At 28.5% G+C, this 72,089-nt stretch overlaps 2 protein-coding genes across 2 annotated transcripts; one reads left to right on the forward strand and one right to left on the reverse strand.

Moving 5' to 3' along the window:
• Nucleotides 1-7,428: 7,428 nt before the first annotated feature.
• On the reverse strand, nucleotides 7,429-51,751 carry LOC135951682 (uncharacterized). Its single transcript, XM_065501367.1, has 2 exons — nucleotides 51,667-51,751; nucleotides 7,429-8,239 (listed from the first exon to the last, which is right to left on the reverse strand). The coding sequence occupies exons 1-2, from the start codon at nucleotides 51,667-51,669 to the stop codon at nucleotides 7,436-7,438; spliced, it is 807 nt and encodes a 268-aa protein (XP_065357439.1). The 5' UTR covers nucleotides 51,670-51,751; the 3' UTR covers nucleotides 7,429-7,435.
• LOC135952533 (cytochrome P450 6d1-like) lies at nucleotides 31,814-45,158 on the forward strand. The gene is made up of 10 exons (XM_065502537.1): nucleotides 31,814-32,442; nucleotides 32,827-32,982; nucleotides 33,037-33,482; nucleotides 33,539-33,787; nucleotides 33,850-34,010; nucleotides 42,709-43,199; nucleotides 43,437-43,559; nucleotides 43,995-44,425; nucleotides 44,503-44,751; nucleotides 44,828-45,158. Exons 1-10 carry the CDS (start codon nucleotides 31,916-31,918, stop codon nucleotides 45,004-45,006), a joined length of 3,012 nt encoding a protein of 1,003 aa, XP_065358609.1. The 5' UTR covers nucleotides 31,814-31,915; the 3' UTR covers nucleotides 45,007-45,158.
• Nucleotides 51,752-72,089: the final 20,338 nt, after the last annotated feature.

The following is a 72,089-nucleotide window of genomic DNA, read 5'->3' on the forward strand; positions in this document are numbered from 1 at the left end:
GAAAATGCCAAAAGAAACAGATCAAAACAAAACATTCCATAGTCTATTAATATGTAAAATTAATAGTGAAGCGAACAATAGCAAACTTTAAAAATTCAAACAATTGACAAATATTTAAAACAAATTATCGTTTTTCATAAATTAAATAAATCAACTGATTACAGTGTTACCGTTTGGTTGTTATTTTACACTAAAATGAACCAATTTTTTTGTTTATGTATAAATTTTAACTTTTGGTAACACTTAAATTTTCATACAACATTCGAAAAACATATGTAAAAATGTTGTAGGTGTTGTACAAAAATTTATATAGAAATTATCAACAACATTTGTACAACTATTGTAGATTCAGACGACTTATAACTCATGCGACTGTACAACGTCAGTTGTGAATTGAACAATTACTTGTTGTAGCTTTTGTAGCAGTGTGTGATTTTTGTTGATATTGACACAAGTGATTAATTTTTTGGAAACTATGTATATTTATTTATTTTTAAGTAAAAGTAGTGTTTATAAACCGGTTAACCGAAAAACCGGCTTTTCTTCGAAATCTCGGTTTTTTTGCGAACCGGTTAATCTGGTTTTTATCACTCGGTTAACCGGTTTTTAAAATTTAGGTCTAAAATTAGGAAATCTCATGGTTTTGTGCATTTTTTATATTCATTGTATACACATTATTGGTCTGATTTGAAACCTAAACTGCTGATTTATAATAGTAGATATTTTAATGAATTACAATGATTCTAAATAGTATAGGATGATGAGTTTATTGAAAACTTTTTCAGAATAAATTGTACTATTGAAAATTAAATTCCGCATAATTCTAGAAGTTAAGATAAATCTTAGTAATGATTCATTATATACTTAGTGATTATTTTACGAAACGTTAAGTTGAATTTGATGTGCATACCTTCTTTCAATCAATTCGTTAGTTTAGTGTACGAAGTCCTTTTCAGAAATATTACAGGAGAGACAAAAAACGTTCTAAAATCCATGATTTGAAATATTTATGAAATCTGATGATGGAGTTTTATTACATATATATTTGATATGATTTATAACGAAAAATAAGCACAGCTAAGAGAAGTGCGTCTGCATCTTATAGGTCCTTTTTGGGGATTTGTAATATTTTCTGTTTCATATCAGAAAGTCGAGGTGATAATAAATTTCAAAATTATCAAATATTTAATTAAAAAATTAATTTAAATTTTTTGGTTGTAATTTAATGAACAAACCAATAATTAAAACAAGTATTATATAGTTAGTAACATATTTATACCGAAAAACCGGTTTTCTATAAAAGGCCAATTTTCGGTTAACCGACAAACCGTTTTTTTAAAAAGTCGGTATACTAAAATTTAATGTTCCATAATTTTTCAGCACAGAATTCAGCACAGACAATTGTATTAAACGAAATCGGAAAGAATTAATTCACATTTTAATACATAAATGTATCATTATTTAACCAGACATCAACTAACAGATGCATATTGATACATAAATACATTACATTAAAAAAACATTTTATATTTTTAGGAAAATATTATCAATTAATCAATATATTGTTCTGACCATTTTGTTGGAATTTGACTTACATAAATGCAATGTAAATAAACTAGAAAAATAATTGAAAAAATTAAATATTTTTCAAACAAAATATTTACTTTACATTTAATTGATAACTATATTAAACAATAATGATTTACCTATCTTTTATTTACAGTTATAAATCATGCGTCAGGATTTGAAGGAAGACATCAAACGGAATCACTAATCATAATAAATATATACTCATAAATACGCATATTCCATAATAATTCAATCAACATTTTAGATTCAAATAAGTTTAATTCTTACGCCAAAAGCGAAACAAATAATTCATTGTTTATTATGAAAATTAATGTTTTTATATTAACTTTAATATTGAATAAAATATAGATAAAACACCTTTCAGCTATAATATGGATTTAATCATTAAAGCTAATTTCTTTTAGGGCCATTATTACAACTTGCCGGTAACTTTAACTATAACGGCAAGTTATAATAATGGCCGTTAATGTTATAATTATACCTTTTACACTTCGATGGATATAAATGTTTAAATACACACTTAGAGCTAGTTTCTGGGATAGAGATAATCTACATTCTTCGCTTAAACCTAATTAAACTAAAAATTGTGTTTCTCACTTATTGTTTATATGCTATATAATCTAGGTTTAACTGAGCATCATTGGTGAGTTAAACCTAAGTATAAAATGCCAAAGCACAAACAGATGGAAAATAAAATAAACAATTCAGCACAGCAGCTCTTTGTTTTTATTTGCTTTATTAACATCAATATAATTTTTAATATACATTTTATATACTTTTATGTCGCTTTTTCTTTTAGAAAGTTAAAATTTACAAAAAAAGTTATGTACGCGGTTGCTTTTTCTTATAAAATTTAAAGTGTTGCCATTATATGAAAAAATTTTAAGAATAAACATGTGATTTGACTGAAAAGTATGGCAATGCTAACAAAATGAATCCACTAGTGAGAAACACAATCATTGGTTAAATTCCGGCAAAATATGTTTCAGGATTAATATAACAGCGTGTTAAGCTGAGTTTAACTGATAAGTAAGAAACTAGCTCTTAAACTAGATTAGGCTTCTCATAGATGCCAATATCTTTAAAATTGCTTAAGTCGCTTAGAAGACATAATGTAATTTCAATCTTCTTCATTCGACAAAAATTATAAGTGGTTTTAGATGTTCCTCCCTCTACTTTCTCAGCTTTGTGACATGCAAGCTGTTAACTTTAAGTGATCACAACTTTATGATGACATTGGCACTCATTGGTGCTATCTGATAAACAAAGCTTAGTTGGAAAATAGCTTAAGCTATCTTTGGATATGAATGTTCAAAAATTTTCCAAAATAGGAAGAAAGTAGAGTTCATAGGCTATTCATGGATATTAAAATGGCTTAAGCCGTTTATAAGCTATAGGCGTTTAAATATTATTGTTATGCAATTTCATCCTTCTACTTGATTATGTTCTCCTAGTATGAGAAAATTTTAAATGGTTTTTAGAAATTCCTTTACGTTCTCAGCTTTGTGGCATGCAAACTGCTAAATTTAAGTGATCACAACTCTGTGATGACTCAAGGGATGTCCATGATATTGGTACTCATTGGAAGCGTATGGAGCCAAGTTATCTGATAAACAAAACTTAATTGGAAAATAGCTTACATTTTTAAAATTTCGACTGAGTTTTTAATATTTAACGTTTAAGCTACGCTTGGATATGAATGTACAAAAATGTTCTTAAATAGAAACAAAGTAGAGTTCATAGGCTTCTCAAGGATACCAATATCATTAAAATAGCTTAAGCCGTTTGGAAGCTATAAGCGTTTATTTTTTAGGTGGTTTTTGAGGTTCATCCCTCTACATTCTCAGCTTTGTGACATGCAAACTGTTAAGTTTAAGTGATCACAACTTTGTGATGACTCAAGGGGTACCCATGATATTGGCACTCTTTAGAAGCGTATGGAGCTATCTAATAAACAAAACTTAATTGAAAAATAGCATACAGTTTTAAAATTACGAGCGAGATTTTAATATTTTACGCTTAAGCTACATGTGGCTATGAATGTTCATAAATAGGAAGAAAGCAGAGTTCATAGTTCATGGATACCAATATCATTAAAATAGCTTGAGCCATGTAGAAGCTATAGGCGTTTAAATATTATTATTATTATGCAATTTCAACCTTCTACTGAATTATGTTCTCCTAGTATGAGAACATTTTTCGCCAAAAATTTCAAGTGGTTTTTAGAAGTTTCTCCCCTCTTCGTTCACAGCATTGTGACTTGCAAAATGCTAAATTTAAGTGATCACAACTTTGTGATGACTCAAGTGATGTCCATGATATTGGTACTCATTGAAAGCTCAGCTATCTGATAAACAAAACTTAATTGAAAAATAGCTTACAGTTTTAAAATTACGAGCGAGTTTTTAATATTTTAATCTTAAGCTACCTGTGGATATGTATGTTCAAACATTTTCCTAAATAGAAGGAAATAATATATTTAATGCAATAAATATATTAAAACAACAAACATAGAAACTAATAGAGGTTATGTCACATGAAATTACATATGCACGTTTGACATGTACACATGTATTTTACATACACAAAGTTTCATATGGATCACACGGTATGTATATGTTTACATGTGGAAAAATGTCCCAATACATGGCACAAAACACAAGCAATACATGCCGTCTGACCCCCCTTTAAGTGATCACAACTTTGTGATGACTCAAGGGGTATCTATGATATTGGTACTCTTTAGAAGCGTGTGGATAAACAAAACTTAATTGAAAAATAGCATACCGTTTTAAAATTACGAGCGAGATTTTAATATTTTACGCTTAAGCTACATGTGGCTATGAATGTTCAAAAATATTCATAAATACGAAGAAAGCATCATTAAAATAGCTTGAGCCGTGTAGAAGCTATAGGCGTTTAAATATTATTATTATGCAGTTTCAACCTTCTACTAATTTATGTTCTCCTAGTATGAAAAAATTTTTCGCCAAACATTTTTAGTGGTTTTTAGTGGTTTATACTTTTTGTGCTTTGTGGCCTGCAAACTGCTAAATTTAAGTGGTTACAACTTTGTGATGACTCAAGGGATGTCCATGATATTGGTACTCATTGAGAGCGTATGGAGCTTACAGTTTTAAAATTACGAGCGAGTTTTTAATATTTTACGCTTAAGCTACCTGTGGATATGAATGTTCAAAAATGTTCCTAAATAGAAGGAAAGTAGAGTTCATCATACGTTTTAGAAGCTATATACGTTTAAATATTTTTGTTATGCAATTTCAACCTTCTTCTTGGTTTTCGATAAAAAAAATTTAATAGATTTTTAGAGGTTCCTCCCTCTACATTCTCAGCTTTGTGGCAAGCAAACAAACAAACTGTTAACTGTAAGTGGTCACAACTGTACTCATTGCAAGCGTATGGAACTCTGTTATCAACTAATCAAATTTTAATTGGAAAATAGCCTATAGTTTTGAAATTAAGACTGAGTTTTTATAATATTTTTCGCTTAAGCTTCCGTTGGATGTGGATGTTCAAGAATCTTCCACTACAATCTCATATAATTATTTTGCTTCATCTGCGCTTATAATACTGGTTTGAATTCATCCTAGCTAAAGTCTTTTGATTTTAAACCTTTAAAAATTTAATGAAAAATGTAATGTGTTGGAAAAAATTACAACTATTTAGTTTGGATTTTAGGAAATATATTTTATTTATAATTTATATTGATATAATATTATATGTATGTAATTTTTCGAAATTAATTTACGGTTTTATATTTTAACATAAATGTTTATTTTTTTAGTTACTGTACACGTAAAGTTTTTAACAACAATTTTAGTTTAGTTTAATTGCATGTATTTCTTTCTAATTAAATGTATAATGTGACATTTTTGTTAGATGTTCATAGCTTATTTATTATATTGACTTATTGGGTTACAAAATAATAATTAGAATAATTAGAATAATAAGGACTGAGATCGAAAAATGTTTAACATACATATATGTTAATAATACAAAGGGACCAATTCATGGACCCAATACTAGCTGCCTTTATAACCTATGTTAATAAAAATGAAACCACTGAACTTACAGTTTTGAATCTTTTTTTAATTGATTGAAATTATTGTTACAATTTATAGTTCTAATCACTAATGATGAAATTTTGAACCTTTTTCGAAAACCCATTATGATTTTTATAGTGCTTTATGTCACTTTGGTCGAACAGGTTGTCCATCTCCCAGTTTAAAATCTACTACACTTTTGGACACCTTTTTGTGCTCTTCAATTCTCTTTTAACAACAGCCCAATATCTCTCCACTGGACTCAGCTCCAGGCAGTTTGGAAGATTTGCCTCTCTTGGTACAAATACCACATTATTGTTCTTGTACCACTCAAGACCTGTCTTACCATAGTGACAGATGCCAAATCAGGCTAAAAATAAGTGGACACATTAAGAAGTCTTATGAATGGAAACATCCTTTTTTGTAAACATTCCTGGATGTAAATTTTGCTTGCCATACCAAGGACTTTTTGAGAAATTGTGTTTGCTTTTGGGTCCTAAACTTTTCTTCAACATTCCCTCGATCATCTGCAACAAACAAGTTCTCCCGGTACTGTTTAATAACATTGGAAACAGTTTGATAGCAGACCTTGGATTTTGTTGAAAATATTTAATAAATTTAGAACGCACTTTTTTCTGGTCACTCATTTTAATCAGATTAACAACAAATGAACATAATTGGCATTAAACATAATAACTGACATGCTTTATAAAGGTAACTCATTCCCATGACAGCCGGTTCTATGCACCGGAATGACCCGAGATCACTCGGCCAAGGGCTGCCAACTCGGCAACAACTGCTGCTACAACAAAGGTAACTTGATCAAAAAAATAATCAAATAATACTTGGGTTAAAAGTTTTAATGAAAAACGTGTGTTAAGAATTTTACGATCTCAGTCCTTATTATTGAAAACGACTATTGAATGCGTAAATCTGACTTAATATTTAACTTTTTAGTATATTTAAACATTTTCTGATAAAAGATAATGAAAATCAACTTAAAAATAATTCATGGCGCTTGTACAACTTTATTTAAGGGTCGATAAATTTAATTTTCTATACTAAATTTAAGACTAAAACATACATATATAATAGGCCGGGTCGAATTGTATGGACGATAAAAAAGTGAAAAATCGTATAGCAGAAACGCAATCTACTTAAAATTCTAAGGAAGTTTCCTCAAGAATCCATAGTTCTAAAATGAAATCCTATCTTGCGCATTTCGACTTTTATCCAATGATATTTCAGCATATATTTTTTTTTTTATTGGATAAAAGTCGATATGCGCAAGATAGGATTTGATTTTAGACTTATGGTATCTTGTGGAAAATTTCTTAGAATTTTCCGGAGAGTGCGTTTCTGCTATACGATTTTTTATGAAAAAAATCGACCCACCCTAATATATAAGTTGTATATTAACTATTTGCTTGTTTTCATTCGTATTTTATTTTTTTGTTAAATTTCATATTTAACAAAACTAAAAGTGATGTAAAAAACAACTTAAACAAATAATAGTAATTTGTATTTATATCACAGATAAATATTTTTTTCTCAATTAAATCAAAAACATAAAAATATGGATAAAAATTTATACAAATTTACTTACACACATAAGTATATACATACACATACACACACATGTACTTGTTGAATTTGTATAATTAAAACTATTTAATGTAGTTGTACTTAAAAGCTACATATTAATTATATAAATGTCCTTAAGATTGCCGACTTTAAATTGAAATCGTGTTATATTGTTTTGTTTTTTTTTTAAATTTAATTTAACGTTGACTCATGGCGGCAAATGCCTGCATACTATAGTATCGTTCCGTATCATCTTTGGTCACACTGGTGACATGATGAAATTGACATGGATGAGAAATTTGTGCTTTCGGTGGCAAAGGTGCTGGTTTAGAGCGTTTTTGCTTATGTTTCTTTCGTCCGGCCATGGAGAGCGCAATATTTTCGGGATCGCTTACCAATCGTTCCATATGCTGCCAAAGTTCTCGAGCCGATTCTGTGGAGTCAAAACTAAAACCAATCATTTGTTGGTGGTTGCTGGATAAGCACATGGTATGGAATGAGGGACCGGCCACACGATAGTTGGACAAGTTATCTATGCGATCCGACCATAAAGCAAAACACGAACCACGCTCAGCCAAGACTAAGGTTACTCGGGGTATGGATCTTGCCCGAGCACTGCCACGATCATACAATACAACCGGTATACCAGTGAATACCAAATGCCAGTCGTTGTCTTTGCCAGTACCCTCATATAGATTGGCTAAAGATGAACTTACAAATATTTCTGTACCCAAACCACCGAAGAAACTTTCAACTTGTCCTCTTTCATAGTCCGATAACATGGTATTGCTGGCCGTATCCGTGCTAATTGTATCGGTGTCTCCTTCCGAATTAAGAAACATGGAATTGTGGTTGGTAACACCATTCTGTGAGCCATGAGACCATTCGGAATTCAATATCATATCATGATTTTCGGATGAATTAGTACCTTCAGATGATTCGGATGGGGGAGCTGAGTCTCCTATAGAGCCCAACCGACGTCTTGGAGCCATATAAGCCATCTAAAATTAAAGAAAATTACAAAATACAAAATTATTATCGAGTTTTTAGATGATAAAACATGTTTTTCTTGTTACACAAGACTAAGCTAATATTTATTGTTGCAAACAATTTCCGCCTGTCTGTCTGTCTCTCTGTCTGTCTGTCTGTCACAAAAGAGACAAATATTTTCCTAACTAATTGATATTCGTTATATTTAGTACAATAAAATTCAACAACATTTACCCCCATTAACAAGAAGTCTGGTTATGCGTTAACTAATTGTTATACTGTCGGTTAAAAATAATTTTGTATGAAATCTGTCAGTATAACTATTAGTTAACACATAACTAGACTTCGTGTTATTGGGGGTTAGAAACATTAAAAAAATAAATAAATATGCATAAACATTAGGGGGGATCTAAAAAGAATTATTATATCCCTTGAAATTTTTAAAAAAAATATCGCCGTTAGGTACTGGATCATGTCAAATCGTCGTTCACCGTTATTAGAATTATTGATTCTGAGCCAAATAACGAAATTTTGTTTTGGTTTTTTGGGCTTTAATGTTCAAAATATTATGAAACATAATAGCCCCGCCCACCCAAAAGTAGGCGTGACCGAGAATAAATTTTTCGTTATTTTACTCAGAATCAATAACTCTAATAACGTTTGGGCGTTATTTGAATTTTTTTTTTGCTAAAATCGACTTAAGACATGTATTACTATATGTATATCTCATAAAAAAACTAAAAAACTGCTTTAAATTAAAGTTACACAATAACTTTTACTGTATGTAGACTTTCTTAGGCTACTGTATATACACTTTCATTATTCTATTAATATAAATACGTAGAGGTTTTTCCAATAATATCAAAATTTTTGATTTTTTTTTAACTTTTTCAACTATAACGAGTGTTTTTTTCAGATCTTTATTTTAGACAACAGTAATCTTAAAGACAATTTCCTTCTGGCTTTCTCAACATATTTATTAACGTATGCGGAATGAAATTAAAACAAAAATTTGACACTAGGCAAAAGAAAAAGTATATGAGCTATTAGTGTTTTAGGACTTATTTTGAATTACGTTATGTTTTTCCTTAATACTGTAAAAGCCCATTTGAAAATCTGGCTTTTAGTTATCTCAATATGTTAACAAAAAAAGAACTACCTTGAAAAAATACTTGTATTTTTTTCCAAATTTCATCTTATCATCGGGAACAATTTGTTATATTTTACATCAAGTGGTAGAGAGAGGCAGATTGGTAAGATGTGCAAAGTAGAACATAATCTTTTTTCTAAAAAAATATATATGGATCTTAATCAATCAATCAGATGTAAATTAGAAGTTTTGACTAATTAATATATTATGAAATGTGTACAAAAAATTAATCATTTCATAAAAAGAAACATCAGAGATTATTTTTTTTAAAAAGAAAGTTCTTCTTAACTGTTCCATTATCCAACTGTCACGCCCAGATGATTATGGTGTTTCCAAAAGGTCCATATTCTTTTAAATTAAAAATAATTTGAGAGTTTTATGACCTTTTTAAATAGAAGAGTTTTTGTAGATTATTTAAAATAAAAATCGAGAAAAATAAGACCATGAAACTCAAATAGGAGTTCAGATAAGTGCAAACATCGGTATTTTCAACACCTGTATATAAATTTCTCCATAACTGCCACAAAAGTACATGAATATAATAAATTTTTAAAATTGCTTACATTAAATCAATACAATGGACTATAAAGGTGTTATAAGTTATTTGTTTTAACGTTGGAAACAAATATATCGTTTTCTCTTGTGTTGAAATTTCATTCCGCATACGTTAATAGATTAATGAAAGTGTATGTACTTGGAAAGACCTCGTTCGTACCTTTTTAATGTCGTTTGAAATTTTAAAATCGGTTAAATAATGACTGAGATATCTCGGTCATTTGCCAAGTTATTTTTGAGTGTTGCACAGTGTTAGCTTTCCATGGTGAAATCATGAACGAAATATTCCCAAAACAAAAATCTCATCACGTTATCTTTAAAATTGCGACAAGATTTTTAAGTTTTAATGTTGTGTTTTTGAGATTTAAATCCGAAATCTATTAAAAAAAAAAAACATTCTAGTTAATCAATTTATCGATTAATCAACATTAATCATTAATTGATTGATCACGTTGTTATATTAATAGCACATCCTTGGTAAAGACTAGTTTCTAATAAAATTTCCATTCATCAACCTCTTTCTTTAACATTATTAATTATTGGTTTTGTTTATTCGAATATTTTTTTATTCTAAGCTAAAAAATAAAAAATATTTTTCCTCGATTATTCCAATCATTTTTATTCGTCATTATTCAAAAAAAAGTAATAAAAATACAAATAAAATTTTACACATTTTCTTATCATAATATTAATAGGCAAGACGATTTCTTTAGACCCCTTTTACGCTCACTTTATACATTCAATGTGGGCAAGAAATATACAATTTTAAAGAGATTTATTCACAGAAGTGCAGAATATATATTTTATTGAAATCGGTTCAGTTGTTCAGTTGAGTTATAAGCGTTTAAAGATGTTACTAACACATATACAAAAACGTGTACATGTGAACCGTAAGCTAAAAAGTAAACAAAGCAATGCGTGTTTGTCCAATTTGTTGTTGTAAATAAATAAGAGAAACAATTAGACAGTATTGATTTCGCCCTGTTTTAAGTGAGAGTTGTTATAGAAAACAAAGAAGAAGACTTTAGTAATTTAAACTAAATTTTAAAATCACAAAATATATTTTGAAAGTGTTTTTTTTTATTTTCTAACTCCCATATGTATAAACAATTTTTAAATTTATCCAAAGGTTTATAAAACAAAATTTCCATTCAAAATTTGTTTTATAAATCTTTGACAAATTTAAAATGGGGGTCAATATGTAATTGTACATAAGTAAATAATTATTTTATAATATGTGCAGAACTATAATTGTGACGGTTTTAAAACTTCATACGAATCAATTACTTATCACTGCATGAAGTTTAATCAAAAATGGGACGGGTCGGAAAAAATGGTGAGTCGCCTGCAATACAAAGTAAATAGTTATTTCTAAATATTTTGTGAACTATAATTGCAAGATTCTTCAAACTTAGTCTAAATGGCTCTTTTATAATTTTGCATAGTTTCGCTGAAATTATTCTGGATTCGAATAGTGGGCGTGGCACATCCTATACAAAGTATATAATTAATTTCGAATATCTGTAGAACTACAATTGTAAAAGTGTTTAAACTTTTAGCGAATTAATTTCTTATTACTGTGCGGAGTTTAGCTGAATATAGACGGAATTAGATTATAGGGCATAGCACCCAAAATGGGAGGGGTCGGAAAAGGAGGTGAATCATCTCCCATACAAAGTAATAATTGCAAGGTTCTTCAAACTTTGTCCGCATAGCTCTCTTACCATTTTACACAGATTGGCTGAAAATGATCGGGATTGCATTAATGGTTGTGGCACAAAGAAAATAATTAATTTTGAATATCTAGAAAACTATAATTCTAAAAGAATTTAATCAAATTATTACCATTCTACGGAGGTTAGCTAAAAACGATTTTATTCCTGTTCGAAGTTTAGCTAAGCATGATCGGCTTAGTAGGAATGACCCCTACCTTATAAAGGAAAGTTAAAGTAATGTTTGATATTTACATAAAAGGTTTAAAAATGGGTGGAATCAGAGCAGTGGAGTGGTATCTTCCATACAAAATTAGTTAGTTATTTTCGAATATCAAGTGAACTGTAATTGAGAGATTCTCAAATTTTGTATGTGTTATTTTCGTATTTCCATTCATATTTTTTTAATTTTACTAGGGTAGGGGTAGCGAAGTGCACCGGGTTATGCTAGTGTTAATTATTCCATCATTCATTTGAAATAAATGAGTTGAAAAAATCAAAGTCAAGTTCAAGAAAAATTTAATTGAAATAAATGAATTCATTCAAATTTAGTTACTCGTACATTTACATGATTTATTGCTTTTTTTTGTAATTGTTGGAATTTTTTACGTTTCTTTTTAACCAGTTAAAATGCTTGTGTTTTATTTATTTAAAATATATGTATTTTATGTTCATGATGTCAATAAAAATATACATACATACTTGAATTTTTAAAAATTGGAATAATAAAATTTGGAACTAAACGATTTACGGTATTTACGTTTTAATGACAAAGATATTATAGTCGAAAAGGTTAAAAGGTAGCGGTAGCTCAATTTGGAAAATTTCGTTAGTGTTATTTTAATAACGAACATCTGCATTTGTTATACGCTCTATGCTTAGAATCTTCCTGTTAATTTTTATTGTGATTGCAGCAAGGACTATTGGTCCTGCCATATATCCTTAATTGTAAAAATTCTATAACTTTTGCAAAAATGATCTGATTGTAATGAATGTATGGTAGTTTATTTATATTTACCGAATAAGTTTTTGGGTTGAATAAGCTTTGTCTCCATCTATATGTATGTACGTCTGTCCATGTAAATTTGTTGATCAAGGTTTGTGTCGCAATTTTAAACATGTTCCGATGATATTTAGTCCACATAACTTTTTCGACCCAATTTGTCATAATCGGTTCATGATTTCGAGCACAGTGGGGAAAGTGGTAATAAATCTGTAACTTCTAAACCAACTATCCGATGTTAATAAAATTCCATGGCTATAGAGGTATAGCTGAGTTTAAGTTTTGAATTTGGACTTTAAACATTAAGGTAGGGTATATCAAGGCCCCAAGGTATATGAAAAATTAAAAATGATGCCAAATTTTTGTTCTCAATCTTATTTGAAAGATTTTTATAGGTGCAGAATCTACAAGAAGATTGCTACAAAACACATTGCATGAACTATATTTTATCTTTTATAGTTGACTAGATATTCACATTTGAAAATTAAAATTTTAAGTTTTTTTCCTACTTTAGTCTGGATTATTGCTAATAGTGGATCCGAATCTATCCCTATTTTGTTCAAATATTAGAGTATCCAAAACCGAAAACCGGTCAACCGTTTTTTTCATCTTTATAAACTCCAGCGATTTCGGTTTTTTGACAAACCGGTTTTTGTAAGACGGTTAACCGGTTTTAATGAAATATATTTTATAAAGCTCATTTAAACATATTTATGAAAACCGTTTTTAAAAATATTGATTTATTTTATAGAAAATTTTAGTATTTGACAATATTTCGTAAAAGATATAAAATAATTGCATAAAGATTTTTATTTTTTTTTATTTTTATTTATTTTTATTTATTTATTTATCTGTTTTTCCATACAACAAGACATACATCTTTTAATTATAGTGTGGAACTAGGGGAAGTTATTGTAATACAATTTAGTTTAACATAATAATTTATTAAGTGTGAAAAATTTAAACATTTTAAAAATCAAAAATTAAAATAGTTAAGAATCAATTTAAAAGTAAAAATAAAAATAACGAAACTTAACAAAAGTGCAAGTTACTAATTAACAAAAATACTTATCATAAATACAATATCAAGTTTAAAGTGTAAAGTTACGTTATATCATTATTCAAATGTTTCGTTATTTCTGATTTAAAAGAGTTTACGTTGCTGTTTGTTTGTGCTTTATTCGGAAGTCTGTTCCATAGATGGATTGCGTTATAGTAAAATTGCCATTCCGTTATCTTACTTCGGTGTGCAATAGGTATGACCTTATTCCCTCTATTAGACCTTGCAAAAGTTATCCGATTATATAAATATGACGGCACTTTAGTGTAAACGATTTTGTGTAGTAGCGTAAGTGTCCTGATGTTGACCAGATTATTGAAGGTCACGTTGTAAAGCCTTTTACTTAAGGTTGCAATACCATCATGAGTATGAAGACCAAATACATATCTGGCAATATTGTTAAAAAGAGTATTTAACTTCCGCTTACTAGCGGAATCACAGTTAGCATAAACTTCGCAACCATAAAGTAGTACTGGCATTAAATAGGTTTTAGCAATTAGCATTCTAATGTTAACTGGGGTGTAAAATTGTGTTGCCCACAGATTACGAAGCATTGAGTACGTTTTACCTACTACAATATTAACGTGATTATCCCAGCTGAGCGTGCTATTAAATGTAACGCCTAAATTCTTTGCTGAAGTAACGATTTCAATTTTTTCATTGTTAATACAAATGTCAACGTTAATATTAGATAGAGCCTTAAGAATTCAAAATTGCTAAATTTCCGAAGATTTACTACATTATTCTTTACACATATCCTATTAGTGCCCAAAAATAAATTTATGTAAACTTTTTTCATATTAAATAAAAATTTATTATAATCCGGTTAATCGGTTTTATTGAAGACAAAGACCGAAACCGCTGACCGCTTATTTTAAAAGACAATCATCAAAACCAGTTTATTTAAAAACACACATTTTCGGTTAAACCGGAAACCGGTTTCTTTAATTAGCCGCTTTTTGGACACTCTATCAAATATACATTTTTGAATTACCAACAAATATATTAGTAATAGCAAATCTAATACTAAGTCAAAAGTTATGTGGATTTAAATTAAAAATATTGTTACGTTTTAACCTTTTCAAAACGTTGGTTTATTTCCTTTAAATAAACCGGATACATTTGAATTTTGTTAAATTTCATCAAAATCTGCCCAAAAATATACAACATTTCGAAATCTTTCCAAGAGAAATTCCAAATATTGAAAAATTTGACCTTTGACCTTCACGATTTAAATGTTAACGTTTTCCGATTTTAGTAAAAGTTTCAGAGTATATTTAGAATTATCTGGACTATAATATTCTGAATAAGTTTTGCTTAAAATTCATAAGAGTAAGGAAATATAGCTCATTGGCCTAAAAATTGCCAAATAATTGGTTTTTCTTGAAAATTTCAAAATTTAAGTCGCAGGTACGGAAAAACTATAAGAGATATATACATAATTTTTTCACATTTTTATTCCCTATTATATTCTTAATAAATCCCAATGAGATGATCAAAAAATTCTGAAATTTGTTTAACAAAATTTTTAAAAATTTGAAAATGGAGTTTTGAAACTGCCGTTAAAAAAATTTTATTTTTTTGTTCATACCTAATAATAGGTTAACGATATCCTACGAAGACAAAAACACATATACAAGTAAATATGGACACATTTGAAGTAAAAATGAGCTTTTATTTTAATATTTATCAAAATATGTTAATTTTGTTCCTACATTTCTTGTTCTAGTTGCCTGAGACACGGTAATGGCCTGGCGAATTTTTCATAACTTTAACATTCTTTGACCAATTTCTGTTTTTTATGTCTCATTAGAACGACAATTACGTACACATTTCGATTCTTTTAAATTAAATTACAAAAGTAATTTTTTAATGGCAAAATTTTTACAAAAACTGAAAAAATGCATTTTTTCCCCTTGTAAATGCATCTCAAAACTTCAGAGGGCTTGCGGCAACCGATTTACCTAAAATTTTTTCAGGATGATTTTTTTACTAATGTTCACCAAACTGGGGGGTGAGAATGGCCAAAATCCAACTTTCGTTTATTAAGGGCCACCCTACTGTACACAAGTTAAACCTAACATATTGGTGTTGCACAGTGGTATAGAACAAAAATTGAAGGAAATAAATCTGTAACTTTGCTTGGTCCGATTTCAATAAAATTTGATGTGCACAAAGAGGAAATATTGTCGAGTTTAAGTTTTGAGTTTCGATCTCATGGGTCCACCAAATGCGCGGCCAGGAGTTCCCAAAGTAGGACACCTCGGGTATGTTACATTATTAAAACGATAATATTTCTTCGTTTGGGTCTCCTTGTCAAGTACTATAAAAAACCTAGTCGTAGCTTCCAATTATCTCTTATAGCTTAGGAGATATTCGCATTTTAAAATTAAATTTTCAAAATTTTTACCCACCTTACTCCACTTTTTTGATAATATCGGCACTAAATATTTCCCGATTTTCTCCATTTTTATTTTATTGGACTAACAATAAATGTATATGTTAAACAGAATGTTTAAAATGTTTAAAAATCATGACCGACTTCAATGTTATATGCATTTTAATTTAAACAATTTAAAATACTAATTCCGTAAGATTCTGTATGTTCACAAACTACATATGTATGCAAAGAAATGTCAACGAATACTTAACGAATGGTGTGAATGTTTTTAGTTTCTTTCATATGGCAATCAGAAAATTAAATGTGTTTACGCATAGCTCGGCATTTTTTTGTTATTGTAGATTAAAGGCAATGCAATAGCAATGAATTTATGAATGGGAAGTAAACGTGAATGTTTTCAATCCGTTCTCTGTTACCTATCTACCTTTTTTCATACACAGAGAAAACAGATTCGTGATAGCAACCGAATTTGTTGCCAATCGAATGATTCTACCTTAGTGACCGAATTTTACAGTTGTGGCTACACAATTTTAGATGGGGTAACAACCAAAATACTTTTTTATCAACTGACTTTCTGTTGATAGAACCGAAAAATTCTATGTGTACAGCCGAATCATTCGATTGGCAACAAATTCGGTTGCTACTACGAATCTGTTTTCTCTGTGTACGACCACAGATTTGGTATATTTAAAAGCTACAATTAAACAATTTACTTTTTGCTGCAAAAAGTCGAAATAGGCTATTTGGTCTGAAAAAAGTCGAACAATGGACTACGTTGAGTAAAGAGTAAATATTAGATTAACCAAAACAGTCGAAATCGAGAAAAGTCTTATTTTTTTATTGTAAAAATGTTAACTCAATAAATCTAGCAACCATATATTTTTTTTATCATTAAAATATGATAAAATGTAGGAAATAATTTTAAATAGAAAGAGTGGAAAGACGAAAAATTCGAAATGTCGACTTTTTACCAAAAAGGAAAAGTCGACTTTTTATTTCAGTTATAGAAGCCTTCTACTAAGACCATAGGCAACGAAATTAACAACAAAAGAGCGTTGTTGATTTAAAATTAATTAAAAATTATTCCTTATTGCTTCTAATTATTTTTTTTTATGACATTATAAGTAAAATTGACCTTAACAAACATGTCATGACTAGACACAAAGTGTTATATATAGATAGATAGATAGATAGATAGATAGATAGATAGATAGATAGATAGATAGATAGATAGATAGATAGATAGATAGATAGATATATATATACATACATACATATATATGTTTATATTTTGATTGTCTTTAGAAATAACAATTATAGTGGTCTATTAAAATACATTATTCATAAACAAATTGTTTTTAATTTTTGTTTTAATAAACTCAATTATGGTGTCTACACATGAAAATGAAAGTTTTGTCTGTTTTTCTATGTTCAAAATAAAAATCGTTAGGTGTTTGTGTATTTATGGATATCAAATAAATTTCATTCCAAATATGGCTAAAACAACAAACTCTATTTGTCGGTACAAAACTTTATTTTAGTTTGTTTTGTTTATTCATTCATTCATACCTTCTTTGTATGAATGAATGAATATTGTATGTAGAGTATGTTTTTGGTTTATTTTTGTTTTAATACTCGTTAAAAGTAGTCCATCATATCGAGCCCTTAGCGCCAAATTATCGTAAACGACAAAACAGAAATTTTACAGGAGAAGTTTTTTTCGATTATTTTGAAATTTATAGATAGAATTAAAAATGTTTTGATGCGATATAACATAATTTCGTTCAAGCTATTTGTCTATTTTTCAAAAATATTTATAACTTTTGACAATTAAAAATATGACAAAAAATGTTTTTTTATTGAATTTTTGCATAGATACAATTTTTTCGAATTGAAATAAAATTGTTATTTATGAATAGTTTTTAATGAAATTTTTACAGTTATGTTAAATTTTCTATTTAAAATGGAAAAATGAAAACGAATTTTGAAATTTATTATCAGCAATCCTGCAATTCCCAAAAAAGTGTTGAAAAATCCCAAAAATGGAAATTTTTATTTTTTTGGCTATAATATCCATACCAGGGTCGTAGTTATCGAAATCCTTTACAAAATAATTGAAAGCATATTCGGCCATCTAAAATCGGTTACTATATTTTGATACCGAATATACGATTTGAGAATTTTTGCCCTAAATTTTAATTTTACATAAAAAATAGGTATTTTTTGAATAGACCTGGTCCCCTCGGTCACAAACATTTTTAATTTTTTTTTTTCATTTAAAATATGTGATGAAAAGTTAGCTTTTCAAAAAGTATAAATTCCTTATACATCCTCTTAGAAATTGTTTGCGATAACATGAAAAGAAAAAAAGTACTTTTTTCCCAAAATATTAGCGAAAATCGCATTTTTTTAAATTTTTTGAATTCAAATTCATATACATTTGGACTTAGTCATTATTTTTGAACAATTATTTTTCTATTTGACACATACATCTGTTGTTAGTCCAATAAAGGAAAATTGAAGAAAATCGGGAAATACTTGAATCCGCTGTTATCGAAAAACTCGAGTAGGGTGGGTAAAAATTTTGAACATTTAATTTTGAAATGCGAATATCTCCTAAGCTGTAAGAGATAATTTATAGCTACGACGAGGTTTTTTGTAGTGTTCGATGAGGAGATTCTATATATATAATTTGCTTGAAATTGGAACACAAAGGAAGAAATAGGATCGTTTTAAAAATGTAACATACCCGAGGTGTCCTACTTTGAGGACCCTTGGTCGCTCCCCTGGTAGGCCCATGAGGTCCACGTTCGGAGCATAAACTCGACAAAACTTCTTCTTTGCACATTCATTCAATCCAAATTTAACCATTTAGAAGTTACAGATTTATTTACCTTTTTTTTTCTATACCACTATGTGTCGCTTACGATAAAATTCGTTTACTGTAAAATGTAAACATTGACTTACGATAAAATCTTACCCCCTATAATTTTGAAGTTATTAACAATTTTGATATTCTAAGAACGCTAAAACATCAGTCGGTCTATAAAATTTTAATTTTTGCAATAAAAAAAATTTAGAAAATATCGCTTACGATAATTTGGCGCTAAGGGGTCGATATATAATGACTCTATATTTGGCATAATAATTCATTCACATGCTTAATGATTTTATTTTTTTTTTTACACATTTTAATTTTTTTTGTTTTTGCTGATATGTATTTTTATTTTTCTTAATAATAGAAAGTTTAAATTTTTGTGGTGTTAAACACCTTCTCATGATCATGTAATTATAAACAGATTTGCAGGTGAACTTAATTTGTTACACCTATATAATGTTTTTAATGTAATGTTTTTTATCGCGTTTGGTTTTTGTTTCGAGTAATGATTTGAATGTTTAAGTAATTTATTTATTATAAAAAAATAATGAAGATATTGTTGTTTTTCTGAAAAATATATCAGTAGTGGCTAATCATAACAAACATATACTTCATATACATACATATCGTTAGCTTAGTATGTAAACGTGCCAAGTCCGCATTTAATGATAATGTATATTTTAATACATAACTTTAAATATGTAATAATTATGAACAAAGTTTATAATTATTTAGATTTTTCTGGTAAGTGCTAAATCCATTTTTCCAGAATTATTATCACAGTCAAATGGAATTGGGTGCAACTATGTTATTAAATATATAATAGCGTAAAATTTGTTTTAATTATTGGTAAATTCAGTAAATATCAACCAAAAAACGATGCTCCATTGGATTAGACGTTTTAACGGTAATAGTGCATTTAAATCAAATAAAAAAGTTAAAATTAAGAAAAAGTGTTATAAGAAAACCATAAAATCCAATCCAAATATGAAGCTGATCGATAATGGTCACCACAACCTTATTTTTTCTTATCGTATAAATCATACCTAATAAGTAAAAATAACTGTATTAACAGATTTCAAAAATACTTTAAATGATTTTTGTCTCTACGATATTTAATATATAAAATAACGATAAAAGTATTTTCCACAATATAATTTCGGCAACTAATAACGGTAACCTAACGGTAATCAATCCAACCTTAATTTTTCACAAAAAAATATATTTTGAAACTAAAAATAAATTATTTCGCATTAATTTTTTTAGATTGGCTTATGTAGACACACGATAGGTACGAGTATTTACAAACATTTGCAGATCAAAGATGTCCATAGAAATTATTTACAAATGTTTCGAGTTCTTATGATAACAACAGCCTTCTGGAATTTTAGTTAGTTTTGCTTTAAAAATATGTAAAATGTATTGTGTATTTTTTGTTTAAGACATACTTAGTACGTGTATAATATATATTGACCTTGAATTTTGTTATTTGCATTTTGTATTTATTCGATTATATTTATTTTTGCTGAATTCAATTTATTAAAGATTATTCCAATTTATATGCGTGATGACATACAAGTACGAACGACAGCAATTGCCAATTCATGTTTGGCAAATATTTAAGAGTTTTTTAATCAATATTATATAGACGTTTTATAGAGCAGTATTGGTTTTCATGTACTTCTACGTACTACTGCTGCGGGTTTCTCAGCCAGACGAGGGCTGTTTAAAGAATATTAAGATTCCAAGACAAATATTTGAAAAATAGTTTAGTGCTTTGATGGTTTTGTATATACATATAGTCACCTAAAATGCAAAATAACGTAACATCACTTTTCATAAGTTTATAGGAGAAGCAAAAAACGATATAAAATGAAAACTACTTGGGATATTGAAACAAAATTTTCAATTCTGAATTACAATGACTCTAGAAAAATATTTTATGAATAAAAACATTTTTTTTCAAAGCCCACTTTAAGATATGTGGCATACGTTTTTTTGAATTGTTATTTTCTGAAACAAAAAAACGTATCATCAATATAAATTTTTATGAAAAAATAAAAACTTAAATAAAAATATTTTTTTATTTTAAATAAAAGCAGTTTATATATACATTTTTAATTTTGTTATGTTTTTTTTATTTTAATTACTAACAACTACTTTTTTAAACTAAAAAAGGTTCTTGATTAAATTTTCATTAAGTCTGCAAAAAATATTCAATTGCACCAAATAATATTTTGATCGATATATACTGTAATTAATTAAAAGGCTTATAAAGCTATTAAAAAACTATTTTTGTTCTTTAAAAAGTACATACAAAATTTATAGTTATAGTTCAATTAAAATAAGGGCATGTAAAATTAAATTTTTCAATAGAATGTTGTTGACAAAAAAAAACACATCTCTAGATTATTTTCATTTTGTATACATGTTTTAAAATGAAATCAATCAGCTGTTTTTTTTATTGTATTAGTAGTTGGCATTTAGTTACAACTTTACCCATGATTAAGTGCTAACTAATTGTGCTGAAAGTAACCAATTGTGAATTGTGAATTGTGTACTTAAAAAAGTTAACACTTGGTGATCGTTTATGAATATGCGCCATTGTTTTTAGAATTGTAACTTCTTGCAGTAATATTTATATATTTATAGAAGGAGCTATCGGAACACTCATCTTTTGTCTTTAGTTATTTGTCGAATTTCAGAAACAATGCAATTTTTGTAAGTCATTTTTACTTATTAAAATTTGAAATTATGAACAATTTTAAGCAATTTAATAAATTTAAATATATATGAACATTTATTCGTTTTATTCGACTATTCTATATAAAATTGTTCGAATTATTCGTTATTCGAAAATGGCCATTTTTAAATTGTTCGAATAATTATTCGAAAGAAATTATTCGATTAATCGAACGATCATTAGTCGAACGAATACCCTAATAGGTACTTAAAAAAGTTAACACTTGGTGATCGTTTATGAATATGTGCCATTGTCTCTTAAAGTGTGATCACAATTCGCCTCAAACACATTATACATTCGTTTAAATAAAATCAAATCATACGTCACATTGTACTAATGTTTTTTCATGTTTTATTTATTTTAATACATACAACACAGAATATACACACAAGTATCTACAATATTTTTTTTTTTATTTTTGGTTTAATGTCATTACAAATTGTGCTTTGTTTTGAAATGACATTGAACTTGAATTCATGATTCTAGAGAATTTATACGCATGTCTGATTATTATACAAAAAAAATATATTTTTTATGATTATAACGACAGCTTGACTTTGGGAACAACTTTTATAAATAACTTTCGAGTAAATGCAATTTTTTTAAATTTTTTCAAAATAATTAGGAATAATTTAATTCAAATTAGGTTATTTAGAAAATAATAATGTAAGATATACATATGTACAATTGTCTTGTATATTAAATCGTTATCAGCAACGACTAACGATTTGATTAATCAACTTTGCATTAACCTGAAATTGTATCTAAGAATCAAAGTGATATTAAAATATGTATTCAATATTTTTTCAGGATAGGCATTTTTAAGGATTTTCTTTATTACCGAAATTTGTTTATACGCTAATGTACAGATACAAATAATGTGAGAATAGTTTAAAACAATATATGCCCAGTAATTCTAGGAGACAGTGCCGAACTAGTGATTTTACCCATCATTTAGGGTGGGAGCTAGTTACTTCAATAGCCACGCGACTAGTTATTTTAACACGTGCATGTCCTAAGCAGGGGGTCAATTGACCCTTTTTATTACAATGTGACTATCTGATAGCTGATCGAAAGTAGTCAACGCTTCTAATGGGTAAAATAAAGTGCAGTACAAAAAAAGTTTGAAGTGACATCACCATAGGTTACTAATAGACACTAAAGTGACTATTGACTTCATTCTATGTTACATGGGATATCAGTATACTTAAGCAAAAATAAAAATAAACAGCTTGAGAATTATATCATAAAACCAGTTTGTACGAATTACTCACAAAACGTTTAAAGTGACTACACTTCAGATAACTTAGAGACACTTAAGAGTCAATTGTCTTCACGCTAGATTACTTGGGATGTATAAAGTAACCAATTGTCTTCTCTCTGCACTACAAAGTGCACACACGTGTCAAATGACCAAAATATATAAATTGGAGTCAGCTAAGTGATAAGACATTAGTGACAATTACTGTCTTTAAGGGATATATTGAATACTTGCTTAACTGCTCGGTGTTTTTTTCAATGCATACAATTGGTTACTTTATGCATCCCAAGTAATCTAGCGTGAAGACAATTGTCACTTAAGTATCTCTAAGTAATCAAGAGTGTAGTTACTTTAAACGTTTTGTGAGTAATTCGTACTGTCTCCTAGAACTGCTGGGATGTGCATGTGCCCACAAAGAAAAAACATAGTTGTGGTAACCAATATCGAACAGCGTCATTTTATGTTTGGAGTTTCTGGTTGCTGTCAAATCATATTGTGGTACGTATAGCAGATTATGATTACAGCTCAATGATAATATGATTATTTTTAAATCTTGTCTTTTCTCTACGTGTATGGAGAAATACATTCTTGCAAAACCATGCAGTATAAATTACCAAATTTCACTTTTGATTTTTTTCTAGCTTAGATTTTAACTCAGCACATATTTTCCAATCGAATATTTTACACTTTAATTACACTCTGCTACAAAATTACACTTTTTGTCAGAATTTGAAAAGCGACCTAATGGGGGTTGTAGGCCACCCTCAAAATTTTGAGATATTTTGAAAAAACTGTTTTAGGGTAGGTCGTAGTACTTTAATACCTCTAACTCACACATTTTTAGACCGATTTCAAAATTTTAAACAATTATGGATAGACAAAAAATTAATCTTATATATAAAAAGAAGTGTACATTTTGATGTCACCACTAACTGCGAAAACGGGTCGACCGAATTCAACCAAAATTTCAGGGTACGTTGGGGATGGTCTGTAGATGGTTTATGTGAAGTTTGCACGAAATCGGCATAGTGGTTCCGGAGATATGGCAGGACCGATTTTTATCAAATTTTCAGTGAATATTCAGATTTTTGGCGGAGGGGCGTGGTAAAATCATATCCACTGTCCTTAAGATGAATTCATAAATATAATATCCCATTTGCCTTAAATACATCCGTTTCTTCTTTTAAGGGCATATCATGCCACTGTACTTATAGATATCTGCTACAACTTTGTCAAATGACCACCTCAGTGTTTCGGGTGCGATGTCAGGTCGGGGGAGTCAGTGCTTTTTTTCGTCCGACACTGTATATTCAAATCGAGATGCAATATAAAACCAAATTATTGTAATGGCCAGCAACGCGGACCGGGTTCAGCTAGTATAATATATAATTTTAATTTTAAATTTTTTTCTATAAAAACCCATTCTTTTTTGCACAGTGTTTTAAAGACAACTTTATATGGGAAAAAATGAGATATTACTTGTTAAAATTTTTTATATTTGCAAAAGTTATTAAACTTTTTTGTAAAAAGTTCGAAAAAATTTACCTTGTAAATTCAAAATTTTACAAATATTTTTTTTCTACAGTTTTTTGTTTCTTTTTTTATTCATATGCGCTGGGGAGAAAATACTAAAAATGGTCTTAATTAAAAGTTGAATAACTTTTACAATTGTAATCCGATTTGAATAATTAAAAGCATGTTTTATTAAGAACTAAATTTCCTATATATGTTGGTATAAAGTTTTATAAACTTTCATATCAAAAGCGACTAAAATCAAAAAAGTTGATAACTTTTGTTTTTCTTTTAGATATTCTTAAGAAAAACAATACTTATAACTTACAAATGTATAAAAAAAAACTGCACGTAATTTTAAAGCGTAATCAGTTTTCTTTCCAAACCCGTTAACTAATTTAAAGTCGGACAAAAACTGACTGAGTTACAGATCGATAAGTTGACGAACATCACTGAAAACGGTTTTTTCAGAATAACTTCTGAATTTGTGGGTGTTTTTAAAATGTTTTTACACAATTTGTAATGTACTCAGCATGTTTTTTTCCATCGTAGCACCGTGTTATTAATAATTAATTTGAATGCATATTTATTATTGGAAAATATGAGTCTAAAATATGCTTCAAAAAATCTAATTTGATCAACACTTTCACATCGAAAATATACTTGCAATAAATTCATAGCTAGTTGAGTAACTAACATAACTCACAAACCTTTCAAAAGCATTACGAGTAGATTGATGGGTTACTAGAGGAAATTCTTAGTGACCAACTAATTTTTCAAGAACTACTGAGACATTTCAGCTTTTTGCATATTTGTGTGAAAATAATTCTGCATGTAAATATTGATGTAAGTCTGTTTTTGTTAAAACTACCACAAAATTGTTAAACTTGTAATGATTATTTTGTTATTTTTCTGCATGCAGACTAGACAGTCCAAAAACCCGGCATATTCAAACAAACCGTTTCCGGTTTCACCGAAAATATGTGTTTTTGGGGAAAAAAAAAACAAACACAGAACGGGTTCGGTTAATATTAAATATTCAGTATGAAAATGGTCTACTTCAATTTAATTTTATAGCCATTTCTGTTAAACAAAAAACAAACAAATTTTTACTTAATTGAAAAAAAATTGATTTTAAATTTTTTTATTGGTTTTCAGAATAATGAAGTAAATAAGAGCAATAATAAATAAACTTAAATTTTAAATTTTTGAATTTATATCTTTTATTTTTAATCAATGGAAATATTGTCAAATATTTTTGAAAATGTCATAACCACCAGTCGAGTCTAATGCGGACCTTTAAAGGAATTATTTATTATTGTGGAAATATGTACATTTAAAGCAATACCAAGACATAGCTAATAATATAAAATGTTTGAAGTGTGTTATGAAAATATTCTCTAACTTCATATTTTTCTTATTATTTCGTTATTTATTCAGGAACACGGCCTGCAAACAATATTCACATTTTTTAAATTAATCAGTTTTCAAATAATATTTAACTTACGCATTCACACTCAACCACTTTCACAATCACTTACAGCACGTCCTTTAGAATTCACTTACACTCAAGGAAAGGAGAAGAAAAAACTACACATAACAATACAGCCAGTCATCTTTAAGCCAACAAAATATATTTCCTATAGTAAGAATTGTGCTAAAATTCCAAATTATTGGTAAATTCACATTCACATTTCCATTGCCATTATCAAGTCTAGTAAAAATTAAAGCAGCAACAAGAACTGTAAAAATATTATTAAACGGCCTAAACCAGAAATAAATGAAGTGCGACAACATAAAAAATTGTACTTAAATTCGACAGTTTCAGTTTCAAGTTAAAATGTATTCATCATGAATTTTTGGTTAAATTTTTCTGTTTTTGTTACGGCACTTCTTGCTTCCTTTCCTCATAAAACATTTTAATTTTTTACAGTTGAGCAGGATCCTGATATGAGAATATACGATGAGGAAAAGTAACAAAATCGTTATTGTTACGAACGTAGTAGCTGTTGTTGTTATTGTTGACTATTGTGTGAATTCATTGACAACAACCCAACAAGAGTGGCCTTCATTTTATGCTGGCAATATGAAGTGAATTGTTGCTAAAGTAGTAAAAACGAAGAGGAGGTGGTGAAGCCACGATGACACAAATGATGACAGTTAAATACAATGTTGAGTTTATTGTTGTTCATTATTTTTCTCAGTTTTTTTTTGTTTAGTTTTTTGTTCTTATGTCCTTTATTATCTCTATGAAAATAATATTGATATTTATATATTTATGCATGTTGATTTTGTAAACATTTATCGACATAACTGTCGTTATGGGTTTCCTTAAGGAAATATCTAAAATATATATTGTTTCCATTAGGGAGTAGTTACATAAATACATAGATACATATCGTCACCTAAAATGCAAAACAACGTATCATCAAAAAATTCGGAATTGATTTTATTATTGATTACGATTCACTACATCATATTACATATATGTACAAACTTTTAAACTTTTACTATCAAAAATAACCAAGTTATAACCAAAATTGAAACTAAAGTATCATCAAGTATATGATTTTCTTAAACAAAATAATGTATACGCTTTGAGTAATTAATTAATAAATCGTTTTTACCTTATTTTAGGTAGTATCCTAATATTTTTTTAATAAATTTGTTGCAATTGAATATTTTTTGCAGTCTTAATGAAAATTTAATCAAGAACCTTTTTTAGTTTAAAAAAGTAGTTGTTAGTAATTAAAATAAAAAAAACATAACAAAATTAAAAATGTATATATAAACTGCTTTTATTTAATATAAAAAAAATATTTTTGTTTAAGTTTTTATTTTTTCATAAAAATTTATATTGATGATACTTTTTTTTTGTTTCAGAAAATAACAATGCTTTGTGTGCTTTGAAAAAATTAGTTTTTTTTTCATAAAATATATTTCTAGAGTCATTGTAATTCAGATTTGAAAATGTTGTTTCAATATCTCAAGTAGTTTTCATTTTATATCGTTTTTGGTTCCTCCTATAAACTTATGAAAAGTGATGTTACGTTATTTTGCATTTTAGGTGACGATATGTACATGTCTACATTTCTATTGGAAAGGAGAAGCAGAGAAATAAGTTGATGCATTAAATTGACATTAATGGAGTAGAATCTTATATACTTATATACAGTGGTGATTCTAGAATCTAGATTCTAATGTTTTTCATTATCTTAAAAGAAATATTATAATTCAATGGTGTTTACTCACTTTTGACGTCCATAGTACATATCGTCACATAAAAGGCAAAACCACGTAACAAAAAAATAAAAAAACACAAAATGTGCGCGTCATTCTGTTTAAAGATTAAATAGAAGAAGAACAACAATAACAAATATTTGAAAGAAGCAAAACTATTTAAGAGAAAACTTGATGCATTGTTAATTAAAGTCATAATATCCTTTGGGAAATTGAAAAGAATAAGTATTTTCGAACATTAAAATAATTTGTATTACGGAATTTTAATAATCCAGATCATCTAGAAGCTATTTGGGCATTGGTCAAATAAACCACTGTAAATAATACATCTGTTAAGTCCTTTTTATTAAACATTTTTTAACAGAAATTATACAGTTTCTTTCTAGTACACAAACTATTATTAATTTATTAACACAAAGGGATTTTAAATTAACCTTTAAATCCCTTTAAAATTCTAATTACCACAACAAATTATATACTACTCTACAACAACTCTTTTAAAGAAACAAATGACTGTGAAAGAAAAGCATCAACAATATAACATCTACTTGAAGTTGTTTTTACACCCTGGGAAATCAAGTGATTAGCGAAAACAATACAAGAAAAAATAAATACAACTTCCGTTGAGACAACGTAATAATTTTAAGATTTTTTTCTTAACTTTGTAATATTATATTAATATTTACATTTATTTATAAAGCTTCAAACAATTTTTTGAAAAGTAATTATTTATGAGAGACTGTCAAATACAGATAATGACTTAAACGACAACTACACTACAGATGAAATTATTTTTAGCTGTAAACATCAACAATTTGTATTGAATCAATTAAACAATAAATGTACGTATAATTTCTATTATTTTTTTTTTGTAGTCATTTACGAACAAATTGATAGAATAATTGAAATTTGAAAGAGTTTTTTTTTTTGTTGTATTTAGAATATAATTGAATCATTGAAATTTCTGAGAAAATCCAAAAAAAGAAGTAAACAAAGCAAATCTTTGTTAGAGTTTTAAATTTTTTTTCTTTTTTTTCATCTGGAATTATTTGAAAATCCAACAACAACACATGTGAACTAAAAATTATTCATTATGAATTTTTACAAAATACATGTAGTATATGTACAAAAGAAAGAAAAAAACCTCACTCAGTAAATATAACAAGTACATGTAAATTATGGGAAAATAAAATAAAACAACATTTTAGCTGCAATAATCGTTTAAACGAATACGAATAGTTACAACAAAAATATTCATATTCATTTTGGAAATAAATACATACATAAGTATTAAAACATTCATTCTTATTTGATTTCTTCCCATTCCTAAAGCATGTTTTGAAAATTCCCACACAAAGTTGTATTATTACCTCAAGCATGTGGTATTTTATTTTTGGCAAATAAAAATATAATTTATAATAAATTAGCACTAGGGAAGATCCATGTCCAAGCGCACAGCAATCGGAAATTTTTATATGAATTTATATGAAAAAGCGTACTTTTAATAAAGTTCTTATTTCGAGTCTCCATCGAATTTTTTTGCACGAATATGGTAGAGAGTTTATCATACCATTTTCTTTTTGAATTTTTAACACCGCGATCTTTGATATTTTTTACATTGAATTACATATATACTCCGAATATTGACCTCTAACCTTTTGGAAGTTAACAATTTAATTCACACCATTTTAATTCACAGATTTGAGGAACCCTTTGGAAGCGTAATATGTGTGGTAAAATTCATTAAAATCGAAGATGTCAAATTCGAAAATAGCAGTTTTCTGTCCGTTTTGATATGGATTCTCCAATTAATAATAATATTGGTTGCACATTATTATGTTTTATGTAATCATAAAAACTTTAATGTTCAATGAACATTATTTTAATAATGACTTGGATTCACCTTTAATGTTTTGATTCATATTTTAATGATTACATAATGTGTTCATATCAGCTATCGTCTTTTTAAATAACCATATTATAGATGAGGTGGAAATGTCTAATAGATTTAAAGTCATATACATATGTACATTAGAGATCGTTTGTGACCAGGTCACTTTGTTTTTCGGGTATCGTCATTTTTCATAAGGTTTTTGCGTAAATAAAAAAATGGCGTCCTTTTTTTTTGGAAAATTTTCAATCCTTGTGGTGGTTCAACGCTTCTAAAGACGCGGATTTTGAGCACATTTTTCTGTAGAGCAAAAACGGTTGAATATATTGCAAATCTGATTTCGCCAGTCGATTCTGCATCAAAAATTAATACGATTGATGATTTTTTAATCCTTAAACATATTTCAAAAAACCCAGAAAAATGTGCCCAAAATCCGCGTCTTTAGTTGCGTTGAACCACCACAAAGATTGAAAATTTTCAAAAAAAAAGACGCCATTATTTTTATTTACGCAAATACCTTCAGAAAAATTATGATACCCGCACATTAAATTTTTGAAATTAACTCTAATGTACATCTTAGATGACATCGATATAATAACATATTCAAGTCTCTATATATAGGCAAACGTGATATGTAATGACTTATTTAACTATCTATTTATCAGCGTTTGTGGGAAGTACTTGACTCATATAAAATGTGAATGTATAAGTAGAGAATAATAGTTAAAGTAGCATCTTAACTCATTATTTTGTAATGCAAGTTCAAATTCAAAATGGACTGAATAAATATGTTAGTCCGGGTAACTTGTTAAATTTTAAACATAGTTTAGACTTAATCAGAGATACTGTTTATTTAATTTTTCTGAAATGAAATATATATTTAAACATTAATTAAGCCTTAACTATGTTTAAAATTTTGATAAGTTACCACCTGGCCTAAAACTAATTTGTAATAGATTTAAATTGAAGATAATTAAATATTTCTTATTAAGATTTTGAAATTGAATTCAAAATTGTTTTTATGACTTCATAAGGAAATATTTTTTTTGAACGTTTGCATTATTATGTTTTTGAAATATTTCTAATTCAGAACTTCGTAATCTGTTGTTTTTTTGTAATTTTCGACAAAAATTTGTCCGAATGTTGACCGAAACCGAATATTCAGTTATTTTCAAAGTAATAATCAATAGAATTAAATAAATAAATGTATGTATCTTATAGTAAAATATTTCTGTATTGATAAGATAAATAATTGTTTTTAAAATATATTTGTTTTCAAGGCGTTAACTACTGTGTATTGCAATATGCAAGTATGAATACACATGTGAAATTCACAATTGAAAATATGTCAAATCATTCTCTCTCTTCGCCGATTAAAACTCCAAGAGAGTTAGTACAAATTATATAAATAAATTTAATAATGTTACGAATTAAAATAAAACAACTGAGAAAAGCTTACAAATCATTAACAAAGTTCAAGTAGAACAAGAAATACAGTACACTCATCATTGATGTTATAACAACAACTACATACACACAGCCACCAGTGCATTTTTTGATTTTTTAAGATCATAAAAATCATTATATTCCGAATTAAATCTTTTTTTTCAGAACCAAATCTATTATTCAACTCAATCTCCAACAAACCGAAACTTTTAAATTTGAATCTATGGACAGATTTTAGGATTTTCATTATCTTAAAAAAATTCAAATAATTTTGGTGTTTACTCACTTTTTAGGCTCTCTGTATATAAAATTTAAATATAAAACAATTAAAATTTATTTGAAATAAGATCTCAACGAATCATTATTATATTATTAATACGAAAATTAAATTATTTTTTGGTACTTAAGGAGTATTTAAAATGATATCGCTTGGAATGTTTAGTAAATTTCAAATCTAAAATTGTCACAAATGAGCGAAAATATGTCTAAAATATATGTTTGAAGATACATAAAACCAATACAATGTTTTTAAAATAAAATTTTAAAATATTACCGAATTTTTTTTCAACTTTTTAGAAATTAGACTTGTAATACTACTGTCATACATAGGTATTAATAAATAAATAACAACATAAACAGGCTATAGGGTACATTTATAGTACATATATAATTTAACAAAAGCTCTGGAAAAGATAACAAATTTATATTCTCAGTATTTATTAACAAGTAGTCAGAGAGTGAAAATACATCAGTTTATTTCTAGACAACCTAACGATTAGACGCGTAAAAATTTTGTAATAACATCATAAAATAATTGTTGCCAAACAAACTAAACATGTTATTATTTTTACTAATTGTACTATCAATTATTCTATATTTCCTGATAAGACGCCATTATTCTTTGTGGCAACGTTTGGGTATCGAATACGATGAACCTACAATTCCCTATGGCTCCCTACTAAAAGTCAGGCGTAAAGAAAGAGCCTTTGGTTTGGTTATGTCTGATCTTTATGAGAAATACACCAAGAAATTTGTGGGCATTTATTTGTTTATAAAACCGGCGATTCTATTGAGAGATGCGGCTCTGGTGCGTCAAATAATGACAACTGATTTTGGCAGCTTTCATGATCGTGGTGTTTATGTCGACGAGAAAAATGATCCGATGTCAGCAAATTTATTTACACTTAAAGGACAAACCTGGCGATCCTTGAGAGCAAAATTAACACCTTCATTTACATCAGGAAAATTGAAAGGAATGTTTAGTACGGTTGATGATGTGGCCGATAAATTAGTAAAACATTTGAAAGGGCAATTGGATGATGGAAATACTCATACATTGGAAATAAAAAGTCTGACTACCACGTAAGTTTAATGCTGTACTCAATAACAAATTTATTGAATTACCGGCCTTTGGTTGAGCTCAAAGGTTTTCTCCTCTCTCAGATGTAATAAAAAACGGTCCAATAAAGATTTCCAATGCAAGAAATCTTTACTGGGCTAAGCTGAAACATTTGATATACGAGTCTAAAGATGACATCAGATTCGACAAATATTGGATGATTAAATTGGCGTATTCATTGTATCCATTACATATATTTCTAGTGGCCATGCCTGTTTCGTCAAATATTCAAACTGAAAGTACTTTAAGAAAATTTGTTTTTCTTCCCTTAACCTTACAGTTCTCATAATACATTGATTAGTTACGTATATTTAATATATTCTCGCTTTTCTTTACATTTTTCACAGATACGCCATTGATATCATTGGTTCCGTTATATTTGGTCTGGACATTGACAGTTTTAGCAATCCTAAGAATGAATTCAGACAATTAAGTGATAGACTTTTCTTGCGATCGGGAGTATTATTAAGCATAAGAAATATAATGAGTTTTGTCTGTCCACCGTAAGTTTTAAACCCTCAAACAAAATACTTAAATTAAATTTACAACCATTTTAGAATTGCCCGTTTTATAACCGCCCTTGGAGTTAAGGACTCTGTCGTGTATAATTTAAAAGATATTGCTAAGAGAACCATAGAGTTCCGGGAGAAAAATGGTGTATATAGAAAAGATATGTTGCAACTATTGATACAGCTGCGTAATACGGGTAAAATTAGCGACGATAATGATGGTTTATGGCAAATTGAAACGACAGCGGAAAACCTAAAGTCCATGTCAATTGAATTGATTGCAGCGCAATTATTTCTCTTCTATATAGCTGGTTCAGAGACCACCGCAGCAACCACATCTTTTACCATTTACGAATTTGCCATGTATCCGGAAATACTGAGAAAGGCTCAAAACGAGGTAGATGAATGTTTAAAAAAACATGGCTTAATGCCCGAGGATAAACTAACATATGAAGTCATACAAGACATGAAATATTTGGATTTGTGTGTTATGGGTAAATATTAGGAAAATCTAAATAAGTAATCTACTAAGATTTGACCTCCTTTACAGAAACCACTCGCAAATATCCAGGTCTCCCATTTTTGAATCGTGAATGCACTCAGGATTTTACAGTTCCCGACACAAATTTCACCATTAAAAAAGGCACCGGCATTATTATTTCGCTGTTGGGTATTCATCGCGACGCTGAATATTTTCCCAATCCTATGGATTATAAACCAGAACGTTTTTCTGAGGAGATTATGGATTATAATCCTGTAGCATTCATGCCCTTTGGCGAGGGACCACGTCATTGTATAGGTGATATATTTAAAGAATTTTATATTTTTTATTTGTGCAATAATATTATAATTTTGTTTTAGCTCAACGTATGGGTGTTATGAACGTGAAGGTGGCTTTGGCTAAAATATTAGCAAATTTCAATATTGAACCCATGAAACGAAAAGAAGTGGAATACAAATTTCATGTTTCGCCTGTACTAGTGCCAGTTGATGGTTTGAAAGTGGGACTATCAAAGAGATGGTGAAGTGTTTTTATATAACATTAAAGATAAAATCGTACAAGTGAACAGTTCTAATCAGAAATCTGTTGACAATAATAACAATGATGGAAATAATTCAAAACTTTTAAGGGCATTTTATTAATATTGTTACGTTTTAACCTATTCAAAACGCTGGTTTATTTCCTTTAAATAAACTGGATACTTTTGATTGCAAATAAAAGCCGTTTAGTAGTTTGAAAATTGTAACAACTCTTTATTTATTTATCTCTGCTTACAACACTGCCATCTGCACTCTAGATTTCTCTTTAACTGTCTACAGGTTTCTAATACATACGCCATCTGTGATGTACTTTCTACAATGTTCTTTAACTGAATATTCGAATTCGAATATACGGTCGCAGCAAACAGCGTTGCCAACTTACGATCAATGGTCAACTGAAAGCTTTTATTCAATGTTAATAATGCCCACAGATATGTTACAGTTTGCTATTACAGCACTGTTATTTGAAAGCATTGGGCTACTTTTAAATCAGCCGTTAAAATCGTTATATTTGAATTCAAGTACAATTTCGTAACAATATTTTTTCGAACATTCAAGAAATATGTTTAGTGAGTATAATTACTGATATATTTAATTTACATGTAATTGTCGGATGAGAACATGATAATAGACGAAACTGGAGACACTACTGATGAAACGAGTTTTTATCAGAACTTATCGATATTATTAAAAGTATTTAAAATCTAAAAAGTCCAAAAAGGACTCCAATGGTATAATGTAGGATTTTATATGCTTAGAAAGAACTAAAAAAATAACTGACAAATTGGATATTCTTTATCATGTCTTACTTTCGATTTCTCCAACATCTACAATCAGCGAGAGAGTTTTTCCAAGTCGAGTTTTATTAAAACTAAAGAAAATTATGTATTTACTAGAGCCCTGCATGGGTGACTCTATTTGTCACACACAATGAGTAATCCATTGCTTTGCACACAACTCATTTGTTGTTTTGAATATTATTTACAAAGTGTACGTACTTTTGATTTTAATAATTCAAATTTTTGTTCTACTCAATCATTGCGAGTATTATTATGTATGTGTACGTCTACATTCAAATCGAGTAAGTAAACAACTTACGTATATAAAAAGAATACAAAATAAATATTCTGAATCGAGTGAATCGAGTTTTAAATGCCAAAAGAAAAATAATTAAAGCAAATAATAATAAAAAAACTTGAAATCCATCGTATACAGAATATTGATTTAAGAAATATAACTGCTGTTTTCGACATAATTCGACCCTCTGAAGAAGCCTCGAAGATACTAGAGCGTATTTCTCTCCCTCCAACAATTCATTTGATCTACATTTATGTAAACAGCCTTCTAAAGAAATGCGCTGAAAGCAATGAGGTTATAAGCATTGCCAAGGCTTTGAAAAACGAGCTTAGGCACTACTTGGAAACTGTCGTTTTTTCTAATTTGACCATCTGGCATCGAGTTGCACTATTTCTGTTCCCACCTGCAAACAAATTGCTAAGTTTCTCTGAAGAAGATCGAAATCTTATAAAATTGAAATGTATTCTTTCAAAGAATTTCATTATAATTAAATCACATAATAAAACCCTCTATGATTCGATTCACTCGCTGTTTTGCACTCGATTTGAAACACAGAAACACTCTCAATACTCATATAATGCTATACTCTTTACATTCATGTATATGTTTTGAATAAATTATTATATTCATTCAAAATACAATGAGTGAGTCAAAAACAGTGCTTGAAAAAAATTAAATGTTTTAAAATATTATTTAAGTCACTCATGCAGGGCTCTAGTATTTACTTTTTGGTTGAATTGTTATGTTTTGTTAATTTTTGTTTTTTTATTAATAAAATAAATACTTCAATAAGTACACAAAATTCGTGATTTAGTTTCAGTTTAACATTTAAATAGAAATTATTCGGTTAATCGAAAAATTTAAAATTAACCGATTAAATCTAAACCCCGATTAATTATTTGCTTGATTAGCCGATTAAACCAGAAACCCGATTAATTGAATACCCTAGTATTGATCAATAAAATCGTTCCAAATATATGTATACATATTTTCATACTTTATTGAATTCGATGTGTGAACTGTATTACAATCTGGGAAAAAGTAAACCTTTTATTTTGTAAATTGGCTCCCTATTACCAAATGAATATTTTAGTTTCGTTTAAAATGTACATATATACATAAGTATTTTGAATAATTCTTATTTTGTAATAAATTTTCAAAGTTAACTGTAATTATTTCACACACACTTACTCTTATGCTAACAGTTTGATCCAGTGTCTAGTAACAATTTCAAAAATTCGCTAAAGACTAAACATGGATTAACATCATTAAGTATTATGATATTTCTTTGAGTTTTAAATTTGTCAAAGCCACGCTTAAGTATCAGATTTCCAAAGAAAATCTCTACATATAAACAAACAAATGAAAGAGTGAGTTGTCAACAGTAGCAGATCAGATGATCATCATCGTCATATTATATGATAATGACAGTCAGTGTTGCCGTTTAGTTATAACTAGGGGGCGGAGTTTTATGAATTTATTATTGAAAAATATGCGCCTTAAATATGCTTCAAAAACTCAAAATATGACCTAAAAATTTATAAAATATGCATTTATATTTTTGTGTAGATACATAAAATAATTAACTGAGGATCGCTTAATGTCTAACAAGTTCACAACACATTTCCCAGCAATTAGACATTCGCAGACTTGACTCTTTAAATTATACTATCTACAACTGTTTAATTTAACCTTTAAAATTATAATTGTTCTTTGAGAAAAATATGCATGTATTAAATCTAATATCATAGAATTAATACAAGTCTAACATAGTCTTTAGAGCCCCCTTCAATTTACATTTAAAATCATTAAAATATTGATGGTGCTGTAAAGTAGCAACCAATTATGATTTCCATCTCGTAATAAATGGCTGTGAAGAGATGTGATTGGCCCCTAATGTCAGTTCTGTTTTGACATTTGTGTAGTAAACACATGCGAAATACACGTTGATAAACAATGTTACGCTACACTGCTCCAGAACGCGGAATATTTCTGACTATTTATTTGACCTTAATCACCACCAAGAGTAAGATGATTTTTCTATCTTAGCGTGTACGTAAATAAGCAAAATTTACGCTTCTTGGGCACTGAAAATCCGCGTGTAACCCACGAAGAGCCATTACACCCGCTCAAAGTCACTGTATGGTGTGCTGTTTTCGCTGGAGGAGTCATCGGACCTTTTTTCTTCGAAGACGTCGCGGGCCAAACGGTTACCGTGAATGGTGAGCGCTACAGAGCAATGATCAACGAGTTCTTTTTGCCGCAACTTGATGAATTGGGATTGGAAAACATGTGGTTCCAATAGGACGGTGCAACGGCACACACTGCACGTGCCACAACCGATATGCTGAAGGATGCATTTCCCGGGCGGCTAATCTCCCGTTTTGGCGATTTCCACTGGCCAGCAAGATCGCCTGATTTGACCGCTCCAGACTTCTTTTTGTGGGACTTTTTGAAGTCGAGGGTTTATGTCAACAAGCCTCAGACTCTTGCAGCTCTTAAAGACAATACCCGTCAAGAATGTGAGGACCTATCGCCGGAAGTTTTGGCCAAAGTGATGGAAAATGCCATAAAAATGGCTCAAATGACTATCAACTGTGGCGACGGCCATTTACATGACATCATATTCTCGACTTGATGTAAAAATAATTAAAAGACCAAATAAAAATAATCCACAAGAAGAATCAAAGTTTTTAATTTTTTTTTTTAATTACAGCCAAAAAACATCGGAAGTTTACTTTTGCGCCACCTTGTATCTATACTTTAAGAAAATTGTATGGAAAAACTTGAAAGACAATAAAAAGTCTCATCAACATAACAGGACCAATATTATTCTCAGTACAACTTTTTTGATTATAACATACAGATTAAAATTTTGTTGGTCTTTGATAAGGAATTTAATTGAATAATGGTTTTGATGGTGTTATGGGGTTTTTATTAAATAACACTACTAAACAAAATAAAATTTTTGATAAGGGCTCCTCGTATATGACATTTTATTAATATAATTTTGGCACGCTAATCACAAATATGGCATAATCATCAATTTAACTGAGAGTTTTAAATTTTCTTTATGGATTTAAATTCTATGTGAGTTATGCTCTTAGTTAAGTACCATTTATTACTTTAATATTTGAAGGTTTGGGTAAGTAATTGAAAAATTCTCATTTTTCAGTTTAACGTCAGTAGTTTTTATTGCAGTTTTTTTGAGAACCACAAAAATTAGACAATAACGAATAGTTTTTTGTATTATAGTTGGTAAAAATTTAAATATTTCTTAAAATATTAAAACAAAATAACTTAAATTTTCGACAAAAATTTCAAAATTGTTTTAATATGAAAAAAATATTTATTTTGGTCTCTATTTAGAAATTAAAATAAGGCATGTTTAATGCCCAGTTTTTGACTTGTTATTTAAATACGTATTTAATTAATTTTTACTTAAAATTAAGTTGTATTTAAATACAGTTTGAGTTTTTCAGTGCTACATAATTTGTCTTATTTAAATAAGATAAAAGTATGGTAGCACTACTAAACATGAAAAATTTATCGATAGTTTTGTTTAAAACAGCTGTTCAACCAAAACAAAAATTGATACATTTTGCCCAATAAGAAATAAAAGTTTGCTAAACAAAAAATTAATGGTAGGAAAATGTACGTAAATAAGCTCCAATTGCCCCGCATCGGAATTGTAGTTTTTGCAAGACGCTGTTTTTGGCAAGACGCCGTTTTTTTGTTTTTTCTTCACAACTATAGAGTGAAAAAAAACCAAACAACAAAAGTCAGCTGTCAAAAACATATGGTAGTTTATGAAACTTAAATAGAATTTAAATGGCCAAAGTTGGCCATTTAAGTATCATTTAAAAAAGCACTGAGAAACTCATTTTCGTATTTAAATAGAACTTAAATATAATTCATATTTAAATACGAAGTCAAAAACTGGCTCTAAGGGCCATTTTTTGAGATGGTATTTAAATATGACTTATTTTCAAGTTCTATTTAAATACAAAAATGAGTTTCTCAGTGCTTTTTTAAATGATACTTAAATGGCCAACGTTGGTCTCTCAAAGACCTTTCATATGATAATTTCGGGCCACCCTAATGTACAGTTTTTTACAGTTTCAATTAAATTATTCGATCTTGAGATAAAAGTGGAAATATCTCGAAACTGAGCGTACGATTTTAAAATGTGCGTGTTAAAATTATATAAAAAATATTTTTGCACATCATTTTTGAGATCTGTAAAAAAAGCAATGTAAAAACAATAAATAACTATCGTTGCCTTAAAATTCAACATTAAATTAATTGAATAAACATTTGTAGAAACGGGGTCCCTTAGACTCCATTTGATTGTTCGCACGTAGTGAACTACCACGAAAACCAACCAATCAATCGTTGCCTTAACATTCAACATTAAGAATTGAATAAACATTTGCAATTGTTTAGGAATAAAATTAACAAACGGTTTGAAAACATCCCTGGCAACACTGATGACACCGAACACTAATGCGGGTATTTGTCAGAATATGAGTGTAAGTAAAAAAAACCGGAAGGATAAATTACTCATACCAAATAAAGTAAATAAATATACAGACATACAGGTATATTGTTGCTGTCATTGGGATTTATGGGTATATTTCTTGTCTTATGGATTTTTCCATATTGTTGTAGGTAAGAATGTTTACTGTGAAGCAACTGATAATTGTCGTGATTACCAAAACCGATGTAAACAAACATGAGTAAATAGTGTATGTATAATGGAAACAACTGATAACGTCTTAAAAACCTAGGGACTGATCAGGAATGTTTCCATTAGCCATGCAGTCGACTACTGAGCTTAAACATAAAACGGAATTAATAAATAACGAAAAAATGCAGTTTGTGTTCGAATGAAAAAGGGAGAGAAATGGAGAGAGAGACAAGTAATTATCAGTTTTTTTGTCTTATATGTATGAATGTATTTTGAAGTCAAGTCTTTTAAAGATGATGAAGAAGATCTAATCTTGTATTGCCAAAAAAGACGAAAACAGCAAAATGAAAAATGAGAGAAAAAATAATGATCTTTCGACAGAAAATGTTGAGAAAGAATTGTATTTCAGGAAAAGAAGAAAAAAAGTGTTGTCAAGGTTTATTTGTGTTAAAAATGCCAAGACGTATAGAGTCAGTAATCAGTTGGTCGAAAAGTTAAAAGCGCGATGGAAGTCAACCTAAATGATATTGAAGGTATTGATCAGAATTGGAATAGAAAATAGGTGAAATCAAGGTGAATGCAATTACGGCCAAAAATCCATAACATCTTTATTTCTTCACAAAAATGTTTGAAATTTGGTATTTGTATTAAGAATAGCATAACCGATCGATCGATAAATATCGATGTTAAAATACAGGGCTTGGCCAAAAAAGCATGGACGTTCTAAAAGTAAAAGTGGCTGAAATTTCGGATTACATATACAGGGTAAATGCCGGAAATTTTGTGTACATTTAAGAAAAAGACACTTGATCCATCGCAAAAAATATTAGAAATTACATACAGGAGTTGGCCAAATAAACATTGACGTTATAAAAAAATTTCGACATACAAATACATGGTTTGGCCAAATCAGCATAGACGTAAATAACTCACAAACTTACATAATTTTTGAAATTGACCAAAAAAAATACAAAAAAAAATGAATAAAATATGAAGGCACTGAAATCGTTCTGGTTAATTGAAGCTGAAATTTATAGTACTTACTCTTGATACTTTACAGCATTAGATGTAATTTACACTTAACCTCTAATAGCCCCTTTTAATTTGTTCTGGCCTTTCAAACATTTTTAATTTAGTTTCTATAGATTTAAAACTAGTTCGTAATCACTTCACTTTTATATAAAAATAACACGCAAAAGCTCCTTAATAAAGAAGTGGCCTCTTAAAATCCGTACGCACAGATATCAGGTAAAAATGTTTACGTCTAGGCCGATCGAGGTTGTGTGGCCTTTAAATATGAATACGTAAAATTGAACAAAAATATTAATTTTGCGGGCAATCCGCAGCTGCGGTTTGAAGAGTCAAGCTATTTAGACATGTTTTTAAAGAATTTTCAGAATTATATATAAAAAGAGAGTTTGGAAAAGCGATTGCTGTCATTTATCTGATATAAAGTTTCAGCCAAGTTGTCATTACTCAATGACAAGTTGTAATTACTCAAATACTACTATGAAGTGTTATAATGAAAATAATATTGATGTTATACCAAAACACATCAATTAAAGAAATTGCCCAAATCTTCGTCCAATCGAGATATATTGGGCAATTGTTAAACGTAAATTGGAAATGAGTGCAAGTACAGTAAATAACCAGATTTTGATGAGAATAAAGTGGAATAAATATGCTGGAATAACGGTAGAAGTGGGAAGAAAAGTTGTGCAGCTATTAATGGGAGGCGTAAGAAGAAAAGCCAGAAAATTTATTCGCAATATAGACACATAAACCTACAGTTATATTTTTTTAAAGCTTAATAAATTACCTTTAATTTCATGTTTCAAATGTTAGCATAGGTTGTTTCATTTAATAGTTATGCTGGCTTTAATCCGTATGGATTTTAAGTGGTCACTTCTTTAACTTTAACGTGGTATGGTTAACTGTTAAAGAAAAAAGCACAGGCTACTTCGATTCAAAAGTAAAAAAATCACATTTTTCTAATATTAAAATGACAAGAAATAACCTTTAACTTTACAGCACTATAAATAGCCATATAGTTACTTTATAGCCAAAATAATAATGATACTGTATATTCTGTTAAGAAAAATTTACCATCAAAATTTTATAAAAATTAAAAAAACAAAAAAAAAAAATAGATTAGAAAAATATAAATATGTAACTCAAAAAAGATAGTTTCGAATGAAATGGATTATTCTTTGAATAACATTGCTACCAACCAAAAATAACGAACACTTCACTAAAAAAAATATAAAACTATCTAAAGATTTTTGTTCGAAAAACCAAATTTTAAATCAATGAGCAATAAAGAGAAAGAAGTGCAACAACTTTGGCTGAAATTGTTTCAATTATGATTTCTTTAAATTCTAAAAAAACTAGCCAGCTTGACAACACTGAGACAAAGAAAATCATACCTATGCTGCAATTGCCAAAGGCTCTGGACAAAAATACCAAACAGTCTGACAAACGGACGGACGGACGGATCGGCAGACGGTTATAAATAATATTTCTTCATTCGGTGTTGTTGTTGTATTTATTTTCTATATACCATCAGACATGGCAGCAGCAAGTGGATGGATGACTTGATATATACAACCATTGCATGTACTAAATACTGGCACTCTTACACGTACATACATACATACATATGTATATGTATGTACATATATACTTATATACTTAATAAATAACTGAATGACGGATAATATGGCAGGCGGCAACTTTCGTTTTCTGTGAAAAATTGCAAATTGTATTTTTATTTTTGAAACAGTCTGTCAGTACAGCTTATAACGATCAGTTCGGAAATCGAAAAAGCAACAAAGCATCAAATAGGAAACGCGTGCTCAATACTCCCCAACGAATCAATCTTAAACGACTCGAGACAAATAAAACAAGAATAGAAAATGTGGTTACTCATACCGATTTTAATCTATACAATTATATTTCTCTCAGTGCGACATGTTTATAACTATTGGCGTCGAAAGGGGTTTCCCCATGAAAAATCCGACTTGAGTTGGCCGTTTCTCAAACAAATTTACAAACGTGAGTTCCATCATGTCGATGCCATTGGTGAGGACTATCGTGCCGGTAAGGAACGTTTTGTGGGCATATATTTTCTGTTCCATCCCACTTTGCTTATAAGAGATCTTTCGTTGGCCCGTGCCATACTGGAAAATCCATGTGGTCATTTCAATGATACGAAATGGGATTATGTTCGAGGTTATCGTAAATTTAATCTAATGGAAAAAATATCACCCATATTTTCTGCTGCTCGTTTAGAGGCCATGTTTCCAAATATTGAGAAGGTCGGGGACTATGCGTTAAATCATTTGAGTGTTGTAGCCGAATGTAATAAATCTGATGGTATTGATATGCAGCATATGTTGTCAATGTAAGTACATACATACATACATATATATTTTGAATGTATATATGTACATACATACATATGCATGTATGTATATAAGAATGTTTTTAAATTCATACATACTATATATAATATCTTTTAAATTTTATAAATAAATTTCAAGTTGATAAGAAACTGTGTTTGTATTTAACATGTTGTTTCAGAATTAATTTGTATTATGCATTAATTGAATTAAAATTAATTTTATTATTTCTTTTATAGTTATTCTGTGAATATTATCGCCAATTTAATCTATGGCTTAGAGATTGATCTTTTCAAACAAACAGATTCAATATTTCAACAATATTTAAATTATTCCATACGTCAATCAGCTGTTAATTCATAGTAAGTATTTCATATAACTTGAGCAACATCATTAATGTGCAATATTGCTAAATAGAGATAAGAAGTAATCGACTATCAATGCCTGTAATAATAATAATAATAATGACATAGCCAAACATTTATTGTCGTGAACATTAAAAATTTAATTAATACGAGTATATTTAATAATGTTTTAAATATCGGGATTAATACAAAAATACATGTTAGAAATCTTACTCTGCATTTTCTCTAAAGGATAGGGTAGGATAGAAAGAAGTTATGAATGAAAATATTTAATTGATTGCTTCTATTTGAAAAATTAAAATTGTTTAATTTAAATAGCAAAAAACTGCTGGAGCAAGCACTTTCGATCATTGTGGAAAGTGATAATTAGTATTATTGCATGTTTAAGTTCATAAATGTATTACATATTTATCTGTATTTTGCCACTTCTAGCACCTACAATCGCATTCCCAAAAAATCCTCACTCACCTATCGTCTGCGTGATGTCATTCGTGAGAATGTGGAACGACGTGAAGAGGGCGGCACGATACGCAAAGATATTCTGCAAATTCTAGTCAAATTTCGTAATGGGAACGATATCGAACAAAAAGAAAAACTGAGTTGGCACATTGAGAATCTCTTTGAGAGAGAAAAACTCTTATCAATAAAAAAATTGGCACATATTACCGAACATCTTTTGGAGAATGGTATGAACACAATGGCATCGACAGGCGTATTTGCATTGTATGAGATTTTGCAACAACCCGAGCTAAATGATAAAATTTTAGAGGAATTAAGGACTCACGTGCTGAAAAATGATAAAAAACCACAACTAACATACGAAGGTTTAAAACAGTTGAAACTAATGGATTTGTGTATACAAGGTAAGAGGTTTATTTAATAGATAAATACTTAATACAATAAGAACAAATATGTGTAAATACTTAAATTTATTTAACAGAAACTGTGCGCAAATACCCCAGTGTAGCTTTAATTGAACGTGTTTGCCGTAAAGATTTTCAAATGCCAGAATGTAAACATATTCTAAGTGAGGGTAAATCCTTTATTATACCGCTTTTGGCCATACAAAGAGATGAGACTTATTTTGAGGATCCTTTAAGCTTTAAGCCACAGCGTTTTGTACATGACAGCAATGGCAATAAGGGTGAATGCTTGCTAAGTTTCGGCCTGGGAGCTAAAACATGCATAGGTGGGCAGCAAACATTTTTTTTTTTTTTGCAATTATCCCTATTTAATAATCTAAATTTCTACTTCTTTATTTTCAGCTCAACATTTTGTTAACCTTGTGGTTAAATGTATTTTGGTCAAGCTATTCCTTAATTTTCATATGGAGACAACAGATACAGAAAATTTGGAAATCTGTTATAATAAAACACCGTTTATACAATCGAAAGAGGGTTTTAAGGTTAAATTAAAACCAACGAAAATAAAACTTGATTTATAGATTTAATGTGGTGATTTTTTTTATGTTATAAATTTAAATATTTTACTTTTTAAGGATAAAAATAAGTTATTTGTCTTGTTAATTATAATAACAAGTTTAAATAGAATTGATTCCAATAAATCTAACAAAATTTCTAGAACGATTTTCAAAAATCTTGGTAATGTAATTTCTGAATTTATGCCGTTAACAGCTTGAAATAAATCTTTAACTTCTAAATGGATAAACGATCTATCCGTTAATAAACTTTCCCATGGCTATAGAAGAGGTGAAGTTGAGTTTAAGTTTTGAACTTGGACTTTAAACATCAAGGCCCCAGACTGGGGTAGCTCGGGTATATACAAAATAAAAAACGATGCAATTTTTTTGGATTCGATCCGACTTTAATGATTTAATTATACATCGAAGTGTAGCACATTGGTCTTCTTTTCAAAAATTTTAGAGAAAATTTGGCCTAAAGTTAAAATTTTCATTAATAATAGGTCTAATTTGGAAGGCTCTGAATACAATTTTTAACATAGATTTCTTTTATAGTATTTCCCAAAATGTAACATTTCAGAAAAATATAAAAACATTATTATTTTTCTTTTTATTTTCTGTATAACTAAAAAAAAATACTTTATAACACTTTTTACTTTTGACTCAGCAGTGATTTTTAAACAATTAGTTTTTATAAACACTCTTAAATTTGTTATAAATAAATTAGTTCAAGTTAATTAAATTATTTCCAAAAAATCGCGAAAGATTTGCAACGCTTTTAGCAAAAAAAACCGACTATAATTTTAAAATGTTCTCATAAACTATAAGAGACGTTGACGTTATAGGGGCAAATATTGAAAACTCTCCCTAGTGATTCTACCTTCTACAATTATGATATTATGGCTATGTTTTTTGTGGATTTCTTTGGTATTTTTATAATATTTGGGTTGAAATCTTATAGAAAAAATCAATTTCCAAAAAATTTTGAAATTTTCAATTGTTTGTATGTATGAAAGCGAATGTAGAAATTAGAGATGCTAATCGGGACTGGTTTTTGAAAATCCCGGGGTTCGGGATTTGATAAAGAATCCCGAAATCCCGACCCGGGGTTTCCCGAAAATTAAAACAAAGAAACGTACATAATTATGTCTTTACAATTGAATGTAAATTTTTTATTTAGCAATTAATTTTTTTAGGCACTAAAAAGCATAGAATACTTGCAGAAGTACATTATATAAGAAGAAATAACAATAAAGTATGTACAGTGGTGGCCAGGAATTTAAGACAAAAATTGTTTGCTAAATTCCACGTGATTGTCAATTATTTTTTCAAATATTTCCACAAATATGTATGCATGAGAACTGTTTTAACACACAAGTGTGTTTTATTCGACTGTGTCAATTCATACATATTCACCACGAACACATAAAATTTTTCTACAACTTGATTAAACAATTTTTTTTAAATAAACATATTTTCTCACATTTATATCATTATATTTTTATTATTATAAAATATTCGGACCAAATTTCGTATTTTTAGTTCCATTAGTTTCGGTCATATCATGTTATTAACAGCGGATGTTCGCTGAGGTGGGTCAAAGTATTTCCACATATCTTTCACCGATTTTTCCAAACATTTTTCAGAAACTAGAAACATTAATAATAAATTTCATACCCTTAGAGGTCCTTTTATTTTGGCTCTATCGCACTTAAAATTCAGTTGATGAAAAAAATTCAAGTATTTGTCTTAAATTGGTGGTCACCACTGTACATTAGAGTTAATTTCAAAAATTTGATTTGCGGGTATCATCATTTTTCTGAAGGTTTTTGCGTAAATAAAAATAATGGCGTCCTTTTTTTGTGTGCACCTAAAGACACACATTTTGAGCACATTTTTCTGTAAAGCAAAAACAGTTGAATATATTGCAAATATGATTTCAACAGTCGATTCTGCATTAAAAATTAATACAACTGATGTTTTTCGAATCCTTAAAAATATTTCCAAAAACCCACACATCTTAAAAAAAAAGTTTAGTTTTTTTAAACATGCACGATGAAAAGGCATTTTAAGCTCAAAATCTGCGTCTTTAGGTGCGTTGAACCACCACAATTTATTTTTATTTACGCAAAAACCTTCAGAAAAATTATGATACCCGAAAAACAAATGAAGTGACCTGGTCACAAAGGAACTCTAATGTACATACTGGTAAAGAACAGTACCTTATCTTTTAGCCTTTTGCAATCGAAATATTTTCATTTTGTTCGAGCTCCTATCTGAGATAAAATCAGTTTCATTTGAATAGGATTTAAATTGAGTTTTGTTAGACAACTTACAAGAAAAGGTGAATAATTGATTTTCTAGAGCCCCACTCAAGGAAACCCAAAAATACCATTAACTATATTGTAGAAGAATTTGGGCTTAACAACTTTGCTAAACATCACTTTGCAATATTCGCGCATGTAGAATGTCAAAATGCATGAAAAAGGCACACAAAAATGACAATTTCCCCAATTTATTTATGAAAAACGGGATTTGAAAAATCCCGAAAAGGCCGGGATTTAAAATTAAAAAATCCCGGTCTTCGGGATTTTCGGGAACGGTATTCCCTATTTAGCATCTCTAGTAGAAATACAATCATGCATAATATTGAAATAAATTTTATGCAATACATAGACTGATGTGTGCGAATACAAATACCAGCAGCACCAAGCATCGCATCACATATGTATCTGTATGTGTTTTTTACGTGATTATCCAAATAAAATTTATGAAAACACAATTTTTGCCAACATTAATGAGCTACAAGTAAATTTATGTTCTGCTGAATTCAAATGAAATGTGAATTGTTGCCACACACACAATCTCTCGCTTCCTTAGATACATTAATTTATAATTTATGGATTAAAGTTAAAACTTGGCTTGAAAATATTTAGAACACCAATGGAGAAACCACACATTTATGTATAAAATAGTGAGAGTCAAGAATGTTGAAAATTTTATTAAATTCTTAATGAATTATGTTGAACTTATAATAATTTAAGATAAATTAGTATGTATGTATGTATGTATGATTTGTCTTTAAACAATTAATTCAAAAATTATGACGACGTTTTGGTACAATGATGGGGAGATAGTGTACAAGTACTTATGTAAGTTAATTATGAACAAACATATTTTGCATATTGTCGAAAACACTTAATAATTTTGTAATAGAGCACCTACATACAGGTAATAGGACTAGATTGACCCCATTTGCATAAAGAAACACTTTCGAAAAAAAAAATAAATAAATGTTGTGTAGAAGCAACAGCATTTTTTGAATCCATTGTAATTGGCACAATGTAATAATAGTGAACTAGAGTTGCAGGAATCTAATTTGAAATAATTTCAGTTAAGGTAAATAGTTCTATTGATGTTACATAAAGTGGATCAAACTAGATTCGATTATTAATATATAAAACTATTCGTAGGTATTAAAAGCAAAACAGATAAATCTATCTTAAATTTATAATAAAATGCACTTTAACGACTGAATATAAATTGTATCCTTTTATTACAAAAAAATGTTTACCTTTGGCAAGCATTTACTCATTTGTAAATACACATTATGAAAAAATAAAATTTCCAACAATAGCAATAATAAATAACTTTCAACACTATTTAAAATTGCTGCAGTTATTTTAAATAAAACAGTACGAAAAGCGAATACATGTGAAGTCAGATTTTGCACGTTTTCAATACCAAAGTTTTTAGGGATACCCCTCACTATTCGATAAACATTTATGCATCATAGAAAGATATTTTTTGTAGGGGTGCTAGGAGAAATATTGAACCGATTTATTACATTTTCAACAAAAAATTTTCTTTTATAATAGGAATACCATGTGCAAAATTTAAATGTATTATCTGCAATATATTTAAAGAAAATTGCAAACTGTTTCGAAAAATATCAACTTTATTGGAGGTTGTAACACGTTTTGGTCCATAAATCTGTTTCTACTTGAGCGATTTTGGCCATAGCTCGTCTTAGAATTTTTAAGATGAATATTTCGATGTGTTATAAATGGAATGACAAAATCAATATAAAATTAACCACAACAAAACACCCCTCCCCATAATTTTGTTGGTGCGTATAAAAAGTTAACTACTTCTGTAGTTTACAATATCGGGAACATTTAAATAAAAATTTGTTGTGTTTTTTCGACAAATGTAAACTCAAAAATATGTTAAAATTTTACATCAGCATACTTCTTCGAATACTATTGTTCCATAACAAATGCGTAAAGCACTCACTCATTTACGAGTATGTACTAGCATACATGCCATACATACATACATATGTATGTATATAGCTAATTCCAAAGAACACTTTTACTGATTACGAATTCCTTCCCCAATAGTTGACCTACTTAGTGATTCATACTCACATGTATGCAAAAAGGTACAAACTACCAAATTCATATTTCTTTTCTATTCAGTTGACAGTGCGGGAATCTTTTTTTTTTTTAAACTACATAAACTTTTATTGTTTTAACTAAAATTTTCCCTTAAGGCATACTTGGGTGTGAATTATTGTATCTTACTGTCTGACTGTGTGTGTTTGTGAGAATAAGTATTTTCGGGATAGATACAGATACTGCAAATATTTGTGTAAATCAGAGAAGCCCATTTCATAGCACAATTGTGCAAGTTAACCACACACATATTCTTATTCTCTTTGATTTAGTCGTCACTGAGACAGCGACGAATGAACAGCTAAGTGGATGTATTACTATTTTTTTCTTTTTTTTTAATTTTTGTTCATGATCACTGAAAGAAATATTTGGATTTTTTTTAATATATTTCGAACTTTAAAAAATCATTGAAGTTTTGTATATTTTTTCACCTCAATTTACTTCTGTGAACAATTTAATAAAATAAGCAAAAAAATATTTTACATATTTTAAATATTTACAAATTTGTCGAAAATTATTAATATCGAACTCTCCATTAATGAGCTATGATAATATATCGCCGACAATTTGTTGACTTGATTATTATTAACAAATAAAGCCTTAAAAATATTGGCATCTTTTATTTAGTTCACTAAACTTTTCCTTCAGTGGATCTCTTTTTCGCTCACCAACACAAACACAGTTTTAGCTTTGGACATCTCTGGTGTAAATGTATGTTTGTTGTATAATTGTAATGGATATTGTTGGTTGAAAATTTTAACTTTCAAAAGCGTAGAGACCCAGAATGTTATGAATTTATGTATTTTGAATAGTAAATTAAGTAGGAATGCATAATACCTACGAATATTAAAACATACTACGTACATACATACATACATACATACATACATACATACATACTTACACTTTGGAAAAAGTGTTACAGTTTTTGACCAAGAGGATTAAAGTAAAAGCACACAAGTTGTTATAGAGCTAAAAAGGAATTAATTGTTAAAGTAAAATATTGTTTATAAACTCAAAATGGATTTGCGTCCGTTAATTCTACTTATATTATTAAATAGCTAAGTGGTATCCATTTGCTGATAATTCATCATTAATTTGTTATACACATATAAGTAAATATATTAGGGGTCCTCATGTAAACGCTTAAATGCCTCGCAAACTTTGCAATCTCTCGCAAATGAACTGTCAAAAAATTTATCGAAATTCGTTTGCACAACTCCGATATGTTTGCGCGACAATTTAGACACGCAATCTTGAATTTATTGTGTATTTCACGAATTGTTTACTTTTATTTATAAGAAATTAAAATCAAATAAAATATAAATATTTTGTGCATGTGAAAATTGTGTATCTTTGGAACAGAATGATTGGATTGAATTGCATTGTGTAGGGAAACATTAACCAACAGCTAGAACATAAACAAAATCTTCCAAACTATGTATACCATCGTTTGTTCCAAAGATTTAACTTTCACTCAACATTTCTAGAATTGAAATTTATACAATTTGAAAATTTTTTTTTTAAATTGAAAAGGTGGCCTCATAAAACACGTCGCGCAAATTTGCACAATTGAACAAATGGGCAACTTACATATGTGCTGTTTTTATAATCCAAACGAGTACTTTGAGTGGAAATTTAACATGTGTTTTGTTATTGTAACAAAAACAAAATACATGTAAAATTTAATTTAATATTTATTCGAATCGAAAACAATTGTTTTAAATTTCGCTTAAAAAAATGATAAATGTAAAATTTTGGAATCGAGATTTATGATTTTTTTGTTTGCTATCAATTTCTAATGGGCAAACGATGTCAGAACATTTTTATATTTAAACATCGATGGGCAAAATTCGAAACTTCAAATAAAGTGAATTAATATGGCAATAAATAGAAAGCAAAGGAAAGAATTTGTTAAAAATTGTATGGTTTGAAAAGAGGGTCAAATATATATCACACTAGTTGTAACCCACAACGATTGAAAAGTGATTGTAGAACATCAATATAAACATACGGTTCGATATTACATATTTGACATTTGACATTTTTCTTAAATAATGTTTACCACAAATGATTTCATTATTGTAATCATCTGCACTTTACTACAAGTTTTTGGCAATAGTGTTAATATTGTAAAACGGTTTTCATATACTATATTAATTATTAAATAAACAAATTATTAAATAAACAGATGAAAAGTTTCAAAAAGTTTTTACAAAACACTTACCATTTTGTTACTGTTTAAATTTGAAAGCTTTTGCTTCGCCTTTCTTTCGAAAACAATATTCAACCGCAAACGATGTTCAAGCCAAAAATCTGGAATAAAAAACAAAAGATTAAACATTTTTTAACAATAGATACAAAGTAAAAGGTGTAAAATGGAATATAAAAAGAGTTCTTCCTGTTAAAATTTAAATTTAAAGCAAAATATCCATACAAAATTTGATTTTAAAACGTTGTTTAAATTTAAAATTTGTTTATGAATACGGCCTTTAATAATTTAAATTTAGAGAAAAATTTAACCCATATAATTTAACACAATTTTTAAATTTGTCAAAGATTCATAAAACAAAATTTTCATAAAAAATTTGATTTATAAACCGTTGATAAAATTAGAATTTGTTTATGAATAAGTGCTTAAATATTTAAGTATAAGAGACAAATTTAACCCATACATTTACATATGTATATTTTTATGTTGTTAAAAAATGTTTGAAAATTTCCTAGGAATTTTTTTATATTTTTCAGCTTCAAAATGAAAAAATATGCGCGAAATTGACACATTTTTTTTAACAGGATGATTAGGGTGGCCCTTAATAAACGAAAGTTGCATTTTGGACATTCTCACCCCCCAGTTGGGTGAACATTATTAAAAAAATCATCGTGAATAAATTTTAGGTAAATCGGTTGGGGTTAAGACGTGCGTGCCGCAAGCCCTCTGAAGTTTTGAGATGCATTTACAAGGGGAAAAAATGCATTTTTTTCAGTTTTTATAAAAATTAGCGGTATCCTACGAAGACAAAAACTCATATACAAGTAAATATGGACTTATTTTAAGTAAAAATGAGCTTTAATTTTAATATTTATCAAAATATGTTAATTTTGTTCCTACCTTTCTTATTCTAGTTGCCTGAGACACGTTAATGGCCTGGCGAATTTTTAATAACTTTAAAATTTTTTGGCCAATTTCTGTTTTTTATGTCTCATTGGAACGACAATTACGTACACATATCGATTCTTTTAAATTAAATTACAAAACTAATTTTTTAATGGCAAAATTTTTACAAAAACTGAAAAAAATGCATTTTTTCCGCTTGTAAATGCATCTCAAAACTTCAGAGGGCTTGCGGCACTCAACCGATTTACCTAAAATTTTTTCAGGATGATTTTTTTACTAATGTTCACCAAACTGCAGGGTGAGAATGGCCAAAATCCAACTTTCGTTTATTAAGGGCCACCCTAAGGATGATATGATTTAATGTTTATGCATTTCAGATATTGTTGATTCATCTTGAAATATTGGCAAATATTTTTGAACTAATTCATTACACAATACAATTATAATGCAATTTATTATAAAATATTATTAAATTTAGAGTAACTTCGGGTAATGTGGACTACCGTTTTGTTTTTTCTAAATTTTGGTTACAATATATATGGATATTAAAATTAGCTAATGTATTCTCTAATGGTTTTTGCAGTTGAAAATTTTTTCCGTTAAAGGATAAAAAATTTATGTGAAAATATTTTAAGGAACCCAAAAATCAGCATTAAAAAAATTGGAGGTTAATATGGACCACTATATGAGGGTAATGTGGACTAGTATTTAATACATAAAATTCATGAACCAGCTAATCATGAATGATTAAAAAATTTAATTTCAATATATTTTTATTAATACAAACTAAAAAGTCGCGTTCTTGGCTTAGATAGATAGCTTACAAAGTACATAGTTATTGTCGGGTAATATGGACCAGTAGTACATAATCAAGTAATTTAAGTGGTCCGCATTACACAAACTTGGGTTACAGTGGTAAAAAGTTATTTTTACCTAATAATCTAAATGTGCTTAAATTCTTACCAAATATATGCAAAACTACGTGTCCACTTTAACTATATAAAACAACCAAACATTAAATTCTACCAAGTAACTGTACCAAATTTTGTTTCTTACTTGAGCCGAAAAAAATGTTGAGCAGCCACATTAATTTCAATACAAGAATAAAAAGTCAACATATCAATAACTCATGAAAGCAAATGTGCAATTGTCGTTTCAAACAAATTGTAAAATGTACGACAAATCAGTTTTATCATACCTTCAATAGTTTCTGAAAAAAGACACTGGTCCACATTAGACGCATAGTCCACAATACCCGAAGTTACTCTACTATGTAAAAAAAGCAAAAATTTGCGTCATGTACAAATTAATAATATTTATGAACATGTTCTTAATCTGAATGAAAAAAGTTTGGGAAAAAAAGTCGATTAATAATAATTATTACAAAATTCATTTCAATTATGAATTTATTTTTTCTGTGTATGTATTAGAGTTAATTTCAAAAATTTGATTTGCGGGTATCATCATTTTTCTGAAGGTTTTTGCGTAAATAAAAATAATGGCGTCCGGAAATCTAATAAAAAAAAGAATTTAAGTTTTTTTAAAGATACACGATGAAAAGGCATTTTAAGCCTAGCAAAACGGTACAAATATTTCCGTTCTATCACTAACCGGGAATTCCCGGGAATTTATTTTCAATAATTTTAGGGAAATGTTTGTCGGGAATTTTCGGGAATTTCTTCATAAATTTTCTTCTAAAAGTTACAATATTCAGATTCGTTTCTATGGCCAAATTTTATGCTAATTTAATTATTCTATTATATCCATAGATTTTTTCGGTTCTAGCTACATATAGTCAGTTGGCAAAAAAGTATTACGCTTGAAAACCCCGAATTTTGTTCACCCAACTCAAGCCACAGCAGAAAGATTCGGTTATTAAGAATGAATCAAATTTAAAGTTTATGCTCTTAAAGGAATTTTTCAGATGCCTAATATTACAACTTTTAGGGATATTCAATGAATATTATTCATATTTGGAGAAAATAATAACAATAATAGTTGTTCAAATTTGTTTATTTAAAATCAGATTTGTTTTATAGATTTAAAATAGTCGAAATTCGTAAGTTTTTTAATTAAACAAAGAATTTATTGATTTTATACTAATTAAAACTAGGACTTTGACAATACCGATCAAATGCCACTATTAAATGAGGAACCCTTATAAAGGCTGGACCCTGGACAAATTTTAAGTCAATTTATTTGAAAAAAATTTCCGGGAAATTAGGAACCCTAGTAGTTGCTGATAATTGACATCTAGCAAATAACCTCTAGTGACTGACACCTACGTTTGAAAGACTCTGTTTAACGATATTTATGTTCTTTTATTGTTAAAAATACATTGTATGCAGTTTTTGTTTTTGGTGTGCATCCATGACACAATTTAGTAAAAAACATTGAACAAAATATAAAAAATGAAGCTCATGCAATATTTGTTGGCTGCAAAAATAATCAAAACAAAACAAAGTGAGTTTTTCAAGCAGCTGCACTGTTCGCTGCTGTTTTTGATTGGCGCGCTCTGTAAGATACAAATGTCATAAACACTGGGTTACAGACAATTGTTTTTTTTTTTAATTTTTCCATTAAATTGTTGCAGTTTCTTTGTGGGTGAAGAACACTGGGTTGTTTTTGAAAGAACCTCCCAACAAAAATATTATGGTGCTGCAAAACGTTCATTGTTTATAAACAAATCAATGTGTTTATTTATATGTTCAAGAAAATCAAAACACAAAATAATCACTAAAAGGCATCAAAAACTCAAATTCTTAGACATAGGTCCACTAAAATTTAGGTTATTTCTTCATCACGGTCAAATTCGGTAACCGTTTGTTTATATTTGATTTTGGCCATCCACATATGATTTTCAGCCACCCATGTGATTGGAGTTTCAGTATAAATATTTTTACATATTTGAATGGTACACTTTTGTGTTTGCTGTAACTTGTCCATTTTTATTATATTTTACTGTAGCTGCCTCCATAAATCTTCTTTAATGTTGTTTTATTTGCATAACATCACATTTGGTTTGATTTATAATTCAATAATGTGTTTATTAACTGCCAAACTGTAAACAATCTTTGTGGAGCGAGAAAATGCTGTTAATAATTTCTAGTTACTTGGAAAAACATGTTTATTATTTATTTATTTATATTTAAAATGATGCCTTAAACTTTAATAACATTAATGTTTTACCAAACAATACTTTTTTTTCTAATGTATTAAATGTTGGCTTTTGAATTGTATACATAATTTTGTTATGGGTAAATCGTGATTTCGTTAATTTAAATCGAATGAGTTTTTTCGTTTATTCGAAATATTTGTTTGTAGCGCGGAATCAAAAAAAGATTTTGGGGGTGGGAATTCAATGATGTACGATGTATACTAAGCCTGCATTAATTGATCTAATAATGCTATCTAGTTATATTTGATGAATGCTTGTGATTAGTCAATATGTAAATACTACCGATTAAAGAAAATACAGCAATGTCCGTTGGATATAGTGATATTTGCTTTGCTCTTATTATATTGCGCATTCTCAACAACGATTCTGATTTATTATTGTGAGCCTGATTCAGAAACACAAGCGGAAAACAATTTTCAAGCTTTTGTATGAAAATCACTCAGTTGGTCAGACCCTAAGTGTTTTGAGAAAATTTGAATAAGCTAAATTTAATGAATGACTCCAAAATCAGTTTCTTCAGAACCTCTCAAATTCAATATTAGCTACCGCTACCCATAAAATATGTATCTCTCCAGTTCGACTAAAGTTACCTCTAAAATACTGTTACCGAAATAACTGCAATTACCGTTACTGTATACATACCCCAACAGAAATTTGGTAATGAAATACAATTACTTTTCAATTTTACTACATTACGTAGCAGTAGTCGAATAATGCTTTATTGATGGTAATATGTTATAGTATTTCTAGTCAATGAATGAAGCGTAAGTATTAGCACGGTGATGCCATTGGAGGCAAGTACTTACCACTATCTCTTAATAATAAGACATTCTATGTTTACTGATAACGGCTTCTGTGAGACCTAACAATCAATGAGTTATTAAAGTCATTACTTGTAACTAGATTTAGATATATTAATGTAATGTATCCAATAGCATCACCGTGCTAATACTTCTGTATTTCCAAGTTATTATACTTTATTCAACTTAATTAAATCGTCTAATCCCTAAATATCTTTGGGATTTAAAATCTATAATCTCTCCTCCTTTATTCTAAATTACGTTAAGATGTAATATTTATCACTTTAACTCAATTCTGTTTATCAATAAAATGAAGCTGTTGCCATAAATATAAATCAAAGATAAAAAACAAGACAAAAAACAAGTAAGAAAGTATGGTCGGTCAAGCCCGACCATATAATACCCTACACCAAGTAAATGAGTAAAAATATTTTTCTTTTAAAATATCAATAATTTATATTTTTGAGTGATTTTTGGAAGTGGGCCTTATATGGGAGCTATGACCAATTATGGACCGATCACCATAAAATTAGGTCGTGTGATTTATGTCTATATTAAAGTTAACTATGTTGAATTTTGTGTATATACCAACATTTTTAAGCGATTTATGCACGTTAAAGTGATTTTCGGAAGCGGGTCTTATATGGGAGCTATGACCAATTATGCACCGATCGTAATAAAATTTGGTGACATGAATTTCGTATGTATAAAAGTTATTTGGAGCGAAATTTGTGTAGATACATATATAAATAAACATTTATGACCGATAAAGTCCAATTTCGAGAGGACATTTGTATGGGGGCTATATGAAATAATAGACCGATTTCAGCCAGTTTCAATAGGGTTCGTCCTTGGGCCGAAAAAATTATATGTACCAAATTTTATCGAAATATATTCAAAATTGCGACCTGCACTTTGCGCACAAGGTTTACATGGACAGCCAGCCAGCCAACCAGACGGACGGACGGACGGACGGACGGACATCGCTTAATCGACTCAGAAAGTGATTCTAAGTCGATCGGTATACTTTAAGGTGGGTGCTAGACTAATATTTTTGGACGTTACAAACATCTGCACAAACGCATAATACCCTCCCCACTATGGTGGTGTAGGGTATAATAATTTCTTCTAGAGGGGAAATCACAAAACAATATTTTATCTGCTAAATTACAAACGACACAAAAATGTACATATGTATAGAAATTTAACTAAATATGAACATTTTGTTGTTTTAGTATACATAGTATACTAGTATACATTAGTATACATACATACATACATACATACTATATTTATTTTTTTAGTAATTATTGTCATGACAATCTAAAGCAATAGAAGTGGGAAAAGACCGAAAAAATCTAAGAGTAAAAACAACTAATTTCAAAACATCACCACTCATACCGCACACTAAAGATTTTCCATTTCTGTCTTTATCTTTATATTTGTCATGTTCACATTTTACATGATTATCGCAATCCCCTTGACACTGAAGTACAACACGACAACAGCAACAACAATTTTGCTGTATCTTTGTTTCTATCTGTATTTTATGGATGTATCTGTAATAATTTTCTACTATAATTAGAAATTATTATTTTATTTGTAGGGAGATAGATGTTGAGGTTGGGGAAACAAATTTAAATACTGTAATAATCATTTTCTAAATACTAAATTTAGAGAAAATTTATTTAAGAATCTCCAAGTCATAAATATGTATGAATAAACAGCAACACCAACAACAGATAAATATATGTATGTATGTATGTACGTTTTTAACGTAAAATAAGAATGAACTTTTGTTTTTGTTTAATTTAAAATTGTTCCACATGGATGATTTTAAGAGGAAACTGTACAATAAGGAAGTTCCGCATTTATTTTAAGAGTTTGTGTTGTTTTATTGTTTTGAAATTTATGCAAAATATTTTTAAAATAAAACCATGTACATACTTGGATACGTTTACTCATTATATAAGTAAGTATTTATGTATGTATGTATGTACATCTATCTAAAGAAAACATGTTGTTTATGAAAGATAATTGCTGGAAAATTATGCAAATTTTATCAAAAATACAATATAAAATATTTTTTTTTATTTATGAGATACATAGGCATGCTATAGAAACAATGTTATCTATAAACAATAGAATATTACCACAAACGTTTCTTCAAAGAAATCATAGGCAGAAGTATTTATTCAAATCGTCAAAATACATAATAAAATTACAAATCGAAGTTTGCGTTTTCAAAATATTTCGAATAGAATCATTATTGATAGATTTGTGTAAAAATTTTATTGAAATGTAGGACGAGTTCCTTTTGGCTGTCGAGTTCATTTGACTTTCAACACTGTAAACAAATGATTTTTGTTCATTGAATGAAACATATGTACATATATTTTTAAAATATGCTAAGTACCTCGTAGTTTATTAAGTATTTTTTTCATTCCCAAATACAAGTCAGTTTACGAAAAATAGGTTTTTATTTTTCATCTACTACCCTCATGCTTACTTATTTAATTTTTGGATTTGAAAGCTGTTGGTTTTAATTTCGTGTAGAGTTGTCAAATATTCGACATATTCTAAAAACCGATTTTCGAATAATTCGGAAAGCGGTTTTCGGGTTTTTCTATCAAAAACCGGTTCGAATAACCGGTTTTTAGCCTTTTTTGTCAATTGGCTTGTAATTTCTACATTTTTCATTTGCGACCCCACAAGTCGAAGTCGATATTGCCATGTCCGTCTGTCCGCCACTTTGTTGAAATCAACTTTCCGTGGCCCCCAAATAACATACATACGTGATTCATACATCAATATATCGGGAATTCTTCCGGCTCGATTGCTATTTAAAATCGGTCCACAAATGGCTGAGATATAAGGAAAAAACCAGGACAACCTCGATTTTTCACCCATATCTGGATTACTAAATCATTAATATACACAATAGATATCTAATGATAGATATTTCAAAGACCTGTGCAACGACATATATGTATGTATAAGGCCATAGTAAGTTGAACCCTACAAGGGGTCAAAATCGGAAAAATATTTTTTTAAATTTTTTTGTCAGAAATTATTTTTCCCCAAAAAAGATTTTTCAAAAATATAAAATTGGAAAAAAAAAATTTTAAAAAAAATAAAAAAATATTTTTAAGTTTGTATGAACTTTTGACAACTCTAATTTCGTGCAAAAGAAGTGCTACTTATATTATTTCGTGTGGAAAAATGAGATGTTTTCCACAATAAGAACAGAAAAATTATTTCGCATATATTTATTCCAAATATTTTATTTATTAAAAAAATTATTTTGAAAAAAAAAAAAATTTTTAAATCTTTGAGGAAAATTAAAAAAAAACTTAAGTTTAATTTTTATTAAAATAATTTGATTATCTTTCTCGACAACGAAATAGCATAAGCAGTACTTCTTTATAATTCGGATTTCATACAAACTTTGGAAAAAATGTTTGAACAATTCTCGACAAACAACATATTAAAATATGCAAAATATTTTTTTTATTGCTATTTTCTTGACTTGTAGAATTGAAATGTTAATACTTTTTTTTATAAAATATACATACATATGTACTATAAATGTTCTTTTTAATGTAATCTTTTAGTCATTAGATATGTGTTTTAAAAGCTCTTTAATACAAGAACAATGTTTAAAATCGGTAGTCCGGATAATTTGATAATGCTGATTAGGGTCTGCAATCAATTATCCGGATTAGCAAGGTTTTACATTTTTAGAGAAGCTAGAAACAAAACAAATATCAGTTTTTAAAAATATTAAGAAAATAAAAATATAAAAAAAATGTTCATACCCTAAAAACTTTCTACGAACACCTCGCATAATTATGCAACTCTCTCAATAGAATACAAATTATTACGGGGTCAAAACTTTTCCTTATCTTGACTGTAATTAAAACTGCCTCAAAACAATACTCATCTCAAATATGTATCTCATTCACTTTCACATATTCTGGTCGTATGTATGCAAGTAAATACAAGTGGATGAGTACGCCGTATTCCCATTTCCTTGGGTCTTAATTATGTATCAACTTCATCTGATCATGAATACGACCTAAAAACCTAGAAGTTATAAACACAGAATCTATCTATCTAAAATGAGAGAATGTAAATGTGTCATACATCATACAAAAATGTCTCATTATACAATGAGAAAATGTATCAAAAAATATTAGAAACACATACGAGTAAATAAAAAAATAAAAAAATAACAGTTCATTAGACAAACAAAAAGAATAAAAAAGTTTTCACACAGCAACTCATACGGAGGAAAATGTAAGAAAAGCTCAATGAAGTTTCATTTCATAAAATTTCCTTCTACATGATTTATTTTCAGATTGTCTCAGCATTTTTCGACGACAACAACAACAAATACAGGCAGACAGACAGACAGACAGACAGACAGACAGGCAGAGAACCACAAGAACAGCAAGCACCAAAGTCTACTTAAGAAACCCATTGTATGTTTGGCCAAGGGCGTCCCGTCCCTTTTTGTTGTAAATTTTATTTCTTGCTTTTGTTGTAACAATAACAACAATTTATAAATGTATAATAATAGTTACAGCAACAACAATGGAAAACGAAAATAAGGCAGCTTTCTTTGGTAAAAAATTAATACCAAAATGTAGGTAATGAATACAAGCTGCAAAGAAAAGTTGAAATCTTTTAAAGCCTGGTAGATATTATTTAAATCCCTAAATGCAAAAATAGTCGTTATTGTTGCTACGAATGTTTAAAGTAATGTAAAAATTGATTGATGAAATATTTTATTTTTACAATAACCAATTTATATGTATACATAATTTGGAGGAAGAGTTCCATGGAAAGAAGCCTAAAACTATGTATATATTTTAAACATACTTTAATTTTGACTATACATATGTATGTACATAGTTGCAAAACAATTAAAAGCTGATTTTTATTTTAAATTTATTTTCAAAAGGAACTGACTTTAGTGTTTGCCTATGATTACGGGCCAATGTACTAAAAAAATCAAAAAAAAAACTTTTAAAAGAAAATTAAAATTTGTAAAGTAAAAAAACTTTTAAAAGAAAATTAAAATTTGTAAACCATCTTATCAGATTCAGATGTACTTTTACAGTTTTTCTTATTTACTTTATCACAACGGGACCTATGTGAGCTATGCTTCAGGAAGCTGCCAATTAATTAAGTTTTTTTTTTTAATTAAGGGACTGATTCAGAAACATGACCGCAAAACAATTTTCAACTATTTGTATGAAAATCACTTAGTTTTCTAATAATTTTTGAGTGTTTTCGTAGAAAAATTAAAAAATTGTTTTTCTGAATATGGCTCTAAATACTTTTAAGTTTGCTTCACACATATAACGAGTTAAAACAATTATTAAATGCGATTTTCATTTTGGATTTCGACTGCTTCCAATCCTATTAATTTTGATTGTAAACTGTTAAGTTGGACTACTGTAATTAATTTCATAATTATTTTATAGACTCATTTGTTTCAGCTATTATTTGCAAAGTTGAAACGATTAAACGTAACGACAACCCAATTTTTGATCATTTTGATCATTTAGACGTAACGATATTTTAGCTTATAAAGGTAAACATACATATTTCATTTCGATAACGGTATGTTTGCAGTTAAGGTAGTCGTGTAGTTTATTGTTAACCGTATTTTAGAGGTAAGGGGTAAAATCGAGCTGAAATGGTATTTTAGGGGTAACACCCAGCAAAAACATCGCTTACAAAGGCTACAATGTCTTTTTTAATAACTTACTTTTTAAGTAGTAAAGTCTAAAAAAACAAAAAACTGTTACTTTTTTTCAATTTGCCCATTTTTTTATTGCACGTTTATTTTTAGAAAAACAGAAAAGAATATTGCATTACTGTGTGAAAACCATTATTTGATGCACAATGAAATAACTAGCAGTGGTGTAGTGAGCACTACGGCAGACTACCAAACAGAAGGTTGCAGGTTCGAATCGGGTATGCGACTTATTTTTTTTATTTTTATTTTTTTGTGTAAATAAAAATTCTATAAATAACTCTACTAACAAAACAACTTATTTCTGGCCAAAATATAAAGGATTACTTTTGGGACATTGCGAACAAAAATAATGACTTCTTTTAGTAGAAAAATAAGTAGTTGAATCGTCAAATTCCTCTTATTTTTCGGCTTATTTGTAAGAAAAGTTTTTGCTGGGCAGTGTACTTAATTAGTTTACTTACTAAGTTTTCCATTTCTCTATTAGAAATTCTATTAAAAAAATATTGTGACCAGAGTAGAAAATATGTAATACATACGTTTTTGCTACATCTGTGCTAAAATTTTTTTTAAAAAAAATACAAAAATATTTATGCTTTTTTTTGTCTTCTCAAAAAGTATCTCAACGAACTAAACTGTACTGTACTACTTCTAAATTTTGTCAACATCTCAAGATTTAATAACTATAAAAACCATCATTCCTTCTGCTAAAAATATGTAGCCAAAACAACAATAAAACTCAATACACCTTCTCACATCTGCACAAATGCAGCAGGGTACTTATTATGTATTGCACTCGCATGTTGTGTAAAGATGCAAAAAAGTCACATCGAAACCAACAAACAAACAAATAAACAACAAGGAAGATGCAACCATGTCGCGCACATTAATCATGACAGCAGCAGAGTCCCATCATCATATTCATCTAAGAAACATATGACGGCAACTGCATCAAACATTATTGTATTGCATTCAACAACTGTTGAAAACTTTACAACATTTTCAACAGCCAACCGAAGAGTGGAGTTGATTTTTGTATTGTAGAAACAGCAGTTCGTATTTCAATAAAATAAATTTTCTTTACGAAAATGAAAAAATGTAACACGAATATACTCTTCATGACTTTTGGAGTTTTTGACTTTTTTGTTTTCTTTTACTGCGGTTTAAGATGATGATGAATTGTTATGAAAGGAACAATTTGTTGATTTTTTATCTCTGTGTCTTTTTTCTTTTTTTTTATGGTAAATTTAAATATAAAAATTTGTTAAATGTTTTTTTTTGTTGTTGGAGCACGATATTATAAAATATAGAAATAAAACGAGCAATATTTTGCTCGTTTTGCAAAAAGCAGCTGGATTTTATTTTAAATTTTGTGCAACCATATGAAAAGGAATCACAAAAGTCATCTCAAATTTCGTTTTGTTCCAACATCATTAAGCATTTTTAAGTTTTTTTATGGCATAGTGGGAAAGAAGATTATAAATTGTATATAAAATTTCCCTGAAATTTAAATTCATTTGTCATTGTTAAGTTAAAGGTTTTACACACATCCATATGTCAAATGTTTCCATTTAAAAAGTTCCAAATGTATGTCCATTAAATAATATAGATTTTAGCAAAATCATCAAACTTTATTTACATATGTTTTTGATATAAACTGAAAAATCAAAATTTTGCGCAATTTTAAAACGATCTACTGGTGTTTATGTTAAAATCAAATTTCCGTATTCGGGCGACAGTTTTGAAACAGATAAATTTATTTATTATACCCTTCACCTTCGTGAGAAGGGTATATATAAGTTTGTCATTCCGTTTGTAATTTCTACATTTTTCATTTCCGACCCTATAAAGTATATATATTCTGGATCCTTATAGATAGCGGAGTCGATTAAGCCATGTCCGTCTGTCTGTCCGTCTGTCTGTCTGTCTGTTGAAATCAGTTTTTTGAAGACCCCAGATATCTTCGGGATCCAAATCTTCAATAATTCTGTCAGACATGCTTTCGAGAATTTTGCTATTTAAAATCAGCAAAATCGGTCCACAAATGGCTGAGATATGAGGAAAAAACCAAGACAACCTCGATTTTTGACCTATATGGTCAAACTAAGACATTAATATAGACAATATGGATATCTAATGATAGATATTTCAAAGACATTTGCAACGACGTATATAAGACCATAGTAAGTTGGACCTACAATGGGTCAAAATCGGGAAAAAAATTTTAACCCAAATTTTTTTTTCAAAAAAAAAAAAATTTAAAAAACCAAAAAAAATGTTTTTAAAATTTAAAAAAAAAATTTTTAAATTTTAAAAAAAAAATTAAATTTAAAATAACAATCGAAAAATTTTTTTACAAAAAAATGAAAAAAACAACTGGAAAAAAAATTTAATTTTGTTTACGTAAAAATATTTAAAATTTTGAAGTATAATTTGGTGAAGGGTATATAAGATTCGGAACAGCCGAATATAGAACTCTTACTTGTTTTTATTAAGGGCTTGTTATACCTAGAAACAAATGGTTGAGCTATCCCTTTCAATCGTAAGAAGTCCTTAACCAAACCAAACCATCTCTGACAAATCCTTCAGGTCAGAAACGACTCTTCGATTCATTAGTGCCGGCCAATGGCAGAGAAGAGCCCCATTGTAAAAACTTCTAAAGAAATCACATATGTATATAATAGACCATATAATACTATATATGATCAGGGGGTATCGATCGTAGAAAAATTAAAGAATTGTATAAACAATTAAATGGTATAGTGGTAATTAAGTAATACCGGAAATTCTTGTTAGTTTTTATTTTATTGAAAGAATAAAGAATATCATGCGATTTCTTAATTCAGAAATACATAGTTTCTAAACCCTGATACCAGATTTATGATACAAATTGATTAAGAACTCTTAAATAATGATTAGAGAAAATTATATTTTAAAACTCAATAATATTTAATATATCTATACTTAGGTTTATATAAATGAACTGTTTTTCGATTCAAATTAAATTTTATATTTTATATTTATTTTATATACAATGAAAGCTCGTGATTTTACACAACATTATAAGCTGTAATGTTTGTGCTAAAACAAAATTGATATTAATTCCTTTAAAATTCAAAAATATCCATATTTGATTGGCTTAAAACTTTAAGTTTATTTTGTAATTTTAATTAAATTTACTGTATGTACTTTTGTTTTTTGCAATATACAAATCTGTCATATACATTTATAATTTATCTGTCAAATGTTGACATAATAATAAATTCATAGCAACCAATACATATTGCAATACGAACAGACATACAAACACATTTGATTTCACAAATCAGAAATTCATTAAAATAACTATTTTGTTAGACATTAGATGTACATACATATGTATGTGTATTTGTTTAGCAACATGTGCTGTTTTTATAATAATATCCACTACACTCGAGGAAATTTTTAGATAGAAAATAAAATTCTATTGAAAAATAAATCTTTACTTAATTTCTTTAAGCAATTTAATTAAAACTTTCCTAGATATTGGCATTATTTACATATATGCTAGTACGTAAATAAAATTTCTTTGATTATTTCATTAAATTTTCTTTGAGTGTACATACTTTATAAAACGCCAAATAAATATTGTTTATTTATTAAAAAATAAATGTATTTTGTCCACACAGCATGAAACCACATATTTTAGCTTCTATTTAGAAAAATTAAAAAAAAAAGAATCGACACTAAACCAAATAATATATTTAATAAATATATAAATCAAAATATTTTAATTAAATTATGCATCAAATCAAATATGTTTTTTTATGTTTTACTGATTTCCAAAAATGAGATTTTCTGTATTAGATTTAAACATTACACACATTAGATACATGAATATGACCACTACTAAAAAGTAAATTTAAAAAAATTTTTTCTTCGATTAACAAATTATTATGTCGTTTTTTTTTTGGTGTTTACCCTACATTAGGCAATGGTAAACATAGGCATAAGTATGAGACTTTATTTAGTAACACATTTTTGATTAAATTAATGTATGTATAAAAGTATTTCATCAATAAATAAACGCTGTTTATTTTTTTTAAATAAACGCTGTTTAAACCGCATGAATAAAACATGTTTAGATACAAAAAAATTTTGCTAAACATGTTACATTGAAATTTTCTAATAGTGGGGAGGGCATTATAATTTTGTACAAATGTCCGTCCGTATGGCTGTTCACGTACACTTTTGCGCAAAGTACAGATTGCAATTTTAAAGATATTTCCATCAAATGTATTATATTCGGCCCAAGAAATAAATCTATTGAAACTGGTAAAAATCTGTCCATTATTCCACCTAGCCTCCGGAAATACGACTTTATCGGCCATAAATGCTTGATTTGTTTTATATACAAATAAATCACACGTAAAAACTTTGTGCGGATCTATTTATAATTGACCATAGCTCCCATATAAGGCCATTTTCCGCAAAAATGTTGGTATCCATAAAAAATTCAACACAAATAAGTGTCATATAGAAAGAGACCACGCGATCTAATTGCACGACGATAGGTCCATAATTGAACATAACTGTTATATAGGGTTCACTTCCGAAATTTACTTGATGACGATCGGTACATTGTTACCACATACATTAATAAAAAATACATTTTTAAAAAATGCATTAAAGCCATTTCGGTTAAAAAATTAAACTTATTTGAAATAGAAAAAAATATAAATTACATTAAAGTACTCACTTATTGGACTACTTCTATGTAATGTAAAAAGTACTTAATTCATTAATTGCAAGTCATTACCAAGTTATACCATAATTTACAGTGTCGCAAAATATTACAAACCAAATTTAAATTTAAAATACTTAGATTTCTTATCTTAATCTATAAAAGGGTCACTTGTAGTCTGCCCCAATCCACTCTAATATATTAACTAGTTATCATCATAAGATTATGTTTGTTATTTTATCATTTTGACACTAACATCCAAAATAACACACCCAAAAATTAAAAGTTTTCATTTGTTTTGCCGTCATCTTTCTTTCTTTCTCTACTCTGCAGTCAATGCAATGAAAACACAAGATGTTTACGGACGAACGAAGAAAAAAAGATTATGTTTATATGGAAAAATAGACGCAGAAGAAAAGATGAAATCCAATAAACATCTTTAATTAGTTGCATACTTTCACTGAATAACTAGAGTTGAAAAGAAACAAAAACTATTTCGTAGCTGCTGACTTTTGTTGTGTTGAGTTCATTCATAAAATGTTGAAAAACTTAAATTATGATTGAAGCGTATCTTGAGAGATTTTCAGATATTGTTTTGTTTTGTTATTTTTTTTTTATAAACTTGGTTGCGATATCATGTTAAATTGTTGATAATAAATATTTATAAACTAAAAAAACATGTTGTCAATAATTTGGACATTGTATTTCGTGCGCGTTTTTTGAGACACGAATCACAAATGTTCTTCAGCTAAACAAAATCGCGAAGATCAGTGTACAACTGGGAGTTCTTCTCTGTAGCTCCATCGCATAATCGGTCAAGAGTCTGCCTGATGTCAATGTGCTTTAAACATAAAAATATGTGCTAAAAACAAAAATTTGCGCAATTAAAAGTAAAATAGGCATTCCAAAGTGTGCGATCAATATTTAGTTGCATATCCTTTGTTGTCTAGAACGGCCTCAATTACATTAAAGTCTGCTTTCCAAAGCTTTCCAACTCCAGATCGTTTGGAATCGTTACTTTGATAAAAGGCAAAGTTGTTTGTGATTATAGAATAAGGGTATCAATTGAAAAATTATCAAAATTGTGTAGAGTTTATCTGACATTGCTAGAAATTATAGAAATGATCCAAACGGGGTAATGTTTGCTTATAAATAAACCCAATCATCTCATCATTTTGAAAGTTTTATTTTGTGATACATACAGGCAGAGAAAAGACTGGTTTACATGTTTACAAAGTCATAAATGTTTGATGCCAACGACTATGGTTAAATACATTTTAGTTCAATAATACGTGTAACTTGGTTTCTATAGCAATGTTTTGATTCATATTTTATAATTACTTTATTCTAGAGATAACGTTTTCGATCTAATGTATTTATTTTGGATAACAGGAATTTACTTCAATAAATTGTTTATTTCCCCGTTTAAACGGTTTCAAACGTCATTACTAAAAATTATTTATGTGATTTGGGGGCCAAAATGACATTAAACTTTTTTTATAAACATTATTACCACAATTATTTACATGAGTCTTCAACAATATAATAATAACAATGGTCAAGTTTTATTGTTTTATTAGATATGGTGAGATGCTTAAAGAGTACAGTGCAACTTCGACAGTTCGGACATGCCAATAATTCGGACGCTTATACATTTCGGACAATTTAAAATTTTTAACTCTTGAATCCGGACAAATGTTTTTTTACACAGAGAAAACAGACTCGTGATAGCAACCGAATTTGTTGCCAATCGAATGATTCGGATGCACACATAGAATTTGTCAGTTCTACCAACAGAAAGTCAGTTGATAAAGAAGAATTTCAGTTGAAGCAACCAAACTTTAGTTATCCCTTCCAAAATATTGTAGCCATAACTGTAAAATTCGGTCACTAAGATATAACCATTCGATTGGCAACAAATTTGGTTGCTAGCTGTTAAATGCTGTTTTAACCTGGAATGGTTTGTTGTTCAGACTTTGATCCACATTTTGCACTGTCATTACTTCAATTTCCGTTCTTTCCCTCGTAAGCGTGTTTGTCTAATTTCGCAAACATTAAACACACTAACTTCAAAGGAAAAGTGGATATTTTACCAAAGTCTTGATTCGAAAAAAAATAATTAGAAGATAAAAAATGTATTTCGAATAACTATAATGTGGATGTATTGAACCATTTTCATAATCAGCCCAATTATGAATAAAAAATCCGCGGGAGTTTTTTCCCTTTTCCCATTTTTGCTATTCAAATTCAATGTTAAAAATGGGAGAAGGGAAAAAAACTCCCGCGGATTTTTTATTCATAATTGGGCTGAGCATAAAAATTTCTTTTAGGAAATAGAAAAGTTATGAAATAAGCTGAATTTTGGTTTTTGAGTAAATATATATGCACCAAAAGAGTAAATTCATGTTTTAATTCACTCAGATTATTTCAAGAATTTTCACTGCTATAGTCCGGACAACTCGATAATCCGACCGAGCCTAAAACTATATGTGTCCGGATTGTCGAAGTTCCACTGTATCGTAAAAATGAACTTTAACATTTTATTGTATCAAAAAATTATATATTTATTGTTCAGAGCAACAATCACGATTATAATGTGTGAGAGCTATAAAGAGTTAGTAGAAGCCAACTATAATAATATGAGCTAAAAATGTAATTTAACTGACTTTAATGTTAAATCCCTATATCCGAATAAAACAAATATATAATAGTTTCCTTAAAAATATGTATAACATATACTAACATTAACACTAACATAGATATAAATTTAATATGAATTTATATTAATCTGTACCACTTATTGGCGTAGGGTGCATAAAAAAACGCACAAAAGTTCAAGGGTGTAACATGCTACAATATTAACCCATAAATGCAATATGACTTTCAATGGAACTAAAAAAAGACAACAAAGAAAAAAATAGTTAAAAATGTTTTGGAATTTATTACACAAAGAATTTTGATTTCAAAAGATTTGTTAAGCAATAAAAGAGAAACCTTGTATGAGTGCATAAAACAATTTATTTTAAGGTTAGAAATAAAGCAGATACATATGACAAGTTTTTTTTCAATTAAAATATTTTAAATGATTAAATTTGAGATTGCAGTTTTTTGTTGAACAAATTAATAACATTAATCAATTTTCCTTAAATCTGACAAACTTGTTAGCCAAAAATTCCTTAAACATAAAACTTTCGTTAAATTGAAAATCAAATAAAAAATATGAAAACAAGTTCCTCAAAAACAAAATCTCACCTGACCAAAAATTAGTGAAGAAAACAAAAATCAAGATACACACAGCTTCCGCAATTTTAAAAGCAACAAACATTTATTCTTGGTTTAAAAGAAATATTCACATGACAAACGACTGCGATGGCAAACCTAAGGCGCCCCATACAGTGGGACTATTATAAATTAAATGGCAGTCAATTTAGAACTTCAAAACAAGGATAAGTTTTCAGAATGTCATTAGCGAATTATGATTAGTTTTAACACTTCCAAATTATTGTAAGCGACATTTTCTAAATTTTTTTTTTTTATTGCAGAAATTAAAATTTTATGGACCGACTGATGTTTTAGCGTTCTCAGAATATCAAAATTGTTAATATCTTCAAAAATATAGGGGGTAAGATTTTATCGTAAATTAATGTTTACATTTTACAGTAAACGAATTTTTGGTTTGAATGAAATTTCACATGCGCAAAGAAGAAGTGTTGTCGAGTTTAAGTTTTGAACGTGGACCTCATGGACCTAGCAGGGGCGTGACCAAGGGTCCTCAAAGTAAACGATCATATTTCTTCGTTTGAGTTCCGATTTAAAAAAATTACATATATTGAATCTTCTCATCGAGCACTACAAAAAACCTCATCGTAGCTGTCAATTATCTCTTATAGCTTAGGAAATATTCGTATTTAAAAATAAATTTTCTACATTTTTACCCACCCTACTCCAGTTTTTTGATAACAGCGTATCCAAATATTTTCCGACTTTCTTCAGTTTTCCTTTATTGGACTAACAACACATGTATGTGTCAAAGAAGAAAAAGAATTATTTAAAAATAATGACTAAGTCAAAAGTTATATGCATTTGAATTTATAAAATTTTAAAAAGCTAAGTTTTCATAAAATATTTTCAATAAAAAAAAAAAATTTAAATTGTTGTTACCGAGGGGACCAGGTCCATTCAAAACACCTATTTTTATGTAAAATTAAACTTTAGGGCAAAAATTCTCAAATCGCATATTCGATATCAAAATATAGTAACCGATTTTAGGTGACCCAATATGTTTCTAATTAATTTGTAAACGGTTCCGATAACCCCTACCCTGGTATGGATATTATAGCCAAACAACTAAAAATTACCATTTTTCAACACTTTTTTGGGAATTGCGGGATTGCTGAATAAATTTCAAAATTCGTTTTTATTTTTCCATTTTGAATAGAAAAATCTACACAACTGTAAAATTTCAATAAAAACTATTTATAAATAAAAATTTAATTTCAATTCGAAAAATTTGTATCTATGCAAAAATTCAATAAATAAAAAATATTTTTTGTCATATTTTTCAATAAAGTATTCCATGAATTTTTAATTGTTAAAAATCATAAATATTTTTGAAAAATAGACAAATAGCTTGAACGAAATGATATTATATCGCATCATAAAATTTTTAATTCTATGTATAAATTTCAAAATAATCAAAAAAAACCTTCTCCTGTAAAATTTGTGTTTTGTCGCTTACGATAATTTGGCGCTAAGGACTCGATATGATTGATTTTGAACAATTAAATGTTTATGAAAATTGTAACCGCAATTATATTATGCTAACTATAAAATAATAATGTTATATTTATAAGCATGACATGATCACAAAATTACCATATCCATAAAATTAACATGATCTAATATTTATTTGAGTTAGAATCATAATATGGTTGGGCTCAACCATACTATGATTGTATTATAACAATAATATATTCATATCACCTAACTATATTATGTATGAGCAGAAATCATAATATGGTTGTTATACTGTTATAATATGATCGTAGAACCATAATATGATTC

This window comes from Calliphora vicina, chromosome 2, assembly GCF_958450345.1.
Source record: "Calliphora vicina chromosome 2, idCalVici1.1, whole genome shotgun sequence".
In the NCBI taxonomy this organism is placed as follows: Eukaryota; Metazoa; Arthropoda; class Insecta; order Diptera; family Calliphoridae; genus Calliphora; species Calliphora vicina.

Bases quoted from the DNA above. Each gene is read 5' to 3' on its own strand.
- LOC135952533 (XM_065502537.1), top strand. From the start codon at position 31,916: ATGTTATTATTTTTACTAATTGTACTATCAATTATTCTATATTTCCTG. The intron at 43,200-43,436 runs GTAAGTACATAC...TTTCTTTTATAG, and splicing joins ATGCAGCATATGTTGTCAAT to TTATTCTGTGAATATTATCG. The intron at 44,426-44,502 runs GTAAGAGGTTTA...TTTATTTAACAG, and splicing joins AATGGATTTGTGTATACAAG to AAACTGTGCGCAAATACCCC.